The sequence below is a fragment of the Cucumis melo genome, chromosome 4 (genome assembly GCF_025177605.1).
Source record: "Cucumis melo cultivar AY chromosome 4, USDA_Cmelo_AY_1.0, whole genome shotgun sequence".
NCBI classification, from domain to species: Eukaryota; Viridiplantae; Streptophyta; class Magnoliopsida; order Cucurbitales; family Cucurbitaceae; genus Cucumis; species Cucumis melo.
The window spans coordinates 22,885,999-22,958,087 of record NC_066860.1 but is presented as its reverse complement, the minus strand read 5'-3'; the positions used below and the strand labels follow the sequence as shown (position 1 = coordinate 22,958,087).

At 33.1% G+C, this 72,089-nt stretch overlaps 1 protein-coding gene and 1 pseudogene across 3 annotated transcripts; one reads left to right on the top strand and one right to left on the bottom strand.

The window, feature by feature from the left end:
- Positions 1–20,761: 20,761 nt before the first annotated feature.
- Positions 20,762–33,868, bottom strand: LOC127148970 (uncharacterized; annotated as a pseudogene).
- A 7,306-nt stretch (positions 33,869–41,174) lies between these two features.
- Positions 41,175–45,268, top strand: LOC103503071 (uncharacterized). Of its 3 annotated transcripts, none has more exons than XM_017047904.2 (5): positions 41,564–42,164; positions 42,361–43,041; positions 43,135–43,558; positions 44,375–44,666; positions 44,831–45,268. In XM_017047904.2, the coding sequence occupies exons 2-5, from the start codon at positions 42,496–42,498 to the stop codon at positions 44,856–44,858; spliced, it is 1,290 nt and encodes a 429-aa protein (XP_016903393.2). In that variant the 5' UTR covers positions 41,564–42,164; positions 42,361–42,495; the 3' UTR covers positions 44,859–45,268. The 3 variants fall into 3 exon arrangements, with proteins under 3 accessions (XP_008465465.2, XP_016903393.2, XP_050939297.1); XM_051083340.1 differs by having other exon boundaries at positions 44,375–44,738; positions 44,831–44,995; XM_008467243.3 differs by having other exon boundaries at positions 41,175–42,164; positions 44,375–45,268.
- Positions 45,269–72,089: the final 26,821 nt, after the last annotated feature.

Below are 72,089 nucleotides of genomic sequence, written 5' to 3'. Positions count from 1 at the left end.
ACACTTTAATTAAAATACAAATTAAACATCAAAGTTTAACATATTTGTTTAAGTGTTTTAGGTATGGGCTTATGAAATACTCTAAACTGCAAGTGAGCACCTAGTCACATAAAATAGCAAGACGGACAAAATAGGAAAAAGTCAAAATGTTGACTTTTGATTCGAGAAGTCAAAGTTTGACTTTGACTATAATGTCAAATGACCATTTTGCCCTTGACTAAAGTTAGAGGATAAATCCAATATTTTTTTGGACAATCCCACTAACTCTTAGTGGGCTAAGTGGAAGCTCATGGCTATAACACCAAGCTCACTAAGAGAAGTTGGAATGGTGACAAATTCCACTCATTATAAGTGGAAAGTGAGGCGTTGCATTTGGGAGAACTAATTGCATGCAATAGTTGCATGCAATTAGGTTATTTAAAGACATTTTTTTCATTTTTTTTAAGACATTTGAAAGTTTGCTTAATTTTATTTTCATAAAAATTTAGCCAAATTATTTTTTCCTCTCCCAAATCTCAACCTAATTCCCTAAAAATTTCCCCATCTCTCTCTAATTTATCTACAATATGGGTCGCACAACTTGGTTCTTAGTCTAGAGAAGTGGGTTAACTATAGTGGTGGTCCCAGTTCAAGTTTGTGAGGTGATTATCGAGGATTCGGGAATTCTTCAAAGGTAAGTATTCCTTTAACCTTAATTATTTTATTTAGGGCTTTTTTGTGCATGTTAACTTCTAAAGTTTTTAGATTCAATTGATCCGCTGTGCATGTATTAGTTTCCAACAGTTTTGTCTCAATCGGAATAACACAGGATTTAAGGTTTATGAATATCAAACGTTCAGTCTTTCAAGGCTATTTTGGTCATTTGAGAATATCTTTTATTTTGAAATTTAAAAACAAAACCCAAAATTTTGGTGTCGAGTTCGATCGAGATGGACTGAGAAATGATGTTGAAATGATTATTTAAATTTGAGAAGAATCTTGGTGTACTACTTTTGAAATATAAAACAAAAATATGCTACTTTTCCCAATTTTCTTGAGTTTATCTGTAGAACTTTAAAAAAAACATTAAGAAGAGAATTATGTGGCTAGGTATGCATCTTTGACGAACCATCATTTGACTATTCTTAAAGTTCACATAGTTAGTTTGAAAAAAAACTTAAAAAGTTTTGTCCACGCGAGAAGGCAAAAGAAATAGATTGAAATGGATAACCCACCCAGAACTTCGTCTAGATCCTTCGATTTTTCCCAACCATCTCCTTTAACAAGGATGTTTTTCAAGATTCCTCCATCTTAACAGATGTCTTTGACGCTATGCCATGAAAGTAGCTCAACATCAAATTGGAGAGTAGCGTTCAGTGGAATTGTTGGCGGAGAGTTGAACTCTCCATAGGCCAATTCTAAGGGTATCGTGAAAACTGTATTTTCACCCTTTTCCACTGTTGATACCTTCATCCTATCCTTACTTGTCCTGATGGAAATAAATAACATGATATGATCTAAATGACCAAAAAAAAAAAAAAAAAAGGAAGATCAACTAGAAATGACCATGGATTAAGAATGATCGATAAGATTCCAATAAATATTCTGTTGGATTAGTCTTTGTATTTGAGATTAGCTATGCACACACTCGCAAACTGATAATCTAGAGGATTGTAACATAGCCAAATGTGAATCCACTTCAAACTTACTAGCTAGAAGACCCGTATATAAAAAAGCAAAATGAAAGAACAACTAGAAACAGACCATGGACTACGGAAGATGAACAAAAGTCCAATAAATATAATGCTGGATCAATCTTTGTATCCAAGTTCAACTAACCATAATGTAAAAGTAATAGTCCAACGCATGATTGTGATGTAGAAAGCAAATTACAATACATAAATCATCAGATAACATCAAATTACAGACGAAATTACCTTCCCCGAGCTTGAACTTGAAAGATGTTCCTCTGTCATGGCTCGAATCGAATTGAGTGCCATCAAGAAGGGTGAGTATAATGCACTACACAAAAGCAAACTAACACCCTGAATCAGTGACGTTCAACACAAAAATCCTCATAAATTCAAAGACCTACAAGAAATATATCTAAAAATCATGAGTTTTCCAACCTCATCACTAGTGTTTGGACCTCATCACATGTTCAAGAAAGTGGAAATTTGAGACGTGTTTGTTGCATTTTTCTAGGGCTTTAAAATTTTGAACTTTGAAATATTTTTTTAAAATTAAATTGTTTTTAAATGGAATAAATTGTAATTTGAGATTAGATCAATATCAAACCAACAAAAGTCAAGCAATTTTCTTCTACAATTCGTAAAAACAAAGAAATATTATACACTTTAAATTATTAAATTTGTCAAAGGTACTCCAAAAAAATCAATTTTATTTTAAAAGAATTTTTTTGCCTAAGCTACTCCAAACATACTAAATGTGAACAAATCAATAAAGCTGCAAGTAAAAAAAGAAATATTTACAAGTATTTGGCTATTTGATAGTTGGTTTGGTTGTTATTTGTTAGCATGTTTGCTCTCAATATATTGGGAGCCTTATTTGTAAACAGAGAGTTCTTTCACTCAACAAAGGATTTTCCTAGCTAGCTTATTGCATTACTTTGTTGACCATACTATGTGAAGCTAGAGATAATTGTGCCAAGGAAATGCATGTCCCAAGTGAGGATAAAGGCAACCAAGCTTTTCAAACTAATAACTCTCTCACCCTATTCACTAGGTGGAAAACAAGAAACCACCACTTATTTTTACAACGCAACCTTGCAAATTCTTGGTAGAATTTCGTTCCTAGATTCATCTACAAACTAATCTGATAGAATGTTAGGCATTGAAGCACAAACTTCTCTATGGAATGATATTGTTGCCTTCAACAAATCAAATTTAGCATGGCTAGGAGACAACATTAACCTGATCCCTACATGCAAACTATATTTGACAAGTGTCAATCTTTTAAAAGTCATGACAGATCAGAGTATTCCTTGAGGGCACGTTTGGCAATGCTTTTAAGAAATACTAGATAATTTTGTATCAAACTCATAGATTTATCTAACATGAGAAAGGAAAAGGTTGATTCTTTTGAAATATATAGTGTACGATTATGCAGTGAAAGTAATTGGATAAAATTAAAGATCATCCTAATTACAATAAATTGAAGGACTAAACATGCTTTAACAAGGTGGAAAAAGCTCAGTTTTGTACAAATACAATATATAGCTTGAATTCATCTTAAATAAGTTGTTGTAATTTGATCATGAATTCACCTAGGATGACCGCAAAGATTTTTTCTACTAACTTGAATCAAAAGGGTTAAAGATCGACCAACAAAAGATAACTTGTAATCTAGATTTTATCATTCGATATGCTAACAAAAAAATAGTAAAGCAAAGTAAGGATGTTGAATCCCAAGGGAATTAATTTAGTTGAGGCAAACAAAAATCTCTAATCAAGAGAAAAAAGAATTCTAACATGGGGATTAGGTGAGATCAATTTGTAAGAAAGTAAAGTAAAGAAATTAAACATGTATGAAGATTTTATGGATTTTAGGGTACAAAAGATAAAAGAGTTCTCTTAATCAATTAAAGTAGGAATGAAAAATTACTAGCGATTTTTCTATCATTGAGCAAACAATAATATTGCAAATAATTTTAATCCACAATTGAAACTAATTATGAAGAATTAAAACAAAACAAAATTCATCCTTTCATTCTACTATAAATTAAAAAATATTTCTTTATTATATGACTATACTATAAAATTAAATTAATAAGCTAGTCTATATTATATAAACTAATCTACCATCAAAGAAATTGTTGCAAAATTGACGATTTTGAACTAAAGTATGAAAATGAAGAATGCAATCAAGGGTGAAAAAAAAAAAGAATCAAAGAAAGATAAAAAACATTAATAGAAAAAATTGAAGATGAACATGTATAACGAAGAGCTAGAATTAATTTTAAAAAAGAAATATAAAAAACGTCAACTTTAATTAACTAAACAAAAACAACTAAAAAAAAAGATATAAAAAGTAGTTTTAATTTAATTGTAAAAATAAATTTTGTTAAACAACAAATCATTAGGGTAAATAACATTTTACACAACTTTTTTTCCTCTTAGTAGTCACATAAAACATTTTAGAATAAAGCTTTTTAAATATTAAATACTAGGTACAGCTTATTAAAAAAAAAAAAAAATACAATTTTGACAGAAAAATGAATTGTTGTACATTTACATCCTTATTTTATAAAAAGTCCGAAATTTGTAGAATTTTAAAGTTTCCCCTATTATTAACTTTACAATATTAAAAAAAAAAAGTAATGTTCTACCATCCACATATTAAATAATATGTCACGTAAATTGGATATGAAATATTTCTATCATTCATTGTAGAAATACTGATTGAAAAATATTTAAAACTCAAACCACTAAAATGAAACAACTTTTTACAAAAATAAAAAGTAAGTTGAAAGAAAAACATAAACTTTAGAGATATCTTATACAACAGTCATTAAAATATCACAGCAGTCATTTAAATATCTAAGAAACTAAAATTTGAAACGTAATTAAAAGAATAGTTATATTAAACAAAATTTCATTCAAATTAAAGAGCTAGGATGTTTTTTTTTTACTATTTTATCCTTTTCATTTTTAATTTATTAAAGAAATGTCACTTTCTTCAAGACTAGTCCTTATCCTTTGTTTTTTTTATTAATTAAAATATATCATTTTTATAATCATTCAGTCTCATTTCTCTAAATAATGAACTATTTATTTTGTAAATGTTTTGGATTTAAATAATACAACCAAATAAAAATGTGGCAAGGTACTCTTACTTATGACAAATAACTTACTTTATATATTTAATGATTATTTTTTAAAAAAATTTATAATAACTTTAATGATTTTATATCTACCAAAAAGTTTAACCAAGTGCATAAGTGCGACAAACGTAGTTTCAAACCAACGAAAAAACTGATCAAAACGTGTCTAAGCCTTCAAAACGACCAAACAATGCTTAAGTGTAAGTTGTAACTCAAAATTTTTACCAAAATTTAAAAAAAATGTGAAAAAAGCACTTGAAGACCCAACAAGTCAACCAAGGGTGTAAGTACAACAAACCTAGTTTCAAACAAACCTAAAAAGTGTTTACAACGACCCAACAATGCTTAAGTGCAAGTTGTAACTCACAACCTACCAAAATTTAAAAAAGTGTGAAAAAAGCACTTCAAGACCCAAAATGGCAACCAAGTATTTAAGTGCAACAAACTTAGTCTCAAGCAAACCTAAAAAGTGTTGAAACTGTGTCTAAGTATGATTTAAACTTTGAAAACGACTTAACAAAAATTAAGTGTATGTTCGTAACTCATAACCTACCAAAAGTAAAAAAAAAAAAAAAAGCATGAAAAAAGTACTTCGTGACCTAAAGTGGCAACCAAATGTCTAATTGCAACAAACTTAGTGTCAAACAAACCTAAAAAGGATTCAAAATGTGTCTAACTATCACTTAAACTTTCAAACAACCTAACAACGCATAAGTGTAAGTTCACAACTCATAACCTCCCAAAAAGTTTAAAAAGTGTGAAAAAAGCACTTCAAAACCCAAAATGGCAACAAAGTATGTAAGTGCAACAAACTTAGTCACAAACCAACCTAAAAAGTGTTGAAACCGTGGTATCACTTGAACTTTCAAAATGACCTAATGTTGCTTAAGTGTAAGTTTGTAACTCATAACCTACCAAAATATTCAATAAGAGTTAAGAAAGCACTTCAAGACCCAAAATGGCAACCAAGTGTGTGATGTAACAAACTTGTTTTCAAACCAACCTAAAAAGTATTTGAAACGCCTAACAAAGTTTAAGTATAAGTTTGTCACCCATAACCTACCAAAAAGTTTAAAAAGTGTGAAAAAAACACATTAAGACCCAAAATGGCAACAAAGTAAGTGCAACCAACATAGTCTCAGACCAACTTAAAAAGTGTTGTAACATGTCTAAGTATAATTTGAACTTTGAAAACGACCTAACAAAGCTTAAGTGTATGTTCACAACTCATAACCTTCCAAAAAGCTAAAAACAACTGCAAAAAAAAAAAAAAAAAAGTTCTCATGACCCAAAATGGCAACCAATTGTGTAACTGCAACAAACTAACTCTCAAACAAACCTAAAAAGTGTTCAAAGTGTGTCTAAGTATCAATTGAACTTTCAAACAATCTAACAATGCATAAGTGTAAGTTTGTAACTCATAACCTACCAAAAAATTTAAAAAGTGGTAAAAAAGCACTTTAAGCCCCAACATGTCAACCAAATATGTAAGTGCAACAAACTTAGTTTCAAACAAACCTAAAAAGTGTTTAAAATGACCGAACAATGCTTTAGTGTAAGTTTGTAACTCATGATCTACCAAAAAGTTTAAAAAGTGAAAAATGCACTCAAGACCCAAAATGGCAACAAAGTATGTAAGTGCAACAAACTTAGACTCAAACCAACCTAAAAAGTATTGAAACCATGTCTATGTATCATTTGAACTTTGAAAACGACCTAATAAAGGTTAAGTGTATGTTCGTAATTCATAACCTACCAAAAATTAAAAAAAAAATGATAAAAAAGCACTTCATGACCCTAAATGACAACCGAGTGTGTAAAGGCAACAGACTTAGTCTCAAACAAGCTAAAAGGTGTTCAAAACGTGTCTACTTGTGGGTGTTGATCATTAAAGTGTCCGGTTTTCCCACATACCCCACAAATCATCAATTGATGGGTATGTCCTCTAACCGTGCTTATAAGGTAGCTCATTTGATTTTTAAGCTCACTTATCTCACTAGAGGAAGAATTTGAGCTCTCGATCCTACTCCCAAAGGTTTGAGTACTTTCCACCATTCTATCAATTGATTCCCTAGTCTCAGTTGGAGTTTTATCACCAAGTGCACCTCCCGTTGCTACATCGACATAATTTTTATCTAAGGGGTTAGGCCACTATAGAAGTATTGTAATAAGGCTTGGTCATTAGTTTGGTAGTATGGGTAACTAGAACAAAGTTCATTAAACCGTTCCCAATATTCATGTAAAGTTTCTCTATTGGCTTGTTTAATTTCATAGATTTCTTTTATGATTGAGTTAGCCTTGGTTATGGGAAAATATTTCTCTAGGAATTTCTTTTTCATTTGGGACCAAGTTGTATTAGAGTCGGGTTCTAGGTAATAAAGCCAACGTTTTGCACCATCAATGAGGGAAAATGGGAAGGCTCTCAAATTCAACTGTTCTTCCGTCACGTTATGTGGTATCATTGACTCACATACCATGGAGAAGTCTTTGAGATGCTTATTTGGATCCTCCCTACTACATCCTCCAAAGATTGGCAAATGACTAAGGATATTGGATTTTAACTCAAAAGAATGGGTGGTAGATGAAACTACAATGCTAGATGGTTTTTGGTTAATATAGGGCTCAAAGAGTTCTCATAAAATTTTCTCTCTAACTTCCTCCCCCATTATAGGTTGTTCAAAGTTTTGCTCAAAGTGGGGTTCTAACGGTGGATATTCTCAATGATTGTTTGGCCTTAAAGTATTTTCTTCTAAGTTTTTTCTCTCCTCTTTCTTCTTAATCTTCTTTCTATTAATCCTATGTCTTCAAAGGTTTCTTTGTTATTTAGAGAAGAAGACATACATCAAAAAGCAAGTAGAGTAAAGATCACACATATACTATAAGCAAGAAGAGGAAAAGAGAGCATGCAATTCTTTTATATTTTCTATCCTTTATGGTACCACTTAAGAAGAGATGAATTCAAGAGGCAAGAATATGCAAACTTTTTATTTTATTTTTCCTATATGCTACTATTATTGTAGACATGAAAATATTGCCCCATCAAACACCCCCCACTTAAACTTTGGTCGTCCCGAGCAATGTAATTCTAATAAGGATCAGTCAATCATGCAACATGCATAGGAAGCACACATCAAACTTAAGTGTAAAATCTCAAACAATCATGTAAGTATAACTTTGATGCCTTCTTAACAAGTCAACTAAGTAAGCTTAACTCTATTCCTCAACAATCAGTCTAAAACTATTCTAAGTTTCATTTGGTCATTCAAAGAAAGCTAGCTATCAGTTGGAGACAAGTTGTAACTACAACTACCTGGCGAAAACATGTTTGGTATGCACTTCGACTCTAGACATGCTTCGAAAGAATTAAAAACGTCTTAGACTTGTTTTCCTCTACTGTGTATCAGGAAGGATTCCTTCTCTTTTCTAAACTCTCGATCAACTTGATGCTAGGTTAAGAACTCTAAGAATATCTCCACTTAAGAGTTAAAAATAGCTCTTTTTTTTTTTTTTTTTTTATGAGCTATTATGCATATTGTATATTGCATTTGTATTTTTTTTTGTGCTCAATGATAGCCTCACTTTTTTTTTTTTTTACATATAGCAAGTAAGCCTCTCTTTTCTTTCTTTATATACAAATGGTAATTAGACCTTGCTAGAACCAGTGAGCTATCCTTGTCTAAGGTTTTTGACTTAGTTCTAGTTTGATCATTTCCTTCGAAGTGACAACAAGTTTTATTGAATGCCTACACTTTACATAAGACTTATAGTTTCATTGTTGCTAAACAAGAGACTCCTAACTCATGGTTTAACTGGACAAGAAGTTTATGACTGTCTTCAACTTCTCAAAAGCTTTTCTATCATTTTCAAAATCTACCTAGGCAAGATTTAGACAAGTGCATCATAGGCATGTTCTAGTTAATCAATAAAAAAGACTAGCTAAGAAAAGGCATCCATGCATTCAGTCTTTTATTCAAGCAATCAAGCATTCACTAACGATCATAAACAAGTGGGTATGGCCTAAAGAGGGGTATTAATATAAAAAAGATAGAGACACATGCTTTCAGCACATTATTAAGTATGTACAGAATTCACTATATTCATAAAATGTACAACATGTGTCCTACTCATTTCTAAGCTATCAAAGTATTCATTTTCAACATATTTAAGATATTCAAATAAGAAACACAATTACAAACCCGAGCTCTATGCTCAAGGGTTAGGCGGACATGCTTTTCTAAGCTAGAAAGCGAAGTAGGCATGATATTTATTCTAATAGTAGAGCATTTGAAAAAAAAAAATTAAAATTTGAGCATTTTTTTGCAAAATGAAAAAATTTCAAAGGACATGGAACATGCGAGGCTACAACCCCACCCACCCGCCACTTAAAAATTTTCTTTTTCCTCAAAGCATTTTAAGCAAGATTCTAATGATGGAAAAACAAGAAGGGGAACAGAAAACGTCCCCTTGTAATCTAGTTCTTCATGGAAGCTTGCTCACAAAGGTTCCAAGTTTGTTTATAACTTCCCTTTATTCCAGAAAAATAAAACAATAATTTTTATCAAATTTTAGTAAAGAGATTAAACTAAAAAATTAAAAAAATGTATAAAATTTAAAAGAAAGCAGTAAGATGTGCAGAATTTATCATCAATGACTTCTTCTAAGTAGTTCAATTCATGCACACTAGTAAGAGAGGATTGACCAAAAGTATCTCCAATATATTCATCTATGTATTCATCAAGTAGATCATCTAAAGATTCAACATTATTGTCAAAACTTTCTAAATCTAGATTGTTTACATGTAAAGCATCATCACAAGAATGTGTGTTACAATCATTAGCAATATTATCCAATGCTTTAACATGTGTGGGAACATCAAAAGAGAAATTTTCATGATCAACATATTCCAAGGAAGGACTATATATCATAAAGTCAACATCCTCAATAGAGGGATCATGTTTAGGTTCTGTGCCTACATGCATGCGATGTTTCCAGGAAGTTTCTTTTTGAGAAAATATCAAAGATCCACTAACATACTCTACCTTTGTCTCAAATTTCAGATTTAATGAATTATGTTCTAGTTCAAATGAAGGTTTTAAGCTAGTACTAGATTCTTTCTAAAACCACTTTCAATGAATTCAAATGAAACTATCTAATAATGTGTTTTCATCTTCACTTATAGCTAGCTCATAGCCTAATTCATACAAGGATTCATCTAAGTCATGATTTTCCTTAAAAGAAACATTTACCTTGCTAACATATGTATCGTCATATTCATAAAGAAAGTTTTTCATATCAAAGGCATACTCATCAAACAAATGGTAATTAAGAGATACACAATCAACAACATCATGGTTTTCAAAATTGTTTCCAAACAAGCTGTCACATGCCACGGGAATAGAGTCGATAGATTCTAAAAATTTGAGAGAAAATTTTTCTATAGGATATTTCATGGATTCATTTATGTTAAAAGACAAAAATAAACCAAAACCCCCACAATCACACCACGTAAAGTATCGTCACTCCAAAGTCAGACAATCCAAGATGAAATTCTCATGAACAATCTTCAAATTAGTCGACGAGAGTTTGGAATCGGGAACCATGATGGAGTTGGGATTTGACGGTGGAACATTTTCTTTGGAAGATGATTTGAGTTTTCGAGGGGGTTTGCCGCCCTTAATTCCAACACCGTAGGTCTAGAAGAAGAAGATGGCAGTGGATCGGGGATCGGTTTCTCATAAGATAAGATTTCTTAGCTGCATAAAGTTCTTCATTTTACATAAATGGAAATTGAGAGATAGGAAAAGTGAAGATCGAGAAGGCGAGAGAGTGAGAGAGCAAGGGAGAAGAGAGAGTAACCATTAGAGAAGAAAGAGGGGAGGGAATTTGAAATGAGAAAGAAGATGCAAAGGGAATGTTTTTATTATAACAATAGAAGAAGGGAGAGAATGAAGCTATTTTTTTAAAAAAAAAAAAAATTTTGTGGGTTTGAATCAATAGCTTTATATGGATCGAGTTGACCTGACTCGTTTATGAGTCCATTGGTCCACTTGTTTTATCATTTTTAGTTCAACCGAGTAAATATTTTAGGCCATTTGCAAATTATATTTCCATAATCATAATTTTTAGAATTTTGATTCATAATTTATGTGTATGTTGGGTAAAAAGAGAACTAATTTAAAAGAAAGAATTCTAAATATAGTAATTTAAATCAAAATATTCACATTATATATAACAATATTTTGTTAAATAACAAAAAATGCATTTGAATTTTATGGTTTGTATCAAAAATAACCCTAAACTTTCAAAAGTTTAAGAAATGCTCTTAAACTTTTAAAAATGATTAAACAACACTCTTATCGTTAGTTTTGGATTTAAACCGTTAAAGTTTTGTTTAAAAAATACCTACAAACTATTGAAAAAGTTTCATAAATACCCTTGAGCTTAAAAAGTGTTAAAAAAAATACTCTCATTTATCCAAATTTTATACTAAATTTGTCACCGACTAAAATAAAAACCTAAAATTTAAGTTAAAATCATAGTCTTAGTTTTATTTGACTATTAACACACAGTGAAAGATCACAAACACAACTAATTTTTATAGTTATTGTTGTAATTAACATACAATTAATCGTCAAATAAAAAATGTATTTGATTGTTAACACACAAAGTGATAATCTGATAGATCTATCAGTGCATGATTTTTTTTATTAATTATTGTTTCAGTATGTTTTAAGGAGAATTTTTCGTTTAGGAACTTTGAAAGGTTTTGTGGAGTTTTATGTTGTAACCAAGGTTTAAAATATCGATGTTGATGGATATATTAAATCTTGATTTTTCAATTTTGATGAATATTTTTGAAAAATTTATAAAGAAAATCAAAAATAAAATAAAATAATTAAATAAATGTTTTATTATTTTCAAGTGAGTAAACATGATTATTATTTATATTATATTTACATTGTATTTATATTAGTGTCTGTTTATTTTATATAATTCGTGAAATTTTTAGGATGTATTGAAAATATCGATTCATACCTTTTATTGATATATATGTTGAATTTTGATATTTAACATTTGAGTTTTATGAAATTTTAGTAATTGATATGTGTTGTAAACAAATTTAAATATTTAAGTTAACAAAGAATACACTCCAAGTGCAAGGAGTCCGAATATATATTAGTTGTGTTTGAAAAGTTAGGGCACGATTAACTGTATAAATCGATCGCTAATACACGACTAAGTATTGCATCCACAAAAATTATGATTATAAATAATCAATTATAACAATTTCCATCCAATCTTTCATAACTTTGGTAAAAGAATTAACAAAGTAACAACACCAAAAAAATCAGCCAAATTTAGATTATCTCCTCCTACTCCTTTTATCTCCTGCTACCTTTATAACCAAATAGCCATTAAGCTTTGCAATCAATGATAATTGGTATTGCCTCTTGCTTAATTATGCTAAACCCATAATTACAATGTCTTTTGTCCAAAAGGGTTCATTTCAAGATAGAATAAGATTGAGAAATTAGCTATTTGGTTTTGTAACTTACAGCAGACTTAACGTGCTCCAACTTATTCATTTTTGCAAAAATGTTGATGTAAAACTGTGCACCTCTCTTGTTGTATTCCTTTACATTTTCTTTCAATTCCTTGCATTCAATCTTTGCATCCCTACATTAATAGTGTAATGATACACACAAATGAGCACTAGCATGACTAAACATGTTTTGTTACGGTTAAACTGTTGAACTTTGACTCTAGACCTTTGTGTTGTATACACCTAATGATTTTGTCAACCTATGAAACACTGACACTCCATACCAGGTAGGGTCTCCGGGTCGGGTTTGTACGTATTTATTATTAATTTCAAACACCTAAAGACACACTTGAAACACTTTTGGAACACTCTTGAAAAAACAATTTATGTTGGACCCACATTTAAAGGTAGAATCAATTAGATCAAAAAAATAAAAAAAAAACAAGTATAGATTTTGTGCCTTTTAGTGGCCATTTAGTATTTTATGTCTAAGTTATATGTACCTTAACAAACAAGAAATGAAATAAAGTTTTATAACAACATGTCTGTATCCCAGGATTTTCTTTTCCTTCTAAAATTGGTGCATTGATGTGTTGTGTATATGCTTTTAGTTATAGACAGTGAGCTACCTATTATCTGGGTCAATCTCGGGGGCTTTCTTGATATCCCACTCAGCAAGATCAAGATTGACAAGTTGAATATATGTTTGAGCCCTTCTATATAAAGTTTTCATGTTCCTATTGTCAAATTCCAACACTTGTTGATTAAGAGAAATTGAGTGTGTATGTTAGGCCACTAAGCAAAGCGATCCTACAATATCAACATAAATGAGGTGAAAGTATCATAAAAGGGACCTTTGTACAGAGCTTATTTGCTTGTTTGTAGTCTTTACCTTTCAGTTTGCAAGTTGCTTTGTTGAGGTTGTTAGAACAAATACTTTAAATCTATATAATAGATTAACCAAGATCATTCATGCCAAATTATCAAGAATAAGTTACATATTAGATTCTATTGTCAATAATAAGTTACATACCAGAATCCATTGTCAAGAATAAGTTGCATATCATATTTCATCTCCTCGAATTAATGATGATTGTAAGATGGCTATTGTCTTCCTCAACCAAAACCATGAATGCCCTAAGTGAGATCTTTCTCTTAATGTGATATAAGAAAGACTAAGTGCTTATTGTTTTGGTATATTGGGGACCATAGCCCTAGGGTTCTTTATATACTAGTTTAATTAGGATCCCCATTAAATCCTAATCAATCTAGAAATAGGCTTCTACCCATTTAGTCCATACTTAATTAGAAATCATGGGACTTAATTAAATAGATCACATAATAGGCCCAATTAAATAAAATAACCCAATGTGATAAATTATTAATTTACATACAAAGTCCACACTTTAATTATATGTACTATTTAAATACGCCTAACAATCTCCCACTTGGGCTATGTTTATATCCCTGATATAATTAAATTACATAAACCTTAAGCACACATAAACAAGTTATTTCAATAATAGAATTCTTTTTTAGTTCAATTTAGTCCATCTCCTGTATCAGCATGGAACCAAGGCGACTTTTGTCACTATCCTTGTAACTAAACATTCCTTGATCACCAATTCCAATACATTCAATGACATAGATCAAGTATGGATGGATAGCATGGAAACTACATGCAAAGTGATCTAGATCATGCCTGTTTCCAACTGATCCAAATTCTTTAGTCAGATCATTCTTAAAAAAAACTTTATGCGAAATCACATTTGCGAACTGCATGCATGATAAACAAGTTCAGATAATAAAATATAAACCATCAACTATATTTTATGTAAAAAATAAGCAAATTAAGGTCAAAGAACATCCTCAATAACAAACTCCCACTAAAGCATGGAATTAGAAAATTGACCAATGTTCATGTGAGCAACAAGCTCATGAAAAATTTGGAAAATTGCCAAAAGTAGGTTAAAAAAGGAGGGTTAAATGAATTTTGAGATAGTTTTTGAAAAGGAAGAGTTTTAGGATAATTTAGGAGTGAAAAGACAAAATTGCCCTTCATTAAATTTCTCTTTTTCTTTCCCTTTCCCTTCTCTTCCACGTAAAAGCTTTCGCTTTCCCTTCTCTTACGCGTAGAACACCTGAAGTAAAAAAAAAAATCACCTTTTGTTGGCTTTTAAATTTCTCGCCCTACTCCTACACTCTGCTCTTCAAAGATACTCTGACCGTTCGTCACTTGCCGTTCGTCGACCCTCTAGTGCATTTCGTCGCTTCTCCTTTTCGAACCATTCAATCAACTTTGAGCGTTTTCTCTTATTTCAGTGAGTTTTATCTCTAACCCATTTTCAATTTATTTACTGTAATTTTTTGGTTTAGGTATTTGTTATGAGTTTCATCCATTTGGTTTAGGATTTTTTGGAATCGACTTATTTGCTGGAAATTAGTTTAGTCAAAGTTTGGTTTAGGTTCTTATAAAGTTAAATGGGTAGTGAAATGAATTGAAGTTAAATAAAGTTGGCATTTTGCTCCTTTTTTTCTTTATCCCTTCTTTAACTCTGAATTGGCTGCCTCTTAGAAGTGCAATTGAAGCTCCTTTATTCAGCAGTGAGTTTTTTTTTATCTACATTACTTTCTATCTATTGTGTATTGTGTATTGTCTTATATTGTGAGTAATTTTTCATGCCGCTATGGATGCTTCTCAAACCACTTTGGCTTTCACTTTGATCACTTTCTATCACCTGCACTTTTGTTGGGTTTCTTTATAACTTTGAATTTTGAAATACTAAGAATGATGTATTGGTCCATATAGCTCATGAGCATAATAAAAGGTTTAAAAAATTGCTCTATTTAATTTGAGGTAGTTTGTTTGTAAGAAGAAAGGCTTAGATTAAGACAAGTCTATTAATAAGATTTTAAATAGTTGAATGTGAGTTGATAATTTGGGTTTGAAGAGGTAAGGGAATACAAATAATGAATATGAAGAAGTGTTAGGTCATAGATTGGAGTAAAGGAGAGAGGTGATGATATACATATCGGAAGGGATATGCATTAGTTTGGATTGTTTTGAAAGTTTAATTACATTTTTTAAATGAAGCACTAACTGTTTTTATCCAAAGTATCTGTTTGTTTTCAACTTTTTTTATGCATTAGTTTCTATTGTTTTTATGCATGTTTAGTAAGTCTCTTAATCCATTTAGTAAATCTCTTAATCCATTTGGAGTGATTCTATGCATGTTTATGCATTAGTTTGTATTGTTCTATGCATGTTTAGTTTGTTAAGCCCCTGATGGTTTATTTCGCATGTATCTTGCACCTTCCAAACTTTTAATATTTATTTTAAAATCAAAGTAGTACACCTCCTAATCAATTTAGAGTGATTCTATGCATGTTTAGTAAGTCTCTTAGGCCCTCATGGTTTATCTCGCACGTATCTCGCACCTTCCAAACTTTCACTATTTATTTTAAAATCAAATTAGTACACCTTCTAATCCATTTAGAGTGATTCTATGCATATTTAGTAAGTCTCTTAGGCACTCATGGTTTATCTCACACGTATCTTACACCTTTCAGACTTTCACTATTTATTTCAAAAATCAAATTGGTACACCTCCTTATCCATTTAGTAAGTCTCTTAGGCCCTCATGGTTTATCTCACACGTATCTCGCACACATCTCGCACATTCCAAACTTTCACTATTTATTTCGAAATGAAATTGGTACCCTCTGCTAATCGATTTGGAGTGATTTTATGCATGTTTAGTAAGTCTCTTAGGCCCTCATGGTTTATCTTGCACGTATCTCGCACATTCCAAACTTTCACTATTTATTTCAAAATCAAATTAGTACACCTCCTAATCCATTTAGAGTGATTCTTTGCATGTTTAGTAAGTCTCTTAGGCCCTCATGGTTTATCTCGCGCACATCTCGCACATAGTCTTCGCTTGTCTTCCAATCTGACGAATTCCCAACTGGGTAGACGGTCTCCGCATATGCTGCCAACAAACATTCATTAGTGTAATAATTAGCTCATAAACTATAAACATTTATATTGCAATCCCGTGCTGCAGCAATGGCATGTGAGCATGGTAGTTGCTCAGCTTGAAATTCCTTGCAAGTGCACTCTTGAGTCTGAAGATTTACAACCTTCTTCTTATATAAATCTTTGACATGAAACTGGTAACAGTCAATTGGGTTGACCTTCATTGTCAAAGCTCGTTCTTATTTCTTTTGTAGAACTAACTCTGCCCATTTAGTCAATGTAGACGTCATTTTAATGCCTTATTCTCGACGCCCCCAAAACCAACGTTGTAGCAAAGCTCGAACATGTTCAAGGAATGAAGCAATAGGCAAATCTCTAGGTTCTTTCAGTATAGAATTCATGGACTCTGCCATATTTGTTGTCATCATGTTATATCGTCTTCCTGGGCAGTGAACACGAGACCACCGTGCTATTCCAACGTCATTTAAATATTTCCTTGAACCATTAGGAAATGCAAGAATATTTCTCCACGCTTCTAGAAATTTTGATTCACAATATGTTCTCGATGCATTGTAAAACAAAGTAGCAACAGTGTCATTCTTATATTTATCATGAAAATTTTGAGTCAAATGTTGGACACAAAGGCCATGGAATGCAGAGGGGAAAACTGATGAAATACCCTTGGAGAAGCATGTTTTCTGATCTGTCACGAAGCCTAGACTAGGCACCAGCCCTATTGCACCTTTCAATTTTTCTAAGAACCATTGTATTGAGTCATCTGTTTCTCTATCAACTACTCCAAAGGTTAGAGGATAAATTTGATTGTTACCATCTAAGCAAACGGAAACTATTAACTGACCCCAATATTTGTTCTTAAGAAATGTTCCATCCATGACTATGACCGGTCTAATGCAATTTAAGAATCCTCTGACACATGTAACAACCATAAAAAGATATTTGAAGAAATGATCATCTTTGAGTTCCATGTGAAATATTGTACCTGGATTTGTAAGTTTGAGTGCTTCACCATATCTATGCAAAATATTATATGGCTCTTCAAGAGACCCTCGCACTTGTTCATATGCATTTTTTCTAGCATGCCATGTTTTTTCATAACTCATATTTATGCCAAGGCCTTTTGAGTAGCTTGGTTGTCTACCTAATACCTAATTGCATATCTCATCCTCAGAGAGTGCTGACTACCCTCTGCGGTAGGCTGGGACTGAAGTTCCAGCATTTGGTTCTACAATAAGTTTAGAAACTAAGTTAGGTAACGCAAAAATATATAATGAAAGAGGATAATTAATAAGGGCATAAGAGTTCGTTTGATAACTTACATGCACATCCTATGCGGCCTGTGATACGAACGTCCCGGCTCGAACGTGTGTTTCCCGAAATAACTCCACATGGTCGACTAGCTCCCCTTTTTTCTCAGCGAGCTCGTGCTATTGTTGTAGAAACGACTTTGACCTGCTGCTATGATTGTAAGGCTGCTTCTGTCTAGCAACCTTGTTTGTCTGTGATTGCTCCTACATGAAAAAAATAATATTATTTATTTTTTATACATATTTGAAAGGATGTTATTTGAGGTAAGTCGTTATCAAAATGATAGGTTGTTATGGATGTAAGTATGCAAAACAAGAATTTATTCCTAGTCTAAAATAAAAGAATATAAGAATAGAGAAAGACTAGATGAAATATGAGGGTTAGGGATTACCTCAATTACCTTTCAAAGTTATCTTTTTAACCTTCTTACCTTTGTGGAAATTGAGAGTAGTATAGGGAAGAAAGGTGTCGAACCCTAGAGAGCACTTAAGATTCAAAACTTCAAGATTCACAAACAAGGTCGAATAGTAGCTTCAGGATCTAAAAGAAAATTAGAAACACAAAACGGGGGGTTTGTGGAATTAATTTTTGAAATATAGTAAAGAACAAGCATTAAGGGATGATTAGTGACAACAAGTAATTCAAGTAAAGTTTTTCTTTCAAGTTTAGTAGAGGGACTTTTTCTTGGGTAATTACCATGTTTCTTATCATTGAAAAAGAAAGAAGATCAATTAATCTTTTCTTGAATATGCAAGAATGGAATTTTTACAAAAAGAAAGTAACCAAATTTCTATTAAAACATGATCAATTTCAGCAACCAAAGCATGTTCAAACCGAGGGCAAAAATTATCCTATTCAAGATTTGCTAAGGAGGGGATAGCCACTACCCTTAGCAAAATTAATTCCCATTTCAAACTTGTTATGCAATAATCAATTAGTAGAAAATTAAAGACAATCTCAACAATTAACTCATTATAACAAACCATTGCAAATCGAAATTTAAGTTCAGCACTTTAAGAGTTTGTAAAGAAATTTCAATGAAAAATTGATGGGAAAAACTTATTTGTTTTATTTAAATTTCAAAAGAAATTGCAACGGGAAACAAGCAATCAAATAAAAAATTGAAAAGATATGGAAAGGAATTTAATTCTCAATGAAAACATGGTAATTTAACCCAAGAAAAAGTCTCAAAAGATTACCTTAGCACATGAAGATTGATGAAATTTTTGAAGAGATGTTAAGGAAAGAATCTATTTGTTTGACAAAAGTAATCTTTTATTGATAAAATTTCAAGAATTTGCTACAAGAATTGAATGAGAAAGAGGATTTTTTACATTAGACTTTCTTATCTTTCTTCCAAAAAAATATGAGAGATTTTACAGAAGGGAAAATGGGAGAAAAAAGTGGAATTAGTTTTAAAAACTGCAATTTTGCAATTAATTTTGGGGAAAATGATGAACTGGGTCACAAATGGGCTTGGGTCGGGTCTTGGGTTGGCCCAATTGAAGAGAAAAATAGAAAAAAAGAATTGCATATGCTGAGATTCGAACTCACGACAGGGGAGAGGCGCGTGCGGACGAGGGCTCGACACGTGTCAGATGCGTGGGTCGCGAACCGGTTCACGGATCGGGTTGCCGGATCGGACCTCGGGTTGCGCAGGAAATGAAAGGAAAAATAGGGGCGTGTCTGGGGTTCGAACACTCGTCTTCGAGGCAGACGCGTGGCATGATCTGGTGATGCCACATGGTGAAATCTCGTTCGTCCAATCTTTTCCAATTTTTTGGTTTTTTCCTTAAACTTATTTTTTACCGTTCTTCTTCATTATAACTCCGATTTAAGTGATTTCAGTGCGTTGGACTCGTATCGAGGTGAAGTTTCATATTCTGCATAAAATTGACATTTTAGTGAGTAAATGGATAAGGGTTGGGATAAATTAGTCTAATAATGTTAGGTCTAAATTAGCCCTAACAAAATACCCCCAACTTAAGACTTGTTCGTCCTGAGCAAGAAAATTAAAAATGTGCTAACATTCAGTCATTCATCATGCAAGGGATTCACACATTATTTTGCAAGAATTAAACTCAAACAATCATGCAAAAATTTTGATGATGTTTTCAAACAAATATGCAAAGGATGTTACTCATGCCTTAACAATTCAACAAAGTAATTTTTTTTATTATCAATTAAATATTCAAGAGAAGCAAGTAGTCAATTTGAGGTTGATTTTTAATAAAGTTTACTTATTGAAATCATGTTTAGATAAAACATCTAAGTCTTACTATTTCGACTCACTAGACATGCTTCGAAAGAATTAAAAAATGCCCTAGGCTTGTTTTCCCTCTACTCTGAAGCGGGAAGGATCCCTCCTTAAACTCGGCCCTTGGTCAAAACATTGAAACTAGCTAGAAAATTCTAAGATAGAGTTGTACGGGTTTTACTAAGGCAAAGGATAGGCTTTTTCCGTAGGGATTCGTACCTCACTAACATCGGGTAATCCTAACTGATCACGGAAAAAATCCTAACATTCAACTTAATCGTACTTTTTTTTATAGAAGTATTTTGCTAAAAGTATGCATTTTGTTACTTTTTTTTTTAGGGATTCTATTTTTGGTAGCAAGCTTCTTGCTTAGCTCCGGCTTGGCTAACTCTAGTCTTGGATTTTATCTATTAGGTTCTACGATTGACCATTCTTTCGAGGTTACAACAAGCGAATTTAAGCATTCTATCCTTTTCTAAAGACTTCTAGGTTCGTCATGGCTCGACAAAGGGGTTTTTTCTACTTCATGAGTCAAAGAGATGAAAAGTTAAAAAATAACCTCAATTTTATAAATGGTTCTTTATCCTATTTAAAATCAAAACAAAAATTGCTAAGAGAGGTGTACCATAGGGAATCATCATAAGAAACTTTGCAAAAAAGTTAACATCCATGCATTTTCTTTTGCAAGCATTCATTCAAGCAAACAATCCTTCCTTTTTGTGTTGACGGTTTTCTCTAGGACATTTTTTATCTCTCGATTAGAAGTTTCAGCTTGTCTGTTAGTTTAAGGATGGTATGGTGTAGAAATACGATGTTGAACACCATATTTTCTCATCAAGGCTTCAACGCTCCGTTGCAAAAGTGTGTTCCTTGATCGCTAATGATTGCCCTTGGGATGCCAAATCTTGAAAATATGTTAGAAACTAGAAATCTTGAGACAACGGAAGAATCATTAGTCCTAGTGGGGATTGCTTCAACCCACTTCGATACATAGTCAACGGCTAATAAAATGTAAAGATATCAAAAAGAAGAGGAAAGGGACCAATAAAATCCATGCCCCAAATATCAAAAACTTCACAAGTAATAACGGGGTGAAGGGGCATTTCATTTTTCCTAGATAGAGATCAGTTCTTTGACAGTTTGTACATGATTTACAAAATGAAAAAGAATCTGCAAATAATGTTTTCCAAAAGAATCCACTATCTAAATTTTTCCTAGCCGTTCTTTTAGGACTAAAGTGACCTCCGCATGCATGATCATGACAAAATGATAAAATTGATGCATATTCATGCTCGGAACACATTTCCTAATGATTTGGTCAGAACAATATTTCCAAAGACATGGTGGTTCCCAAAAATAGTTTTTAGCATCACTACGTAATTTGGCTTTTTGTGAAAAAGAAAAGTCTGAAGGAAAGTTACCCGTGACTAAGTAGTTTACAATATCAGCATACCATGGTACTTGAGGATTTTTTTGAAAGAGATGCTCATCAGGGAAGTCTTCTCGAATTGGCATACTTTCTTGCTTTTGTACAATTCGACTAAGATGGTCAGCTACAGAATTGTTGGCTCCTTTTCTATCCTTGATGGTTAGGTTGAATTCTTGCAAAAGTAAAACCCATCGAACAAGCCTTGGTTTTGATTCTTTTTTTGATACAAGGTACCTAACCGCTGCATGATCAGTGTAAACAATTACTGGGGAGCCAATAATGTAGCTTATAAATTTATCTAAAGCAAAAACGATAGCAAGAAATTATTTTTCAGTTGTGGTGTAGTTAGATTGTGCTTGGTTAAGGGTCCTAGATGCACAGTATATAGCATGCAATTTTTTATCTATTCTTTGTCCTAAAACAACTCCTAATGCTAAGTTACTTGCATCACACATTATTTCGAAAGGTAAATTCCAATTAGGAGATAGAAGGATAGGGGTAGAGACTAACTTTTATTTGAGATCATCAAATGCCTTCTTACAATTGTCATCAGTCAGAAATGGTACATCTTTTTGCAAGAGATTAGTTAGAGGCAAAGCAATTTTAGAAAAATCTTTTATAAACCGTCTATAAAATTCGGCACTACCAAGGAAGAATCCAACATCTTTTAAACATGTTGGATATGACAATTTTTATATAACGTCAATTTTTGCTTTATCTACCTCTATTCCTTTTGAAGTCACTAAGTGTCCTAAAACTATACCATGAGACACCATGAAATGACACTTTTCATAATTCAAGACAAGGTTAGTTTCTATGCATCTATTTAGAATTAATTCTAGACTGGCTAAACATGCATCAAAACTATCACCATAAACTGTGAAATCATCCATGAAAACTTCAATGCATTTTTCAAAAAAGTCGAAAAATATGCTCATCATGCAACGTTGGAATGTGCCCGGTGCATTACAAAGACCAAATGGCATACGCCTAAATGCATAAGTTCCATAATCACAAGTAAAAGTTGTTTTCTTTTGGTCTTCACATGCTATAGGAATTTGGTAAAAAACTGGAAAATCCATCTAAGAAACAAAAATATGATCTACCCGTTAAACGTTCTATCATTTGATCAAGAAAAGGTAAGGGGATATGATCCTTTTTTGTTACCTCATTGAGTTTCCGGTAACTTATGCACATTCTCCAACCATTTTGCATTTGCATCGGAACCATCTCACCTTTGTCGTTCTTCACAACGGTCATCCTGGTCTTCTTTGGGACCACATGAATTGAACTTACCTATGTACTATCCGGGACGAGGTAGATAATTTCAGCATCTTTTAGCTTTAGTACCTTGTTCATGACAACTTTCTTCAATGTTGGGTCAAGCCTTCTTTGTGGTTGGATTTTGTCTTTTGCTCCCTCCTCCAAGATAATACGGTGCATGCAAAAAGTGGGAGATATGCCTTTGATGTCGTCAAGAGTCCAACCAATGGCTTGCTTTTTCTTCTTCAAGATTATGTCTTTCTTCTTGTTTTTGGTTTAGTTCCCTTGAGATGATTACGGGAAACGTATTCTTTTTTCCTAAGAATATGTATTTCAAGTGTGGTAGGAGAGTTTTGAGCTCAATCCCTAGTTTCTGTGGAGAAAAGAAAAGTTTATCACAATTATTTTTTTCTAAAGCATAGTCAACATTGGGTTCTAACAATTCTTTATTTTCAACCATTTCTTGATCAAAAAATTCATCATGTATAGACAATTCATCAACTTCATCATGCAATTCTAATAAACATAAAGACAAGCATTCATCCGGGTATGTCATGGATTCAAAAATATTGAATGTGACAATGTCTCCATCAAACTCTACACTCAAGGAACCTTTATCAACATTTATAATGGTTTTTACAGTTTTAAGAAAAGGACTTCCTAATAAATAGAGTGAGATGGTTTTAGGCATGCTTCATTCATTTCTAATATGTAAAAATCCGCGGGAAAAATTAGTTTGTCAATTTTCACAAGGACATCTTCAACTATTCCTAATGGTGAAATAAAAGATCTATCCGCTAGTTGTATGCATACACTAGTTTTTTGCAAATTATTGAGTTCTAGATCTTTAAAGACGTTGTATGGCATGACATTTATGGATGCTCCTAAGTCAAGCATTGCATGAGAAATTAGTCGATTTCCTATTACACAAGGTAGAGAAAACATACCGGGGTCATTGCATTTTCGGAATATTACTCTTAAGAAGATCCGAAACATTTTGACTTACCATTGCTCTTTCTTTTGTTTTCCTCTTGTTGGTACACAACTCCTTTAGAAACTTTGCGTACCTGGGGACTTGTTGGATTGCATCGAGAAGGGGCAAGTTGATTTGCACCTTTCTAAACATCTCCAAGAGTTCTTCCTCCTTGGGTGTTTCCTTCTTTTTTGGAGCCAACCTAGAGGGAAAAGGAGGTTTAGGTATGTAAGGAGTAAAATCATTAAGAGGAGATTTATCATTTTTAGAATTAGATGGTGAGGGGTTTTGTTTCAACCTTTTCTTCCTTGGACTCATTCTTACTATTAAGAGTTAAGGGTTTGGAAGTTACCTTTTTCTCTTTGGTGGTGGAAGTGTCAAGAATCTTACCACTCCTTAGTGAAATGGCACTTACATTAGCATGGTCCAGTTGAGCCGGAAGTTTGCCTTTCCCATCCATCTTGCTTATGGCGATAGTGAGTTGAGTCATTTGTTGTTTCATCTTTTGTTGAAAAGAAAGAGTGTTAGTTGCCAAATCTTTGATAATATCTTCAAGATTCGTACCTTGGTTTGAAGAGGTGGTTGGTGCTTGTGTATGCTTTTGGTTGTCATTCCCCCATCTTAAGTTTAGGTTGTCTCTCCATCCCAAATTGTATGTATTACCGTGGGGGTCATATCTTCGAACAATGTTTACATCCTCGATCACCTCAGAATATTTGTTATTTAGATGACCAACCAAGCCACAAACTCCACGCTTGGTTACTTTAAAAGAAGTACCTTGTACAAAAGAAGTAAGAAGAGTAGTCATATTTAACATTTGTGATTTTAATTCACTTACCTCTTCTATTAGAGAATTGTCATTGAAAAATAAAGAAGATCAATTAATCTTTTCTTGAATATGCAAAAATGGAATTTTTACAAAAAGAAAGTAACCAAATCTCTATTAAAACATGATCAATTTCAGCAACCAAAGCATGTTCAAACCGAGGGCAAAATTTATCCTATTCAAGATTTGCTAAGGAGGGGATAACCACTACCCTTAGCAAAATTAATGCCCATTTCAAACTTGTTATGCAAGAATCAATTAGTAGAAATTTAAAAACAATCTCAACAATTAATTCATCATAACAAACCATTGAAAATCAAAATTTAAGTTCAGCACTTTAAGAGTTTGTAAAGAAATTTCAATTAAAAGTTGATGGGAAAAACTTATTTGTTTTATTGAAATTTCAAAAGAAATTGCAAAGGGAAACAAGCAATCAAATAAAAAATTGAAAAGATATAGAAAGGAATTTAATTCTCAAAGAAAACATGGTAATTTAACCTAAAAATAAGTCTCAAAAGATTACCTTAGCCCATGAAGATTGATGAAATTCTTGAAGAGATGTTAAGGAAAGAATCTATTTGTTTGACAAAAGTAATCTTTTATTGATAAAATTTCAAGAATTTGCTACAAGAATTGAATGAGAAAGAGAATTTTTTACATTGGAATTTCTTATCAGTCTCCCAAAAAAATATGAGGGATTTTATAGAAGGGAAAATGGGAGAAAAAAGTGGAATTAGTTTTAAAAACTGCCATTTTGCAGTTAATTTTAGGGAAAATGATGAACTGGATCACAAATGGACTTGGGTCGGGTCTTGGGTTGGCCCAATTGAAGAGAAAAATTAAAAAAAAATTGCAGCTTCTGAGATTCAAACTCACGACAGGGGAGAGGCGCGCGCGGACGAGGGCTCGACACGTGGCGGATGCGTGGTTGCGAACGGATTCGTAGATCGGGTTGCCGGGTCGGACTTTGGGTCGTGCGGAAAATGAAAGGAAAAATAGGGGCGCGCCTAGGGTTCGAACACGTGACTTTGATGCAGACGCGTAGCGTGATCTGGTGTGATCTAGTTCGACCGATCTTTTCCAATTTTTCGGTTTTGTCCTTGAACTTGTTTTTACCGTTCTTCTTTGTTATAACTCCAATTTAAGGTATTTCAGTGACATTGGACTCGTATCGGGGTGAAGTTTCATATTCTGCATAAAAATGACATTCTAGTGAGTAAATGGATAAGGGTTGGGAAAAATTATTCTAATAATGTTAGGTCTAAAATAGCCCTAACAATATTAAAAGTTGAAATCATAATTAAGCATGACAAATTAAATACCTGAAATGCACGGTTCATGTAGTGGTCGTAGAGGAAGTGTCAATCCTCATAACGTCCAACCAATACGTTTGGTAGGTTGGCACGAGCCTCCTCGAGGTTGTTGTACTTTTTGAAGTGTCTATGACAGTCCCTCTGAAACTCCTTAAAGGTGGTGAGCATCTGATGCTCAACAAACTTATTCATTGCTTGATCATTGAAATCAAGTACAAAAATCCGCTACACATTACAAAAATAACACATTAGATTGGTTAACTAAGACATTTTTCAATTGAAATCATAAATATGTAGTTGACTTAATTACCTAGAGGTCGCTCTTAACGACCTCAATATATTCTATGCCAACTTCCGCCCACTTAAGGCAGCGGACGGGAAATGTCTTTCACACGCACACGTCTATCGCCTGGCTGAAGCAAACAGCGTGTGGGGAAATAGGCTTCTCCGTTCCAGGGACAATCGTCATCGGAATGCGCCCATTGATAGCAACGTGGTGCTCCAACTCTAAGAGTCGAGACTACGCATGTCTCCTAGGAGTCGGAGTCGCAGGTGGTTTAGAAGACGACCCTGCTCAATAAATTATGTTAGAGAAAAAAATATGAAATAATCCTAAGTTAAAATGAAAGAAATTCTTAGACTTACCCACATAGTCGCCCACGGACGACGACCCTCCCTTCAAGGTTATGTAAATTGTCCTCAAACTCAAGGAACATAGCGTCCGTCTCCAGAAAATTATTACGTCTGTATGACATAACGCCTGTGAACACAGAAAACAAACATTCAATAAGCAAATATGAACACATAGTTCCTCTTAAGAGTTCTAACAACATGTCGAATGACTTGTTACTCCAACCATTTATAACCTTCACATGCCTCAACTTAACCAAAAAATTCAACGACAAAAATTTTGAACAACCGGGGTAAAACTCATTACGTGCTTCATTCAATAAGTCCTGAAATATGTTTGTTCTATCTTCATCTATATCTACCCCAACATTCATCTGCATTTCATCTTCCAAATGACGTTCCTCTAATTCCTCTACCTGTTCAATCGGGACTTATAAATCATTTAGCATACCAAACATATCATCTTCTTCATTAAATTGCCTACTATTAGTTCCTTCATCAAAAGGATTATTACTACTAGTTCCTTCCTCAAAGTTTTTTGTAGCTCTAAAGCTTAATGACTCTCCATGATACACCCATTCTGTGTAGTAGGAGGATATTCCAATAGTCAATAGATATCGTTCTACACTCTCTAATGAGCTCCAATTTAAATTCAATCATCTCTTGCATGGACACCTTAATCGTCCGTAAGTATCAATGTGAAACTTTGAAAATTCTAAAAATTGGGTCACTCCCTATCTATACTCAAGGGAGAACTTATTTCTAATTTTCATCCAATCCTTGTCCATCGTTTAAGTCCCTAAAACATAAATAGGTTTGATTAGAAATATATCTCTCTCCCTCTTCACATCCATAACTTACTTCCCTGAATTTTTACTATTTTTCAATAATATACAATCTCTCAAATTTTTCACTAAAACTAACTTCAAACTACAAAGGCTACCATAACTGCAGGATAGCCAACACAATGTAATTATTAATAAAAAAAAATGTTGTATCTTCACATCCTACCCACCCCTTCCAACAACGCTACACCTTAACAAGCTATCTAACTACCATACCCCTTAAAACCATCCCAAACATAAACAAATTCAAAACAAAAAAGGCTACCATAACTGCAAGATAGTCATCCCAAATGAAAACAAATTCAAAACAAAAAAGGCTACCATAACTGTAGGATAGCCATCCCAAATCAACAACAAAGTTATTTAACACAAACAAGCTACAATTCAAACATATAACACCCCCCCCCCCCTCAAATTTCAATTCAAACATATAACACCCCCTCCCTTTCAAATTTCAATTCACATAATACCCCCCCTTTCAAATTTCAATTCAAACATAACACCCCCCCCCCCCTCCCTTTCAAATTTCAATTCACATAACACCCCTCCATCCCTTTCAAATTTCAATTCAAACATACCCCCCCCCCCCCCTTTAAATTTCAATTCAAACAAATACCTAAAAACCTTAAAACAAATTTCAATTCAATTCAAATTTTAATTCAACAAATTCAACACACATTCAATACAAAAATAGAAAAAAAATACCTAAAACAGTTTTTTTTCAAAAAGAACCCCTAAACTATCAACCCTAAAGCTAAAAATTTTAGATTTTAAACTTTTCTTAATATACGGCGGTAGACGGCGGCAAGGACATACGGCGACGGTGAGGGCAACGGTGACTGGACTCGGTGACAGAGAACACGACGGTCGTCTCTCCCTTTCTTCTTTTCTCCTTCGTTCTTTCGGTTCTGTGAATGAAATGAATTTAAAGAGGATCTCCGACGCATCACGAAAATGTCAGGAGATCCTACTTATGGCGTCGGGAATTAAAGATCTTTCCCGACACATAAGGCAATTGTCGTGGATACATGCCCCCGTAAGTAATTCATTGTAAATTACGACGAGGCTTTTCTGATGCCGTCATGGTGCGTCAGGAAAGGTTCTTATTTCTGACGCCTTTCTCGACACACTATTCGAGGCATCGAGAAAGGTCCTTTCACCCGACATCTAACGTGAGGCGTTGGAAGAACTAGCTATTCCCAACGATGTTGCTGCCAGAAAGCCCCGATTTCTTGTAGTGACAACAACAACAAAAATAACAACAACAATAATAATAACAAAAATAAGATAAACAACAACAACAACAACAAAAATAACAATAATATAATAACAAAAATAATAACAATAATAATAATAATAACAATAATAACAACAACAACAATAATAATAATAACAACAACAACAATAATAATAATAACAACAACAATAATAACAACTAACTACTTTTAGATCAAAATGTTTCTTGCATATTACTTATTAGTTAGATCAATCAAGCATGTCGACCTTTTATTCTATGGTTTTTCTTAAAAATATGTTGATGAGAATGTAATATGAATGAAGTGGATTGAAGAAACAATTAGTGAAAGCTTATATGTTTACATCATGTGAGTTTGAGAACTTGTTAATTAGTAGTCTGACATATATCTTAACGTACATTAGAACTTGGACATGTAATTGTATAAAATTGAAACTTAAACCTAAATTTTTTAATACGTTAAGACTCTTGGTGTTTAATCAGTACACCCAAGGTTACCGACTTAACAATAGTAGAAAATGAAGAATCACTTAGTTTGTATAACAATTTTATCTATATTAGATGACCCTTTGAGGATTTGGATAAAGTATTTGTTAAGTGTTAAAATCATGTTGATATATTTATAAAGTTTCCTATCTCAACAGTTTTAAGGATTGTTTCTAGGCCTTTTGGAGCACTCACAAAGCAGTACATTTAAAAACAAAACTGTCCTCAATAGGAACTGATAATTCTGGAGAACATAATTCAAATCTTGCAAGTGAATGTTGGTCATATTACTTGAAGAAGGATAGGCAAGAATACTAAAACTTCTACATTTTGATTGGACAGGGTAAGCATCTAGACTTTTATCTTGTCCATGTATATACATTCTATCTATCATGTCCTCGTTGACCACTCGCGTTATACTTTCTCTAATTGGATAAGATTTTTTTATGATGCCTAGTGGGTGTTTTGGTTTATATTTCTCCATCTAATTTCCTCATTGCAAGCTAGCCAAGAATATTTTTCTCTTAATCATTATTATTTTTAAAACAATAGGCTTTGTTTACTTATATAGTATCTTTCTTTCTTGTTGCAAAATTTACAATAACATAGTAGAACTCTTGGCTAACTTGTAAATGTGTATCCTGAGACCATTAGCATCCAGCATGTGGTGCTTTTTGAAGAAAATCTAAACTTTATGCCATTTTAGTGGAGAAACTCATCTTATTGATCTTTCTTCTGAAAAACTATGTTCCTGTAAACTATTTGTACCTTTGACTTAAAATTGGTGGGAGACTCCCTACCCTAAAAGATCTTTCATAGTAGAAGATACCAATTCTGTAAAGTTATTTTGCTCGGTGGGACATAATTGCTTTCTTTGTTTTCTATCAAAAAAGAGTTGTCTTTATACGTAATGATGTGAAGGAGATCAATTGATTTAGTGGAAACATGGCGAAGGGAAGTCATGAGAATGTTGCTCCCTACCCTCTGGTATACCAGTGAAAATTTAAATATTTCTATAAAAAAATGCTCTTTTGCAGGAAGAATATGTGAGCGGAGATGAAGTTGGTAGACTGCAAGTTGAGCACAAGTATCATGTTGCATACATTCAACAATGGTTGAGGTTAAAGAACAGATGCCCCATTTGTAAATCATCATCATCAACTTCTCACCCTTTCAGATGATATAAAACCAAATCGAATTTTATCATCAAATAGTTTCCAATTTCTCATTTATGTTAGGATTCCCTATCTATGGAACTTTACGTTTCTTCTGTACAAATTAAATTTGTTTTCATCTCTCCATTCACCAATAGACACAAGCAATTGATCTCAACTCTCTTTATTGATTTGAATGAGAATTGTCTATAAGTTGATTGAAAATCCATGATTTTATCATTTGTGTGAATTAATTCAATTAAAATAGCTAATTAATTTATTGAAAACTGATTTTGTTGATATCTAATCTCTATTGAGTAAATTAGAAGTGAATTTAAAATTGTGATTGTTCACACGAGATTTCTGAAGAAATTTGGTTCGTGGAGTTGGACTTGTATTGATGTTGTATTTATGTTGATTTCATGCGATATGGTTCATTCTCTCTTGGTTAGATGCTTACGCTTGATTTGAGAAAGCGGAGTATGTGATGTTCTTGAAGTCGAAGTCTTGGAAGAAAGTTTGTATCTTCAAAGAAGCTTCAACCTTCAAGGATGGTCAACATCAGGAGTTGGGGAGTTTTCTAGCGCTTAGGAGAATTCTCTTTAGACCTTCTAGAGTCAAAAATTTCCAACCACAGATGAAGAGAACTCCTCCATTTATAGAGTTTCCTGGTGGGCTTTGATGGACTTCAACCCAGTCTGGTCCATGGACCATACCATGGCTCAATCACATGGATTTGGGTCATACTCAATTGAATTTTTCCCAAGTAAATAATATTTAATTGAACCAAAATAATTAATTTGATGCAATTATCAAAATAAAGACATGACATTATTAGAATTTTCCAATTTGTCTTTAAATTTAACTTGGGACACATCCCAATTTATAGTTAATCCCAAATAAGTAAATGACGTGGCAATTTATAATGGGTTCCAAATTTTTTTATTCAAAAAATGCCCACTTTCGAGATTTATGCACGTGTATGGGTGGGTGAAATCTCGAAAAGATAAATTTAAAGTCCAAATACGAGTTTATTTTTTATTTTTATTTTTTTTTTGCTCAATTTGACATATCAAATTAATCAAACTATGAATTTAGTACATGAGTTTGATTTAAATTTGAAATAAAGGTTGGAATAGACCAATCCTTAATTTGAGAAAAATTTAAGGTTTTATGCTCGGCTTACTTTGATTCAAGAATAAAAGTTTAAATTTGATGATGATTTTTTTATAAAATTTGAAACCATATTTTAATTAATAAGGATTAGGTTTCTACCATACCCTAATTTGTCTTAGGATGCACAAAAATTTCGAATGACCAATTTTAATTTTGGGATAAAATAACTATATTTAATTTTGAGATAAATACAAAACCTCAATCTTGGAATAAAGTTAGATTTATGGCTCCAATTTAAATTTGAGATAAAAATGGAGGTAAAATCTAAATTTTGAAATATTTATGGCAACTGAGTTTTTTTTTTACTGGATTGAACTTAAAGTCCCTTAAGCTGCCTACGTACTCTTTATAATATAGGGATCAAGTCATAACGTAGTTGGACTTGAGTTTTTTTTTTTATTATTAGATTGAACCTAAAGTTTCCCTTAAGCGGCCTACGTACCCTTTATAATGTAGAGATCAAGTCATAACGTAGTTTAATTTGAGTATTTTTTATTAGATTGAACTTAAAGTTTTCTTTAAGTTACTTACTTACCATTTGTAATATAGGGATCAAGTCAAAACATAGTTCAAATGATTTTTTTTTACTGGAATGAACTTAAAGTTTCCCTCAACCTACCTACTTACCCTTTATAATATAGGAATCAAGTCATAAGTTCAATTGCGTTTTTTTTTTTTATCGTTCACCTTTTAAGCTCTTGTGGGCTAGAAGCACCATGTAGTTTAGGCTCTTGCAATAAGGAGCTTTGCATGTTTAGTAGCTCATATTTTCATCAATGATTTGTTCACCTTCTTCGTTTGTAGAATTGGTGAATATAATAAGTCTTGGAGTCAAGGAACCTTCTGTACTTATGTCAACAGATAGTTTCCTCTTCATACATGATGGGACACAACTGTGGATCTTAGCGTCATCATTGTTTTCTTTGAGAAATAGTTTTGCCTTCAAAGTTTTTATCTCTCTTTGTTATTGATCGTTTGTCATCTTTAGATGATCAAAAGTAGATGTTGAAGGTCGATTTTTCTTCGATGTGAAGATACTTAGCCTTTTGAAAGCTAAAGTTCGAGTGGAAGAAGACGTTGGACATTGGTTTTCTTCTTCTTTCGTGGCCATACTCAATCTTTGAAAGACTGAAGATCGAGTAGTTGAAGGCTTGATACGATCAAAGACAGAAGTCCTTTACTTAATTTCATTTGAATGTTCAACTTCTTCAGAAGACGCATAGTTGTTGTTAACTTCTACTACGCTGACAACATGACATGCAGTAACTTCTAATATTTCTTTTGGATTATCCTCAAGGAAGCTTCTTGGAAAGAATTCTGTCAAAGTTATCGACCGTCGAGGTCGGAGGAATTCCTCGTCTTTTCCTTTGGTAGGTTTAGGCTTCGACATCTTCTTGTTTCTTAACCCTTCTTTTTATGAGAGATGTTTCCTTTTGAATTCTTTTGATGGAAGTGCGACTTTGTTTGAATGGAATTTGTTTGTCTCTCTTTTTTACAAGCCATGACTATCCATTCTTTGCCCTCATCTTCAATAGGCTCTTCTTTGTTGGAATCGAACATGTATAGGTTTGAAAGTCCCAAATTGAATCAAACTTTCCCTTTGATCATAAATCAATCTTGGCGAAAGAGCCTCTGACATTATCGTTATTGTAGCATGGTTTGTTTGAGCTACCTCCTCCAAGTCTAGCTCAATCTTTTTCTCATGAGCTAACCTTAGAATTGGCTCCTTTAACACAAAACATTTCTCTACTGGGTGACTGATAACCTGATGATACTTGTAGTAGTTGGGATCATCCGCCTTTCCTACTTGCTCAGGTCGCTTACATTCCGGCATCTGGATCAGCTGCTTCTCCGGTAGTTGCTCTAGCATGTCAGCAATATTTGAATCAAGAAATGGGTAAACTTTTTCCTATTTTTCTTTAAGAGTTGGGTGTCGCTTTTCATTGCCATCATGATTTCTTTCAAGTTTTATTTCTTTTCTTTTAGAGAAAAATTTCAATGGAGTCTCTTAAACAACCATAGACTCATTTAGGACACTATTTGTAATCTTTTTAATATCATTGATTTCATTCTTGTCACTCGTTCTTTGAACTAAGAAATGTTTTGCTCTTCTGTTGGTGATACTTAGTTCCATATCATGGGCGCGAGTTGCTAATTCTTCAAATGTGCGAGGTTTTATTCTTTATAAAATATAGAGAAGTTCCCAATGCATATCTTAGGAGCACATCTCCACTGCAACACTTCTGTGAGCTTGTCTTTGCAATCCAGGCTTAGAGCTCTCAATCGGTTTATGTAGTCGACGGTTGGCTTTCCCTTCCACTGTTTGGTGTTCGTCAACTACATCATGCTGATGACATACCTAGTGCTATAGAAGCGGTTGAGAAACTCTGTTTCCAGTTATTGAACAAAGGATTTTCTCTGAAAATGATCTTGCCTTTAGGAGATTTTATCAGTTGTTCCCAACTTTTCTTCTTGAGGACAGAACTTTGTTCTTGTTCTTGCATGCTTCTCTTTGAGTGACTTTGGGTGACAAGTCCAGTGTAAGAGTCGTTTGGAACTGTAGCTTTGGATGCAACTTTTCTTAGTGCCATTAGCTTATTTGTAGATTTTGATGACAAGGGAGAAATGAGAGGTAGAGATGTCCTACTAAGCGTGCCAATTTTTTCACACGAGATTTCTGGAGAAATTTGGTTCATGGAGTTGAACTTGTGTTGATGTTGTATTTATGTTGATTTCATGCGATGTGGTTCAATCTCTAGAATTTGATCCTCTGATTCTCTCTCGGCTGGATGCTTACGCTTGATTTAAGGAAGCGGAGCACGTGATGTTCTTGAAGTTGGAGTTTTGGAAGAACGTTTGTATCTTCAAAGGAGCTTCAATCTTCGAGGGTGGTCGACATCAGGAGTTAGGAAGTCTTCTAGCTCTTGGGAAAATTCTCTCTAGACCTTCTGGAGTAAAAAATTTTCAACCCCACAAATGATGAGGACTCCTCTATTTATAGAGTTCCCTAGTGGGCTTTTATGGACTTGGGCCTTATCTGGTCCATGGACCATACCCATTGGCTCAATCACATGGATTTGGGTCATACTTAATTTTGGGCTAAATTAAGCTTATTTTTGGCTCCATTGAATTTTAACCCAAGTAGATAATATTTAATTGAACCAAAATAATTAATTTAATCCAATTATAATAATAAAGACATGTGACATTATTAGAATTTTCCAATTTGTCTTTAAATTTAACTTGGGATACATGCTAATTTTTAGTTAATTCCAAATACAATTATTTTAGTAAATGACATGGCAATTTGTAATTGGTTCCAAAAATTTTTATTCAACAGTGATCTTTGTCAAATAAGTATAAGATGCAATTGCATGTTTAATAAGTCTCTTAAGCTTTCATTTTTTATCTCGCACACATCTCACACACAGCTCGCACACATCTCGCACATTCCAAAACTTTCACTATGCATTTTGAAATCAAATTGCTACCCCTCCTAAGTCATTTGGATTGTTTTTATGCATGTTTAGTAAGTCTCTTAGGCCTTTATGTTTTATCTCGTGTACATCTTGCACATTCCAAACTTTCACTATGCGTTTTGAAATCAAATTGTTATCCCTCCTAAGCCATTTGGTTTGTTTTTCTACATGTTTAGTAAGCCTCTTAGGCCTTTATGTTTTATCTCGCACACATCTCGCACATTCCAAACTTTCACTATGCGTTTCGAAATCAAATTGCTACCTCTCCCATCCTAAGCCATTTGAATTGTTTCTATGCATGTTTAGTAAGTCTCTTAGGCATTTATGTTTTATTTCGCTAGCTATCTCACACGTATCTCACACACATCTCGCATACATCTCGCACATTCCAAACTTTCACTATACATATCAAAATCAAATTGTTATCTCTCCTAAGCCATTTAGAGTGTTTTGATGCATGTTTTAGTCTCTTTAGCTCTTATGTCTTATCTCTCATATATCTTGCACATTCCAAACTTTCACTATGCGCTTTGAAATCACCAAAAATAAAATAAAAGAGGTTATATGCTAAAATAAAAACATCAAAATTTGGGTCATTGGAACCCTTCATACGCAACCTGTAATTGACTCAAAAAAAAACTTTTAACTTGAAATTTGCATTATCACAACTAGATATAATTAATAGTTTCCAACTTATTTTATACAACTCCACATATAAAAATTAGAAAAACTAAAACTTGGTACACAAATAAATATATGCACAAAATGAAGTTAATAAAATTTCATTAGATAAACAAAACATGACCACAAACAAAACATCTCAATAGTGTATATCAAATCCAACAAGTTGTCTATTGGTATATTGGTATTGTGATCATTGTAATGACCCACCACGACTCTTTTGTAGCCACCAATCACCCTATTTCCTTGGGATCATGTTGAGTTACTACTCGCTGACGAACCTCAATGATGACTGAGAGGTGAGAAGCTTAGTACATTATTGGAGCATACTGCAAAACAAAAATGTGTAGAGTAAAACAAATAAAATTGGATCCAACTCAATGCATTTTTTCAAAATTTTGAGTTAAGCTACCTTACCACATTTTGGAATAAGAAGTACATGTCAATATGGCTAACAAAAGCGGCTAAAATTTTGCTTACATGAAACTTTTTAAATCTCAACAACCTAAAAGGTTCTTAAGTAACCATTTCACTCCCAACCTCTTAAAAAGTGCTACATCCGAACTCTAAAAACCACGTAAATAAATTCCGAAAAGTGTCTAAGTCACATTTTGACTCTCAAAACAACCTAAGAAGTTCATGAGTATCACTTTAACTCTTAAACCAATCTAAAAATATGTATAAAAACTAAATTAACATTGTACATCACTTACTTTTTTTTTTAATGATCAGCTTGATATTTTTTGTAGCGTGAACTTGAGATTTTATGACCAATAACTTTCTCTAAATCCTACAAAAAAGACAAAAAGAATCAAGTCATGAAAAGGAACAATGTGCACTATTTACATTAGGCCGGGACTAAATAATCCTAATGTATGCTACATAAAAAGTTGAAGTAGATGTAGACTGGAAAATCTTTAAACCTCGGTGTCGTTACTGCAAAATACCAAACTTTAGAATCCTGCCATAGAAAAATGGACACTGTTTACTACAATATGTTGGAATTTATGTCCTAAAACTTATACTTTGTTATTTGATTCAATAAAGTTTATTATTGAATGCTATAATCTTAAAACCAATAAGTATTATGGTCCCGAGGCTATTTTACTGAGTTTGTCAATATACTTGAACTTTATGTAGAGACATAAACATGAATTAAGTTCGAGTTAATAGCCCAAATAGTCTATAGTGTATGAATAAGGTTGGGCGCCTTATTTTGGAAAAACACTATGGATGCGACCCGCTCCATAATTAGTACAAACGATGTAATCCTGAATCATTCATGTAAAGACATGGGAGTGGGGGCATCCTATGTAAATGGTTTGCATAAGACTGGAACCACGAAATAGTCCCTTTTAGTTATAACACCATAAACTATAAACTGACTATTTCAATTATGATGACCTAGGTAACTTGATCTTAATCCTGAGCTAACTATGAACTTCTATTCATTCGGTAGTATTCTTAAATCTACATAGGTGAGAGCAGCTCATCATCGCTGGCCCAATAAGCCTCCCGTTTTAGGGATAAGACCGAGTGGATAGCTAGGGACATAGGGTGCAAGATGGAATTCACTCCTACCCACTTCTAGAATAGTAGATAGGTTGTTCCCTTAAGGACTGAATCCAAGTTTTGAACAAGGGGCCCAACCTTCTCATTGGCCCGAGAAGGATTCAGGTTTATAGATTGGACCTTAAACCAATTGTTCAATAGTGGATCAGTGGGTCTTAAGGAGCAAGGTGCAATCTCGGGGGTAAAACGGTATTTTGACCGAGCCAAGAGATTATGAACAACGTGTGAAAGATCGACTTACTCATCATGGTTATATCAGGTAGACAGAAATATATCTATAGTGAGGGGAGTGCAACTAAAAGTCTTTAGTGGAATGACTCATTAGTTAACGAATGTTGATTAAGCTTGGTTTAAAAGAGTTTAGCTCGTTGGAGTCAATGATCTATAGGTCCATTAGGTTCCCGTACTAGCTCATATGGATTCAACTAAGAACAATATGTTAAAGTAATTCGAATTGTTCGAATTAGAAAAAGAGAGAGAAACCGACAAGTATATATGATATAAGTCGGTAGATATAAACTTTAAGCTTTGTATTTAAATATGATTTAAATAAATATGAATATAGATTCATATTTAGAAGCTTGAAAAGTTTTTGAAATGGTCAAAGTTGTAAAAGTCAACATGTTGACTTTTGACTTTGAAAAACAAAAACTTTGACCGGATTTATATTCAAATATGATTTGAATTTTAGAAAAATGAATGCGGATTCATATTCGGGAGGTTACAATTAGTCAAGACGGGTAAAATAGCAAAAAGTCAAAATGTTGACTTTTAACTAAGAAAAGTCAAAGTTTAACTTTGACTTAATTGGTCAAATGACCAAATTACTCCTTTGATTAATTTCCTTATTAACTAAATGTTAGTGGGAAATGTGGCCGATTATAATGAATTAGAAGCCACTAATTCCATTAACAGTTAATGGATTAATTAGGTGTTTAGTTTATATGAAATAAATTGCATGCATTTTGCATGTAATTTTTCTATATAAACTTCTCATTTCAGAATGAGAAAATGATGATGATGATTCATATAAAAACAGCCTAAACGATACCTCCATCTTTCTCTCAAAAGATTGACTTCACAAAAACGAGTCCCACAACTCGATTCTTGGTCCTAAGATTAGTAGGTCAACTTAGTGGTTGTCTGTTACTTGTGATCTTCAGGAGATAAGTTCATCGTTTACCTTTTATACTCTTAGTTTAGGTCTATCGTGTAGTAATTGCATGTTATTTTCTAAATCGTTTAGATGCATATAGAGTAAAGCTTGATGTTTTCTGTTGTGCATGCCATCTCTGATGTTTTTTTCCAGCACAATATACCAGACTTTAGTTTGAAGATTTCATGGTATAATTCTAGAAGTTAATGTCAGTTAATAAAGCAAAAGCAATGGTATTTATCATAGTTCACCATTATTTGTTTTTGGCATTAAGATTCCCAGGTAATTGTTAAAGGTGAATACAAAGAGCTAATAAAACAGAACTTAAATTTTACATTTTCGACTAGTTAAGATTCTTTTTTTCCCTGGCAAGCATAGATGATAAATCTATATAGCATGTAATTTGATAACACAATCTTTTTTGGCTAAGATGATATTGATCAAAGAAAAAATAATTTACAATCTGATTCATATGAGACAAGAAACTTTGATTTTACAATATGTGACATGAATCTCACACTTACCATTTTTCTGAAGCCGACTAAATTGCAAATGTTTGATACTAGGAGGTAAGAGATAACTTGTCCCATTAATCTCCAAAAAAGAATAAGTGCTATTAGATATCTACAAAATAAAAAGTAAACTCAAGAACAATAGGAAGAAAAATCTCCATATGGTATATAATTTAATCAACATATAAATAAAACTTTATGCAATATAACATGCGAATAACGGCCGCACCACTAACGCATAAACGAAATACAAATATGAATATTAAATTTAGAATAATGTTGGAAAATTGCCAAATATAGTCTATTTTTTAAGGGGTTGTGGCATTTTAGGATTGATTAGGAGAAAATAGACTTTTAGAACAAAATATGAGTGAAAAGTTCAATTTACCCTTGAATGAAATTTTTCTCTCTTTTACACAACAAACTCACTCTCTTCTCCCAATTGTTATCTTTTTCCTTTTAACTTCTCTCTAACCTCTTTCAAACTCTTCTCTTAAAAATTGTTTATTTTAATTATTAAAAAATATTTTTGAAATAAATTATATTAATTTTTTTTACTCTTACAACATTTTTGTTTTAAGTTTCCATCAACTTTTTTTCCACCTGGTTCTCAATTTCTTTTTTAAACATATCATAAATGTAAAAAAGTAATAAGTTAGATTGTTTTTTACTTTTTATAGTTAGATAAGATATTTTTTTAACTGTGTTACATTAACTTATCTAGGAATTTGGATATGATTTGTTGGACACTTCAACATTTGATTATATCTATTTTTGCTTCATCTCTTTGGTTTAAATTTTAGAACAAAACATTTAGGTTTATGATTATTTTATTTTATTTTATCTGTTTATGTGAAATTAGATATAGGTGTGTACCCAAATCTTGATTTACTTACTTATTTATTTAATCATTTATTAAACGTATTCTTTCAAACTTACTCTTAATCTTTCTTGCCACTTTTGATCAAGTTGTCGTGTTATTTGGTAAATGTTAATTTAGTTTGTTTTTCTTTTTACTATTATATGCTATTGAAGTTTTTTTATGGAGGAATTCTTTAAAATCGATTTTTTTAACTGAGCTTATGATTTCTTAACTGATATGGAAAAAATTAGCATGATTTTACACATCATGGGAACTACTATTTGGGCTATTAAGTCGAACTTAATCCATGTTTATGTCTCTACATAAAGTTCAAGTGTATTAACAAACTTAGTAAAATAGCCTCGAGACCTTAATTTATTGGTTTTAAGATTATAGCATTCAATAATAAATTTTATTGAATCAAATAACAAAGTACGAGTTTTAGGACATAAATTCCAACACAAGATGTGTGCGAGATGTGTGCAAGATAATACATATGTATTTAAAAGGCTTCCTAAACATGTATAGCACTCTAAAGAACTTAAGAGATGTAGAAATTTGATTTTTGTTCAAGATTGTGTACCAAGATCTTTTATATTTGGTACATGATCTTGAACCAAAAACAATTTAAAAATAAACAATACAAGATTTATGATTGATTGAAAACAAATATCATGATTTAAAAGAAATATATAAATGAAAAATTACCAAAGAAGAAAGAAGATGGAAAGCAAAAGAAAATTGCAGAAGAAGAGAAGAAAAAATATTGAAAGGAAGAACAAACCTGGAATATTTTTAAAAAAAATAGCAGGCTTCATGGGCTTTTTTATTTTGTTACACGGGTCATAAATAATTTAGTGTTTTGTTATATTTATGAAAATTAACAACAAACCTAAATGTTTTATGAAAATTAACCATAAACCTAAATGTTTTGTTCTAAATTTTAAAATAAAAAGATGAAGCAAAAATATATATATAAATGTTGAATTGTACAACAAATCATATCCAAATTCAACTAGATAAGTTAATGTAATATAGTTAAAAAAATATCTTATCTAACTATAAAAAGTAAAAAACAATCTAACTTATTTTACTTATTTAAATTTATGACATGTTTAAAAAAAGAATCGAAAATCAAGGGGAAAAGAGTTGGTGGAAACTTAAAACAAAAATTTTGTAAGAGTAGAAAATTAATATAAATTTATTTTAAAATATTTTTTAGTAATTAAAATGAACAATTTTTTAGGAGAAATAGAGTTTGAGAGATGTTAGAGAGAAGTTAGAGGAAGAAGATAACAAGCCGAGAAGAGAATGGGTTTGTTGGTGTGAAAGAGAATGGGAAATTTCATTAAAGGGTAAATTGGATTTTTTACTCATATTTTGTCCTAAAAGTCTTTTCTCCCGATCAATCCTACAATTCCACAACCCCTTAAAAACTGGACTATATTTGGCAATTTCCCAATAATGTTTGTTGCATCTCGCCACTAAAACAAAACAAGGGGGAAATTATGAACATAGGTAGTTTAGAGGTTCCAAAAGAAAAAGTGGTTTAGAAAACTCATCCACTTTTTGCTTGTTGTTAGGTAAATAGAAGTAGAAATTAGGATATCGTGTATACCAGTTGCATACATAGGAGTTTTGTGTCCCAAATCCCTAGTTGCATATAGAATGAAAAAATGTTTCTCAAAGTAAAATGGAAAAAAAAACCCACAAGTTGTGTGAAAATCTTTATAAACTTCGTTGTTATCGTCGTCTGAAGCCTCGTCGTCATCGTTTGAAGCTCGCAGTTGTCGTCTAAAGCCTTGTCGTCACCATGCAAAGCCTACTATCATCATTCGTCAAAGTCACCTAAGCGTGAGAGATTTTGAGAATAAAAAACTTGAAGATGGAGGAAGTGAGAGAAAAATGACCTATTTTAGCATTCTTTTTATCGAGGATAATTTGGATATTTTACCATGCCCTAAAACTCCATTTTCAAAACACATCCCAAATTTCATTGAACCCAAAATTTTATCCTTTTTTTTTTTTTTTTTTTTTTGCAATTTCCCAAGTTTATTTTGAAGATTCTATGAAACACCGTCTTTCTTAGTAAGCACTTTCGAAGGGTGTGAAAGATTTTTCCGCTGGAAAATCCGGTGAGGCCAAAGGGGCATGGTCAACGCAATCGGTGGAGAAAACGTAAATTTAGTAAGGGTTGGGAAAGAGTGAGTTAAGGAAAATCGGAGAGTGGGAAATGGTTGCGGAGATTTGAAGGAATGAACGGCCGGATTGAAAGGAGTGCTTGAGGGAAAATGGGAGAAAGGAGTTCTGCTGTGGAGATTTGAAGGAATGAACGGCCGGATTGAAAGGAGTGCTTGAGGGAAAATGGGAGAAAGGAGTTCTGCTGTGGAGATTTGAAGGGAGATTAGAGTTAAAGTCACTGAAATTTCCATGACGTCCGGAGAATATTTTCTTCCGATCTCTTCTTTGGGTTCCTGTTGATTCGCCGCCTTGATCAACTTTTCTTCTCCCATCCTTTTCATTTTACGGCCTGAATCGTCATTAGCCCAAAATTCCATGGTTTCATTATTCTAGATGCATCATCTCTTTCACAAGGATTACAAAAATCAACGACTAGAATTCACGGTGTGTATGGGAAGATAATAATTCTATAAACCTTCTATGATTTCTGATGCATGTTTTCGTTTTGATTGCAATTCTATGATTTTTTCCGTTTTCGATACTTGTAATTGTTACCATTTTTTGGAATTTGATTGCCTCTGTTTTAATTTGTGTTCTTTTCTTCTTCCTTGAATTTGAATGCCTTTTTGGTTACGTTCAGGTCAAATTTGTGTCGGAGATTGGAATTTGTGGCTGCATTTTGTCACTAGAAGAGGTTGTATTTTGACTTTTTTAGGTTGGGATTTGGGATAAATTTTTGGGAGAACGGTGAAGGCTGGATTGTGTTTTGTGAGAGATGGAAAATGAAGTTTGGAGATGGGGAATCGGTTTGTTTTATATATTTTTGGTTGCAACCATATGGATAGCTGCTAGTTTTGTGGTTCAATCTGTTGTTGATGAAGGTGTTTCACCATTTCTTGTTACATACATCTGCAATTCATTGTTTGTGATTTACATCCCAATCATTGAAATTGCACGTTTCTTGGAGGATAAGTATGGAAACTTGTTGTTTTGGAAAAACAAAAAATTGGATGCATTACAAGAATTGAGGGATGAACCCGAGCAGGCCATACTTCTTGGAGAAACCAATCTTGTTACAAATGTTGATCATTACAATACTTCCATGCATATGCATATGCATATGCATGTGGAAGATGCACAACCAGTTTTGAAAGGAGAAAGTAAATTTTTAGAAACAGGATACTCATCTTATGACAAACAAGTGGATGAAAAAGGACGTTGGACACGGATTAGAGTGGCGAAAGTTAGCTTATTCATATGCCCTTTTTGGTTCCTTGCTCAGCTCACTTTTAATCTATCACTGAAGTATACTACTGTTACAGTGAGTGACGATTTAGTTCCTCTCTTTTATTATATTGGTCATGGCTGATTTTATCACATTGGATTTTATAGCTCCATTTTTTTTTTTCTGTAGTCAAATACTATCTTAAGCAGTGGTTCCAGCCTCTTTACATTTTTGGTTTCTCTGGCATTTTTGGGCGAGAAGTTTACATGGGTGAAACTTGCTAGTGTTCTCCTTTGTATGGGGGGCACAATAATTGTCAGCCTGGGGGATTTGCAATCTGAAATGACGTTGAAGACTGCTTCAAATCCTCTACTTGGTGATGTTCTTTCCCTCGTCTCAGCAGGCTTATATGCTGTATACATTACCCTAATTCGCAAGAAACTGCCTGAGGATGATGAGATGAACGGAAAGGCTAGTATGGCACAATTTCTTGGATTCCTTGGGCTTTTCAACCTTGTTATTTTTTTTCCAGTTGCCCTTATAATCAAATTCACCAATGTGGAACCATTTCGCTTGCGGACTTGGAAGGAAGTTGGTATGATTGTTGCTAAAGGTTCGTAACATCTTTGCCAGACTTGGTTATTCTTTTTGCTCTCTGTATCTATTTGAAGCTGTTTGCTTTCTCTTTTGGATGTGTGGAGGCTGGACATCTCAAATATTTGACAAAACATGATTTCATTACACATGATTTTCAAGAATCTTTCCTTCAAACATGGTGCATTTGAATTTAACTTCCAAGAATCTGATCTCTAATTCATGGTGCTTAGGCACTTGATTATTTTAAATCTTTGCTCATGATGTGCATGGAATGGTTTGAGAAACTTGGTATTTGTTATCTCAGCATTTTGCAACCTCATAAATTATGCATGATGGACACATTAAGGTAGCTTGCAGTGCGAGAGAGGGCTAGCCTTCTGATGGATAGTTTGGAATGACTTTTTAAAAAACATTTACTTTTAATTGATGGCATGTATTCTACAAGTACTTTTAGAAAAAGCACTAAAAATAATTTGGGTTCTTTTTTAAGTATTTTTAAACGGCCTAGACGCACTATTCCAGAGGTAATCCCAAACTTGTAATGTAAGACCAAAAAAAAAAAAAAAGTGCATTACGAACAATTTATTTTTAGCACCCCCAAGGTTCTTCCATATTTTCATCCACTTTTTTCTCATAGCTCTTGATGAATCTTGTATTGTCTCATTTTCACCACGTATGTTTCACAAAAGTTATGCATGGATGGAAAAATAAGGTTACATTCTCTTGCAGATTTTTTCTTTTCAAGTTTGTAGGGAGTTTTATGTTTCTTTTTATTCTTCCATGTGTTTGTATCATATTCATACTCTAACTAGGACTTCTTGTTGATGTTCAGGATTGCTGGATAATGTGCTGAGTGATTACTTGTGGGCTAAAGCCGTTCTTCTAACCACAACTACTGTAGCAACAGCTGGTCTCACAATTCAAGTTCCATTGGCTGCCATTGTCGATTCAGTAACAGGCAATGCTCCACATCTCATGGATTATCTTGGGGCTGTGGCTGTCATGATCGGTTTTGTTGGTATCAACATTCCATCTGATGCATTTAGCTGTTCTAAAGACGTCTCTATTGAATTGCCTAGTGAGGATGTAATTTCTGGTGATCGTAATCACACAACATCAATCAGGCAAGATCCAGCTACAGCTAGCGTTTCATAGTATGCAAAAGCTGTTTTGTATTTGCCATTTTACACCTGCAGGTTGAGATTAAATGTACAAAATCGCTCCATGCACGGATAGAAGAATGTCGAATGGTTTAGCTAAATGAATGACATTCTTTTTCCTGATTCAGAAATTTGATATACCAGCCTCTATCATAGAGACTCAAAAGGGTTTTCAACTTTCAGCACATACACGATGGAAGGAAGTATAGCTGCAGTAAGAGTTTGTCGTCTCGGAAAGGAATCAGCTAATTGTATTATGGGTAGACAGTTTGTTAATATAGTTTTTCTTGTCACCCATGTGCTTTGATTTTGGCACTTGTCTTTGTATGTCCAGTCGTTTGGTTGATTTATCTTCTCTAGGTTGCAGTGTGATTCCAGATGGACAAAGTAGTTTTTGAGCAATGCTCGTTGACTTGTTCACGGTCGAAGATGGAAGACACGATTTGAGCTCGGAATGTTGTGTTTGGTAGATTTTGTTATTAGCATCTTTTTATAGAAGACCTGATTTGAGCTCATAATCTTTTTATAGTATAGAATTGTTTATAAATCGAAGTTTATTGTTACAATGGTATGAATATCTATAAATCCACTCATGTTTTTATATCATCAAACGATATTTGGTTAAATTGATGCAAACCTTCAACTTTAGACAAATTAATCTAAAGCTGAATGAATATAGGATTGGAAAATCTAGGGATTTGTGATCTAATCCTAGAAACCGGGGGATTATATCACCAATTATGATACAGTTTACGACATTCAGTTTTGGTAAATTTTAACATGATATTTTTTTTACTGGAAAATATTGCAAAAACATCTCCTAAAAATAAAATATGGCTCTTGCGGGAAAATATTGTACCATCCCTTAAAAATATAGGCATAATTTCTACCAGATTTTTGTATTTTTAAGATTTAAATCAATTAATTAATAAATATATTTAATAACTATTTGAATTTAAATTTTAGATAATACCCATGGCAAATATAAATTCAATAGATTTGGATTTTTTATATTTTATAATACTTATCAAAATTTTATTAAATAATATATCAATTTGATTTTATATCATCTCCTAGAATCGTCCGGCAAAGATATTTTTTAATAACAATTTGAATTTAAAATTTAACAACTTATATTCCAAAATATTTATAAAAAATTTATTAAGTAATACATGATATAAATTTTTAATAACAATTTGAATTTAAAATTTATAAATTAACTTTTTATAACAAACTTGATAAAAATGTGCGAATTTGAAATTTGAAATTGAAATTTTATTAGTTTTGGTATTTTTTTCATAACAACAATTTAGTTTGATATAAGAAAATATTTTATTAGTTTTAATTTATTTTGATAATCTTTAAATTTATTTATTTACTAACAAAAAATTAATAAATTTGATTTAATCCAAAATATTCCATTGAGCTCCTTAAAAATATTTGTATGGTTAGTAAATAAATATATTTCATTAATCTACTTGAAAATATTTGTTTGGAAAATATAAGAAAAGTATAAATTTGAATATCTATATTTAATTTGTTCCATTTGTTTTATTGTTTATTTTTTTCCTTAATTTAAAAAAATCGATTTATTGGTTAAATTTACCAAGTTTTATTGTGTTGATTTTCTATACAGTGTATTTATACATACTACATGACAATATTATTCTTTCCATATTATATCCACAATATTTGACAGAATGTATAGCATATGGTTGCTGACACAATTACTTTGTAATTTATGCTTTTAAATAGTATGATAAACTATTCGTTTTATATCATTATCACATATTCAAATATTAATACTTATTTGCTCATATAATCATATACTTTTCCAATCCAAAAAGCTTAACATTAAGATAGATTTGTTACAAAACCAAGAATAATAACGATTTCCTAAACAGTGTCATTGAATCATAATCACGGTTGTTTAGCTAACCAAACTTTATAAATAACATAGTATATGTTATAAACAACAGATTTGGACACACAAAAAAGTAAAAAAATTGGTCATCAAGATATAGTATCATTCCCCTAAGTATAGGATAATCCATATATTTCAAATATAGTGTATTTGAATAGCTCAAAAAATGAGACAAGATTATGAAAACAACACGAAGACAATGTATTTTGCATTCAAATCTGGTAAATTATTTTAACTAAATCTTCTATTTTGTTGTTGGATAAGATTGCAGCAACCTCCTCTATAATAATGCCAAATATATGTACAAGATTTTTAGTTTTGTTATATTTTAAACAATTTATTAAATAATACATAATATATGTTTTTTTTATAACAATTTGAATTTAAACTTTAGATACTTCCCAAAAATAACGCCAAATATAAATACAAGATTTTCAGTTTTTTTATCTTTTAAACAATTTATTAAGTAATACATAACATATATTTTTAATAATAATATGAATTTAAATTTTAAAATTGTAATCATGTCTCAATCGCATTTTTGCAATTATTTAAATCTCCTTCTTTTAGGTTTTATCTAAGAAACAAAAAGAAGGAGATTGAGAGAGAAGTGGCAGCCAACACAAGAGACAAACACAGTGAGAGGAAGAAAGTTTTTCTTGCAAAAAAGAGAGGAGAAAAGTGAGACCGACAGAGAGGAAGACGTTGATGTCTCAAACGTAAGCAACGACGGGCTTTTTCGAACAGGGTTTGATGTCGTCCGACATTGGTCGTGGGTTTGCGACATGTTATAAAGACTTTGAAGGATTTCAAAAGGACAAAGTTGGAAGCTAGCTCCCATCGTTTCTGCCTGAATGTCTGAATGTTTGAACGTGCACGATTTGAAGAAGATATGAAACACCTGTAGGAATGATGTGGAGCTTTAATGGTGATTGATAATTATAGCATATTTGTGGTTTTTTGAATAATTGTATTTAGGATTCAATTTTTTTCACTTAGTAAGGGCCTTTAAGACATTGTTCCAGCAATTTTTTTCCCATATTTTTCGATTTTCCTATTTTATTAATTTAAAAAGTTATCATTTATCCAAAGTAAATCTTCTATTTTGCTATTCTTCTTATTAGTCCTAAAATGTAAATTGAAATTGTTATTAAAAAATTGTAATATGTGTTATTTAATAAATTTTTGATAAATAATATGAAATATAAAAAATTGTGAATTAATTGATTTAAATCCTAATAATTAGGGGATGTTGAAACTAAAGTCATATATTTAGGAGATGTTGGTGCAATCTTCTGCAGAGAATATTTTTTTTGATTTAGTTAAGATTTACCAAAAGTGAATGTATTTACAAATACATTGTATTCGTCCTCTATGATATTTTGTTTGATTTTTTTGACATTTTGTTTGATTTTTTGACTTGTACGAATACACTGTATTTGCATGTGAGGAGAATTCCTTTGTAAAGGGGTATACTCGGGCAAAAAAAATGAAAAAAATTATCCAGCAGGTGGTTTCGCTATAAATCAAAATATTTTTTGGGATTTGCTATTTTTCTTTTTTCTATCCAATATTTTGCTATTTTGATGGTCTTCTATACATTTTATATCATCCCTAAAATTGTCAATTTGAATTCCTTTTACAAAGGAATTGTCCTCACATGCAAATACAATATATTTGTATAGGTCAAAAAATCAAACAAAATATCATAGAGTACGAATATAGTGTATTTGTAAATACATACACTTTTGGTAAATCTTAACTAAATCAAAAAATATTCTCTGCAAAAGACTCTACCTAACATCTTCTAAATATATGACTTTAGTTTCAACATCCTCTAATTATTAGGATTTCAATCAACTAATTCACAATTTTTTATACTTCACATTATTTATCAAAAAATTATTAAATAATACATATTACAAATTTTTAATAACAATTTCAATCTACATTTTATATCCTCCCCTAAAATTGTCAATTTGAATTCGAATTTTACCTCGTATCCCTAAAATAACGTCAAAGACAAATTCAACTATTTCACATTTTTATTCTTCAAACTAATTATAAAAATATATACATAAATAATACATAAGACATATTTGATATTTATTAACCTTTTGAGTTTAAATAATACATAATAATATTTGATATATTTCTAATATATATCCCACCCCAAAAGCGTTAGTTTTAATTCAAAATTTTAACCTTATTTTTAAATTTAAATTTTACAAGTTAATTTTAAATTGGTAGTTTGAATCCCTACAATTATGCTAAATATACCAAACTTAAATTTGAGTTAGATTATCATCCCTAAAATAATACTAAAATAACAAACTATCTTCATACCAAAATTATGCTCATTTAACAATAATTTCATAAATAATACATAATCACAATTGTTATTTTGAATTCAAATTTTATACAATATCCTGCATTGATTGGATGATTCAAATGCTAAAAATAACAATTCAGATTCTAAAGATAATCGATGACTTCTTCATTATCCTGCATTATTTATGAAATAATAATTTAAGATACAATTCAAATTCTAAAGATAACGGTTTTTGTCATTGAATCATAATTTGTTATATTTTAAATAATTTATTAAATAATACATAATATATATTTTAATAACAATTTGAATTTAAATTTTAGATCCTCCCTTAAAATAATGTCAAATGTAAATACAAGATTTTCAATTTTTTATATTTTAAACAATTTATTAAATAATACATAATATATATTTTTAATAACAATTTGAATTTAAATTATAGAATTATCATTATGCCTAAATGACATTTTTGCAATTATTTGAATTTTCTCCTTTTAGGTTTTATTTGAGAAAAGAAAAGAAGAAGATTGATAGAGAAAAGTGCGACCGATGGAGAGGAAGACGTCGGAGTTTCGCCACTTTTGTTTTCGCCATTGTCCCCGAATTATGAGTCTTGGTAGCCATGGCCTCGCCTTCACCATTGCACCTTCCAAAAACCTTCATGCTTCTTCCTCTCAATATCTAGGGAACACCAGCAATATATAAACCTAAAAAGTGGGGCACCAATTCAAGTTTGGATCAATTATTATGCCCCTGTAAATTCCCTCACGGTGGCTCTTTCTCCGTTTTTCACCAAACCCCAGAAGCCAATTCTGTCGTTTAATGCCAATCTCTAATTTGCGCCAAATGTATGAAAGAGTTTGAAGGTTTGAAGGTTTGAAGGGGACAAAGCTAGAAGTTAGCTTCAAATGTTTCGCTCACGATTCAAAGAAGAAATGGGCTGCCGGCTGCAGAAATTATGTGATATGTGTGTTGTGAGTTTGATTTTAATTATATGGTATTTCTGATTTCTTGAATGATGTATTTACTATTCAATTTTTTCACTTAGTAGGGCATTTAAGATATTGTTCCAGCAATCTTTTTTTTTATATATTTTTTTATTTTGTTATTATATCAATTTAAATAAAAAATTTGCTATTTATCAAAACTAAACCTTTTATTTTGCTATTTTTCTTGTCAGCCCTTATTTAAAGCGTTTAGATAGAGATCCAGAGATCAGAGAATTCAAAGAATCTAAACATTCAAATTTCAGCAAATTAATCTTCTCCAATGAACTGAACATCACTTCTTCAACGAATAGATCATCTCTTCTCTAACGAATCAATCATCTCTTCTCCAAATTAATCATCTCTTCGCCACCTACAAGTCAAAGGCTGATCTCTCTTGATTTGAGAACAAGCTTGTTAGCTTTCAAGTCCAAAGTCAACATTTAAGAGAAAGCATAAGAGGATTATAAATTAGAGACTGTAACACTACTTAATATGAAAACCCTAGGATTTGAAAATTAGAAACTTAATTGGTGAACCTCTAATATCAAATTCTAAAACCCCCAAGTCAATTTGACAACAATCCAAAGGGCACTAGAATTACATTACATTTTGATCGAAGACCAAGAGATAAAACTCAAGGTTTAGACACTCCTCAAGCAAGATGATCAGACTTATCTGAATGCTCAAGCATGCAACCCTAGATCAAGAATTGCAAAGGTTGGCGATGAATCTCCATCATCAACATAGAAAAAAATCTCGTTCCAAAATAAATGCTATGAATATAGTGATGATGATCTACATGTTAAATGCAATTATTGTGATGCGGTGTATGCATGTCATCCTAGAAGAATGGAAATTCAACTAGGAGAATTCATCTTGAACATTATTATAAACAAATCCTTATCAATTTAAAGACAATAAGGTAGATATAACTCACATAAACTTGGTATTTATCATTGAGAATGCTTGAAGACTAATTGTTGAGATGATCATAATTGAGGAATTGTCCCTTAGATTCGTGGAGAATGAGAGATTTAGGAAGTTTGTGAAAGAGAATTTGATGTTAGTAGAACCAAGATTTTTACACTACAAGAAGTTGGGCTACTCTCGATGCATAAAAACATCGAAAAGGTGTAAAATACGTCAAGAATTTATTTCTCAACCCCGAATGAGACGTCGAGAATATAGTCGAAAGAACTGCATCGGAAGACCTATTCTCGATGCGTTACCAACACGACATCGAGAGTACATGTCTCCCGATGTCTGCATTTTCGACGTGCTCCTTGCGTTGAAAACACACCATCCCTGACGTCTTCATTTTTTATGTTATCCGTGCATTGGAAATACACCATCCCCGTTGCGACGTCGGGAACCATATTCCCAACTCTTTTTGGAGTGCATTGGGAGAGACACCCTATTCCCGACATCCTTAGTGCATTGGAAAATCATTTGAATATATATATTTTTCTTGAAATGTTTTTTATTCAATTGTAGTATTCGTTTTCGATTTTAGTACGATGCAATATTAAATTACAGAAAATAAACAATAAATTAGTAAACAATGATATAAAATATCAAATTCAAATTCGATTTTTTATGTTTACGGTTCCAAAAGGTACATAATACACCGACTTAAAAAATAGTAAATGTTAAAAAATATATATAGAAATCCAAAAACTACGTATGTCTCAAAACGAGCTTCGTACGCTATCCTACACCGTCGGGACCTACAATGATATAAAAGTGCCTAAGTTTAGTACATATGCATATCATCACTGAATAATGTAATTTCAAAAAATTAATAATGGAAACATATATACGTACGTACCGCGAGGGATCATGGTCCTCGCTATGTCCGACTCAAGTCTTCTATGAGCTTTTGCATTTGTTCCACTTGTGAAGCTAACATCTCTGATGTCTTTCTCTATTCTTCAATTTCTCATTTAGCTTCATCAAGCTTGGCCAGTAATAGGAGCTCCACCGTGTATTACGAACACGAGGTCGAGGAACTGCCAACATTAGTCGTCTTGCAGGACTTGGCCTTAGGTCCTAAACCAAGGCTTTTGAGTAGTCTGGTCGTCTACCTAAAATAGTCTCACAAATCTCGTCCCTAGAGAGTAGCTGAGAATCCTCTGGTAGGCTAGGACTGGAGTTCCAAGATTTGATTCTGCAACAAATTTTGAAATTAAGTTAGTAAGACACAAATAAAAAGGATATAATAAGGATAGAAGTATTGGTTGAATAACTTACATGCACATCCTATGTGGCCTGAGATACAAACGTGTCGACTCGAATGTGTGTTTTCCTGAAGAACTTCACACGCTCGACTGGCTCACCTCGTTACCCAGTGAGCTCCTGTTATCATTGTAGAAATGACTTTGACCTGCTGTTATGATTCTAAGTTTGCTTTTGTCTAGCAGCCTTGTTCATTCGTGATTGCTTTTGCATGAAAACACTTATATTGTTTATTTCTTATACATATAAAAAATTAAATTAAATAACCATTACATAATATAAAGGCTCACTTGGAATGCACAACTCATGTAATGATCATAGAGGAAGTGTCAATCTTCCATACGTCCCACCAATATGTGCGGTGGGTTGGCATGTGCCTCTTCAGGGTCGCTTTACTTTTTGAAGTGTCTGTCACAGTCGCTCTTGAACTCCTTGAAACTAGTGAGCATTTGATGCTCAACGAACCTCTTCATTGCTTGATCGTTGAAATCAAGCATGAAAAAGTGCTACACATTACAGAAAACCACACATTAGCTTAGTTAACTTAAATATGTTTCAAATGAAAACATAATTGTATATTGCACGAACCTGTAGGTTGCCCTTGACGACCTCGATGTATTCTCTTCCTACGTTTGCCCATCTAAGGCAGCGATCTGAAAGTGTCTTCTTTACACACACCCCAATAGGCTTCTCCATGCCAGGGGATATGGACATCAGAATCCTACCATTTGCATGAAAGTAACGCTCCAACTCTAGCAGTCGAGACTGCACACGTCTCCTAGGAATCGAAGATGGTTGAGTAGTTTCTGCTGAATAAATTAAAACATGTTAATTTGAGAAACAAGTTCAAATAATTGTGAATTAATGTACCAAGAGACTCAACCGAATTGTCGCCCACCGAGGATGACCCTCCCGTAGTGTTATTTAGATCATCGCGAACTCGAGGAACATTGCATCTGTCTCGTCAAATATTATTTCCAACTTACAAAGTATGATTATGATATTTGCTTGCAATATGTCCAAATCACTTACTCTTATCATTCTAATGCACAAGTCATGAAAAAAACTACATAGTTCGGTAATAGCAGTGTATACATTTTTTGGTAAGAATGCTCGAATACCAATATGTAGTAGCAGTCGATGTAATAAAAGATGACAATCATGCATTTTGAGACCTAATATTTTTTCCTCTCTTTCATTCACACATCGTGAAATATTAGAAACAAATTCATCAAGAAACTTAACTACTTTCAGGAATTTGAAAAACACAACTCGCTCGCTGCTAGTAAATGTGTAGCTCGCGTGTGGCTTGGCCAATAAGTTACCAATTCTATAAGGTGTAAAACCTTTCTTTATCTCCGAATCTTGTAGGTCCAACAGGGCATTCGTAGTATCATTGGTTTTTCCTTCGATATTCAACAAGATACCAACCAAATTGTCACAAACATTCTTCTCAATATCATTACGTTAAATTTGTAATGTAACAGTAGTCTCGACCACTTCCTTTGTCCAATTAAGAGCTCCCTTTCTTTTCTTATCACTACTACAAAAACAGACTCTCTTGACGGTTTTAAACTGTCAAGAATTATTATTCTTGACGATTTTAAAACTGTCATTGAAGCTAGCGTCAAGAAAGTCAAAGTTCTTGACGGTTGGTAAAAACGTCAAAAATAGTGAACGTTGACAGTTTAAAACCGTCAAGTATACAAATTTTCATGACAGTTTAAAACTGTCAAGAGTGTAAGTGTTCATGACAGTTTAAAAACGTCAAGAATATGAGTATCCATGACAAAAATCGTTAAGAATATGAATATTTATGACATTCAATAACCGTCAAGAAAGTGATTATTTATGACATTTAAAAACCATCAAGAATGCAATTGTTTATGACTTTTTAAGACCGTCAAGCATTTTCATATTTTTTTAATTGTAATTCAATTATATTTTTGTTCTTGTATTATGCTCTCATTGGTCCTGTATAGTGGTCCAACAATTGTTCCATAAATATATATAAACGACAATATTCATCAAATATAAAACCTTTCACCACATAATTTCCAAAACTTTGCAAATATTCATATAATTTACAAAACCAATATAAACAATTCCATCAAATTTCCAAGAATTCAACTCAACATCCTCTAATTAACTAACTTAGCCCAAAAGTATATCATCTATATACATTCAAAATGGCTACGACAACAAAGTTTCAGAACAATTCAATTCTTATGAACAAATCACCTATCAACCCCTCCCCCTTCCATATGAACAATTCACCTACGAACAATTCACCTATGAACAATTTACCTAACAACAAAGTTTCAGAATGGCTATCACAACAAAGTCTCAAAAGTATACCAATCAACCCCCCTCCATATGAACAATTCAAAAAATCAGTCACAACAAAAAATTTCCTGTTTTAGAATCACAAATAAGTCGCAATCATATGTACGAACCCAAAAAATCAGCAAATCAACCCGCACCTCATCTAACTCGGCCTGTGAGTATGGTTTTCGTGTATCAATCTGTAAACATGCAAAATAAATAAATTAGTATTTATGAAAATTATTATACCCACAATAGAAATAGTTTGACAATGCTTCCCCTATTTACAATTTCTCTCATAAACTTCATGACATAGTATCCACACTCGGTACTCTCGACTTGTAGTAGACACTATAAAAATAACAAATTAGAATAACGGACTAATCCTAATTGCTAGTTGTCTACAAAATGAGGTGGATAGCATTAAACAATAAGTAAACGTTTTCCAACTCAACAAGTCAGAAACAACCTCTTCCAAAACTTAGTAAAGCCCTAACTTCCTATATATGTACCACCACATAAGAACTATTATATAGTCACCAAATGCTTTTGAAGACAGCAGTTTCAAATTGTGATTTCAAACATTCTAATATTTCATGTCCTAGCTTGTCGAGAAAGAAAATATTGTCCTTAGGAAGGTGAGAGGGGTGTTGAAAGAATTCAACTCACTTTAACCTCAAGACCATCTGGTTTCTCCCCTTATAAAGTGGGCCTATAGGTATGAAAATACAAGACTGTTGACCTCTAAAAAGGTTCCATATAAGAAACAGAGAAAAATGACCATGAGATTTCAACAACAGTTAGGTTGAAAAATTGCCAAGGGCAATTGCCTCTGTCTATGCTTGACCAAAGAGTACACCAGTAAAAGACAATCTCTCAAACACCCAAAAAGCCGACTCCAGCAATAAAGACCACTTATTACTCCCTCCATCTTTAACTATATTGAAAACAACTTTACTTCAAGAATCAAGAAATACTCATTGTCTTCCTATGAGTTATAACTGCATGAGAATGGCGGTCCTTCTAGTGTCTGTTGGGTTTTTGCTCATCCTTAGATAAGGAATATTTCCAATTTAGAAAATCCAATTTGTCCAAAAGAAGGAAAAAAAGGAACAGTTTAAGAAGGTAGCATATGTCCCAATCTATAACAAGATAACTAAAATGAGTAAAAGGATGTGAAGCTCTCTTGAGAAAAAGAAAGAAACCTTGATCACCATCCAGCGCTTAGGAGGAAGGTTTTTATCAGCATGCTCTAGATAGTAACGTAACATATCAATTATTGTCAACTTTGTGACTGGATCATACCTATCTGCTAGCACAATGGAATACTGTTATTTGTTATTATTGATAAAGAAAAAAAATTTGAAAAATGATTCCAATTCCATTCTAGTGATATCGAATGAAGCTTAAAAAAATGCAGGAAAATAATAAAGCGAATGAATAAATACATGAATCAAATTTCACAATGATAATGGACACAATATTTTGATACCTGAGATGTCGAATATTTGTTTTATTGACGAAATACCTAATAGATTTCTAATGACCATGTACACGAACACAGTACACAAAGGAAAGTAGATCTCCATGAGTTAAAACAACAAGTGGTTTATCATATGTTAGAAGAATGAAAATAGTTATTCTTTCTCACTAGCATAGCAACGGGAAAAGAAAAAAACAGAATGAAATTGAAAACAGAAAAAGATTAGACATACAACATGCAACCATCATGAAATGTGTGATAAATACCAAACTGTACTTGGCAAAAATAGTTTGGTTCGTCTTTCAAATAAGGAGTACGAATGTATACATATCGATAGGTCACAGTAGGTCCCTAAATACAAATTCTCATTACTCGTATGTTAAGACAAGTTGGAGATATGGAAGGCATATACAATAGTAAGTAGCAAAATAATAATAATAATAATAATAAAGCTCAGCAAAAAAAGAGAAAAAGCTCATACTCATTGAAACTAAACACATGCATATAGGGGTATATTTAGAGTAATACCGTAAATATATCAATTTTTACTTAAGGTTAAACATAAACTTCAGCACTTCGTCCCATTCCTAGAATTTTTTGAACAAATTGACCACAGACCACTTTCACAATAAGCAAATAATATAGAATTTTCCAAATTTTTCTGAGATGAAGATAGGCTCATCAATCATCATATTGATAAATATCAGTACTCAAATTATAAATATATTCTCCAAATACAAAATATTCAAAAAAAAGGAATCATCATAGTTTAACATGAATCAAATAATTCCAAATTCTTCCAAGAAATAAGAATATTTTTAAAGAAATTATCTAGTACTCTTCTCAACATGATATTATAACTCATTATGAGTGGGTAATTTCACCTCCGTATGATAAATAAGGACAATTGAATGCAGTCATTATCACTCCGTCATAATCATCTGTTTATCATCACCATCTATTGATTTAAGAACTGAAAGGCCATCAACAACAGATATATCTTTTACTAAAGGATGTTTACTCATAATTGGAAACTCCAACTGATCTAGTTTTTCCAATATTTCATGCTTATTCATCACCATTAGAGGACGCCTACGCTCTACCTTTCCATCGTGTAGCCTACTTCTACACTGCACGTGGTTCTCTAGAAAATAACGTTGATATCCCATGAAAGATATTCTACCTCGTATCCTGAACGATGAACTATCATCCATGCATATAGGACATGTCTGATACTTTTTTGTACTCCACCCTGATAAGTCACCATATGTCGGAAAGTCATTAATCGTCCACAATAAGGTTGCATGTTGCTAAAAGAACTTATCAGTAAGAGAATCATATGTACGCACTCTAAAATTCCATAACTCTTTCAGTTCCTCAATCAATGGTTGAAGATAGGCATCAATTTCCCTACCAGGGGATTTAAGACCAGGTATGAGCAATGACATGAAAAAATTTATCTCTTTCATACATTTCCAAGGTGGCAATTGAAAGGAATTAACACAACAGGCCACATACTGTATGAGGTACTCTTATGACCAAATGGATTAAACCCATTTGAAGCTAACCCCAAACACACATTCCATGGATCAAAAGTAAAATCAGAAAATTCAAAATCAAAGTGCTTCATCCCTCCGCATCAGCTGGATGTCTCAACACATCATCTGTTTCAACATGTTTATCCCTATGTCATCTCATGTCAGTAGACCCTTCTTACTAGACAAACAAGCGCTATAATCTCGGTACCAACGGAAAGTGGCGCAATACCTTATGCGAAATTATTTTTTCCATTGTTATGATTAACCTTATACCGAGCCTTGCCATATGTAAGACAATGTTGCAAATTGACAAACTCTTTCCAGTATAATACACAGTCGTACTTACACACGTGAATAGTTTCGTATCCCAAGCCAAAGTCACGAGGTTTTCGTTTGGTTTCATAAAATGAACTAGGGATAGTACACTACACATTGGAAACACTACTTTTAAGAGTTTTAACAACATGTTGAAGGACTTATTACTCCAACCGTTTAGAACCTTGACGTGCATCAACTTAACCAAAAAATTCAAGGAGAAAAATTTAGAACAATCGGGGAATAGCTCATTGCGTGCTTCATTCAATAAGTCCTAAAATATGTTTGTTGTATCTTGTTCTATATCTACCCTAATATTCTTCAGCATTTCATTCTCCAAATGACCTTCCTTTGTTTTCTCTTCCTGTTCAATCGGAGCTTGTAAATGATTCACCATACCAAACATATCATCTTTTCATGAAAGTGACTACTACAAGTTCCTTCATCAAAAGGGTTACTACTAGTTCCTTCATCAAAGTTTTCTGTACCTCTATTAAAGCTAACTAGCTCTCCATGATGCACCCATTCTGTGTAGTAGCGGGATATTGCAATAGTAACTAGATGTCATTCCACACCCTCTAATGAGTTCCAATTTGAGTTCATACATCTCTTGTATGGACACTTTATTCGTCTGTAATCATCGACGTGAAACTTTGCAACATCTAAAAATTGGGCCACTTCCTCTCTATACTCAATGGAAAACTTATTCCTAAATTTCATCTAATTCTTGTCTATCGTTAAAGCCCTTAAAACATAAATAGGTTTGATTATAAGTATATTCCTCCTCTCACCTAAATTTACTCCCCTGAATAAATGATCTCCCAAACTTTTCACTAAAGCTAACTTTAAATTATAGAGGCTACCATAACTGCAGAATAACCACCATAAACAACTTCAATCTTCGCATACTACTTCCAACAATGCTACTTTACAAGTTACCCTACCACTTCTTCAAACCCTTAGAAATACTAACAAATTCAAAACAAAGTTGGCACAAAAAAAACTACCATAACTACCGGATAGTCGTCCCAAATCAACAACAAATGATTTCAAAACTACTAAGAAATAAACAACTAAAATTGAACTAAAGGCTATCATAACTACAAGATAGCCAAAACGACTCCCTTAAATTTCCAATTTCACCCCCCTCAAATTTTCAATTCAAACCCTCTACCCCTTTCCTACACCCAATCAAACCCTCCCCCCACCCCTTCAAAAGTTCAATTCAATCCCCCTTCAAAATTCCAATTCAACCCCCTCCCCCCTTGAAATTTCATCCTCAACCCCCCTCCCCTCTAATTCTCAATCTATCACCTTCAAATATTCAATTAAACCCTCCCCCCTCAAACTTTCAAATTTTCAACTAACACATTCAAATTTTAAATTTCCCAACTCAATCTCTCAAATAACTCCCCTTCAAATTTTCAGCTCACATTCAAAATTTTAACTTCAAAAATCAAAATCTATTCCTAAACAATATCCTAAAGTTAATTCACCATTGAAATCTTAAACTAACTTTAAAAAAGCAAAACTCTAAACATACTAACCTAATCTAACCTAAGCAAAATTAACATTAAAGGGTTTGAAACTTACGAATAGGGATGAGCGGCGGCAGTGGCACGGCGGCACGACGGTAAGGGGCACGACGAATGAGCAGTAAGGTTCTATTCTTTTTCTTCTCTTCCCCTTCCTCTCGTTTCCTTTCGTTTTCAGTTTTGTGAATTACAGAACTAAGGAGAATATATAAGGGAACTTTTGATGTACCACAAAAACGTTGAAAGTTCTCTCTCGTTCTCGATGCCATTAGTGATTTGTCAAGAATTGTTAGCAACATTCTCGAGAGTCACTAATGGCGTCGGAAATAGTTAAAACCAATCCCGACGCCATGCATGAGGCATCTGAAACCTTGATTGACTTAATGTTTGAATTTTTTCCGACGGTCCATGCACGGCGTCGGAAATGGTTTTAACTATTTCCAATTAGGGGTGAGCATGGTGGGTCAAAAAACCGAAACGAACGACCAAAACTGAACGAATCGAAGTCGGGCGATCGGAATAGTACAATTGGCGATCAGGTTTCTGTTCTAGAAACTCAAGAACTAAGATGTCAATCGGTCAGTTTGAACCATGAGGTCGGTTGGTCGATTTGAACCGACCCATGTATTTTTTTTAAATAATATATATATACTATATTATATAATTATAAGTTTAGGTTTAAAAAGATAAATCAATGAAATAATGCAATTCTTAATTTTTAAAATCGTCTATCAAAGAAAATTTTGCTCCAACCATAAACCACACAATATTTATAAAAGGAAATTCAAAGGTCAAAGAAAAAAAGAAATTGAATCTATATATTTCACATTTCAAAAAACAAAGGAAAAAAGAAAGGGAGGAAAAGAAAAAAGAAAGGGAGAAAAAGAACAAAAAGTAAGAAACATAGGAGGAGGAAGGAAAAAAAGCGACCAAAACCGACCGACTGTCGGACCGATCGGTTTTGTTGGAAGCAGCGGCTAAAGTCAGCTTTGCAACATATGTAACGACTTGTGGTCAGTTCGGGGGCAGTTTGGTCAAAAAACTGACCCCGAACGCTCACTGCTCACCTCTATTTTCAATGTACGACTAGTATCGTCGGAAACATGGGTGTCCATTCTTAACCCCATGCATAGGGCGTCAGGAGAAGCTATATATTTATTTCAATTTCAACTATTTCTGACGCCTTAGTCCCAGACGTCAGGAAAAGGTAATATTAAAATAATGTGTTCATTATTTCCCAACGTTTGCAAAAAGGCATCAGGGAAAGGTGTTTGTCCCGATGTGTTATCTTCCAATGCTGTTTTGTGTCGAAAACCCCCTGATTTCTTGTACTGTTATTCCTTCTCAAACTATAATTGCTAGAGATATTGTAGAATATATGCTAGCTTAGGAGAACAGTTTAAAGATATTTTTGTGAATGAAGGATATATAGTCACACTTATGGACATCGTTATTCCTTCTTGGACATCGATTCAAAATATTAATTATATGGTTTTGACTGCACACTTTGCTTAGAGAAATTGGAAGCTTCATAAGAGATGTTGAGCAAATATTAACCCATTTAAAGATAGGTTATTCTCAATCCATATCATACGTATGTTCATTGTTTTTTTATATTTTTATGCAGAATATGAAAGTAGATTCCAATACAAACCCAACGTAATGAAAATCGCTTAAATAGGAGTTCAGACGAAGGAGAACAAACAAATTGAAGTTAAGGGGCAAACTCGTAAATATTCAAAAGTCGTGACACGCATCAGCCACTCACACGTGCAAAAAACTCAGACGTCACATGTTTGAATCCTAACCAAAGCATTTATTTTCCAAGATTTTTCAAACTAAAACGACAACGTTTTGATCTACGCACGTGTTCCCCACGTCAATGGTTCGAAGGTCGTTGATTCGTTTCTTCTGTCTGCCCCTATCATCCTTTGCCATGTGTCAGCTTCTAAAGTCGTTCGCCTCTCCCTCATCCATGGTTCGAATCCATGCCGACGTAAACTATTCTTTTTCGGATTTCTTCAATGGCAAATTCGTAATTTTTTAGCAACTTTTCGAAATTTCTCCAAATTTTCGTCAATTGAAGTGTTTTTTTTTTTGGCCCAGAGGTCACAAGCTTAAGCCCATATGACAGTTATTTCCATTATTTTATATATAAATCTCTAAATTCCCATATTTTCATCATCAATTCACCAATTTTTCTTAAATAAACCCCAATTTTCAAAACTATATCCATCATTATGCCATTTTTCCTCTTTTCAAATTAAATTTCAGATTTTTTTGATGATGTGGAGGGCTAATTTGTTGACGTAAGTTGGCTTAGGATTAATCATTTCTTTGAGAATTCTTTTTAAAATTTTCTATATAATTAGGTTTTGATTCAATCTTGAGTATTGATGTAAATTCTAGTTACAATTCCTAATTTTTTGTATCAAGAATTAAATTGATCATGTTTCAATTTCAATATCAAGTTCATTCTTCATTTCAATTTTGATTCAATCTTGGTATGCAAGATACTTAAGTATGACAATTAATGCAAGATTAATTAGATTACTTTTCTTTTCACAAAAATTTACTTGATTCTTGTTTGTCTATCACCAATTGTTGAAATTGAATGATGATTGATGAATTTTCCTTGATTGTTGACATTTTTCTTTGAAATTAATTGCACATATTTTTGAGTGCATAATTAATTTCCAATTAATTCTTGAATTTCCAAAATTGTGAAGGACTTTTCTTTAAAGAACAAGGTAAGAGTTTTAGTTAATATTGCAAGAATTAAACTAATCTCCTATGGAAATTATCTCTTTTATTGTCTTGATCAAAATTCTTCCAAGATCAAGCAAGTTGATCTTGTGAAGAATTTTGAATTAAGCATGATTCAATTCTTAATCATCTTTGAATTAATGATAAGAATAGACTAATATCCTAAGCTCATTCCTCACTTTTCTTATTGAATTTCAATCTTTAATTTCTCTTTATTGTGAATTGACTTGCAATCTAAAATTCCCATTAATTTTTTGTCCTTATTGATTTCCCCCAAATTGTTTTTAATGCTTTTCTTTTCTTTTTGTCACTAATCTCATCTCTTTGAAGATTTTATTCAAGAAATTTTACTTAGCCTCACTCTCTTGGGTTCAACACCCATACTTGCATCTGTCTACGGTAAGAGTAAGAGTAAAATACAAATATTTTTTTATCAAAGCGAATCTAGGTAAGCTCCCTTTTTCAACAATTTAATTTTCGTACGTACTTATGTTTAATAATGACCTTACCTATATTGCATAATTCTTTACACATAAAAAATCACCTTTGTCAAGAGAATAATTAATTTCTCTCAAGTTGAAAATCATAAAGAGGAAACAATAGGAAAAGATGTGGAAAAATGTTTGAAACAATTGGGTATTGATAGGCTTTTGACATTAATTGTTGATAATGTTTCATCAAATGATACAACTGTTGTTTATCTAAAGAAACGTTTCAAACATGGATTTGTGTTGGATGGGGATTTTGTGCATGTTAGTGGTTATGCACATATACTGAATTTAATTGTGTGTGATGGTCTTAAAGATGTGAATGATACATTCATTCGAATTTGAAATGTCTTTAGGTTTGTTTGATCTTCTGCTACTAGACTTGCTAAATTTAAGAAGTGCATTAAGGAGGAGAACATATCTAGTTAGAGTATGTTGTGTCTTGATGTTCAAACTAGATGGAATTCCACATACTTGATGCTTGTTGCAACTAAAAAGTTTGAAAATGTATTTGAGAGGTTAGAAGACTACGCCATGGTCTAAACCAACTTCCGGAGATTTGAAAATTGCAAGAAGAATTACCAAATTTTTGTATGTTTTTTTTATAAAGTAATTGTTAGGCTTTCAGAGTCTCTTTATGTTACTTCCAACACAATCTTCTATGAAATTAGTAATATTGTTCATAACCAGCTTAAAAAAATATACAAGCTTAAAAAAAATATACAAGTGTAGGTGGTCTTAATAATAAGTTATTGCATGACATGACTTTGAAAATACAAGAGAAGTACGATAAGCATTGGGAGAAAAGCGCGAAAACAAATTCCTTTTTGTATGTTGCTTTTGTTTTGGATCCAGGTTACAATATTAAAATTTTCATGTATTCTCTGACTCAATTGTTTGACATGGATACAAAAAAAGTTGGGAATAAGGTGGAGTATGTTTTGAGAAGATTGTTTGGTGAATATTCTTTGAACTTTCAAAACCATGGTTTATCTTCAAGCCCGATTGCTTCATCTAAAGTGTTTAAAGATTGTGCAAGTATAAGTCAACCTTCAATTTGTAGTTTAGTAGTCTCTTACAAGTATGATTTTATAAGCAGTAAAACTATTGGTCTAATAGTACATCAACTCACTCAAAGTATGTTGAGAATTTGATATCAGCTGAGTTTGAGTTGACGAGATGGTAACAAGTGAATCTAATTGATTGTTATAGATTCCAGGTTAAATAAGGCAATTTAGGCTGAATTGTCAATCTCCACACCAAAGAACGTAGATGTGTCCAATTTCAGTGTATAAAGATAACATGTTTATAGGCTATTGTTGTAGCTAAGGAACACAATATCAACTCATTCACTCTGCCCAAGAGACTTGAATGGAAGAAGTCGACTAATTATAATGAAATGAAAATACTTCCACCAAAAAAAGGTCAGAGTTGGTAGATGAATGAGAAATCAGACACCATGTGTTGGAGAGCGCTGTAATGCAAAAAGGTGTGAATGTTGTGGCCAACCGTGTCACAATAGAAAATGGTGTAACAAATCCCTAAACACGACTAAATCTCGTAATATTCGCGGGCTTACATAACCACCTCCATCATGTACAACATATACATCATTAGCTATCTTTTTTCTTCTACACATGTAAGAATTATATCATTGTGTTTTGAATAGAAAGATGTTACATGCACTGTAAAATCCTCTTTCCTTGATACACGTTACAAGATACTAGGTAAATGCTACTCGATACTCGTCCCTCGACACATACTAATTTTTACTCGCACTAATGTAAGTTACTCAACACATGTACACGTTACTTGTTGTTCGACACATGTTAAATCCTCGTTACTCGACATACGTAACTCTAACACACGATACAGTTACTCGTTATATGCTATAACACTTATAATTCTCGATGCATGATACATGAAATACATTACTTATTGCTCGATTCACCATAGAAGTTACTTGAAGCCTAACACCAAGATCATTTACACATTGTTTTCCTTATATCCTCGTTACACGTTGGTCAATTATCATTTCTTGTTCTTAACACTTGGCCTTTTAAACTTTGTTTTTGTCATATTCTTATTACACGTTGGTCAATACTCGTTCCTCGTTCTTAAAACTTGAACATTTGAACTTTTGTTTCTTAACACCAGAATCATTTATACATTAAAAATTTACATAAAGTTGTTTACAATAAGAAATTTCAAATAACTTGTCACAATTCTGGTTTCTTATAAATATTGTCGTTAACAATTTGACAGCATATTAAAATCTATATCCTAATATTCTATCCTAGTATAGTAGATAACTTAGAATGGGTTACTAGATATTAAAAAAGTTTAAACAAAAAATTCTACGGTCCAATGTAGAAGACCCTTGTATGTTGCCAAAAAGTTGTTTTGATATACCATCCATGGGCCAGGTTAGAGGTCGAGCTTCGTCTCTCGTAAACTACAAAATTCAACTACTGATGAGATACTATTACATGCAGGCGTTAAGAACTTACTTAAATCCCGCATGAAGATGTAAGAGGGGTGCAATCGAATACCAGGATCTAACCTTAGTTGATGTTAATCGCTAACACCATCCAGTGTTAATATAGTTGATAAGGGTATAAGTGTAGCCCACGTCTGCCCACCCCGATTGAAGATTCTCTTCCAAACTAAGGACTAGATCCATGAATGTGAACTCCCTTCGCTATACCAATGCGATTTCTCCTTTCGTTTTCTCGACTATCTCAATAGATATACTATTATACTCATTAGAGTTCAAGTGAATCTGTAAGAAAAAATGAAAAATCATGTTGTTGAATGCACGATGAGTCTAAGAGCTAAAAAAACATTAAATCACATATACCAATAATGCGTAACTGTCGTAAATCTATGAATACACATCTCTGAGTGAGTAATCAAGAACCTTCTTGCAAAGAACAATGCCTCAAGGATATGTAAAACCATGATAAATTTTAATTGATAGGGATAAATATGTAAGACAAGAACTATTGATGAAAGGATAAAGTGGAAATCTTACATTGCATTCCAACCACTCAATATACTTTGTGAGCTCTTTGAATACTTATTTCTCTATAGTGCCTCGTCAGAAAAAGGCCCAACTACCAAGTTGATTATGATTTAATACCCATCAAGCTCATCCACTCTATAAATTGATCCATAATAGATGGATCACCGATATGTGTAGGATCATAAAGGACTACATTGCCCCTCATAGATGGAGGAACGCCATGATCGGTATACTTAGTGATGACCTTAGTTTTCTTTAGCTTTACTGGTTGAGTGTATGGTCAAGATTACTTCCTCTTTTTACCTGTGCACCGTGGCTCATACAATTTATTCTTAATATTATGCATGGATTTCTCAACCTTGACATTATGGTCAATCTTGGCAGACGATTGACTTTCTATCTTAACCTTCAATTTCTTTTGAGGATGAGGGAATGAGATTAACTTTAGATGCTAAAACATCAATGCTGGTAGAGGTATCACAATATCCATCACTGGAGGGGGAAGTGGGAGACTGGAATTGGGTTGTGGTGGGTGTTGGATGGTCTCTAATTGAGGCGGGGATGTGGGTACGTAGGATGTTTTCAAATGAGGTAGAGAAGGTGGGGGTGGGATGGTCTTTAATGAAGGAGGAAGTGGGGGTGGAATGGCCCCTGAGAATTGTGTAGTATGTGTGGAATGGAATCTAAAACGAGATGTAATGGTAAATTGGACTCGGTGGAATGTGGTGGTAGATTAGACTCGGTGGAAGGTGGTGGCACATTGGATTTGATGGGAGGTAGTGGTACATTATTGGACTCAGTGGGAGGTGGAAGATTCAACTCAGTGGGATGTCTTTTGTTGGACCCATTTGACTTCCACTCAAAGTTATAGAAGTCATTAACTTTTCCAGTATCGCTCTACAAATACAATTAAATTACTTAGGATACAAAGCGTAAACTTTAGAATGTATTAGACTAAAGAGTTATATAAACCCGACAAGTTCGTGATTAAGTAGACGATGTGTTGTAATAAGTTTAACCCCATCTCGCTCATGTGTCATTTTTCAACACTCCTGGGTCTCACTAAATGTCTTTTAGCTTTCGCGCTACTAACATGACTCTTACCACCAAGTCATTTAATACTCCCTTGAAGTATCTATTGGATTTTATGTCCTAAAACTCATAGATAAATATAATCCATTGACTGTTATTAAAAAGTGTTATTATTATAATTTCAATAAGTGTTATTGATTATATTATTAGTTTTGTCTTAATAACCTAAATCCAATAAACTAACATCATAAACTATTTGATAAGTCTTGAATAGTATGTAGAGACATACAAGGATCAATGTTCGAGATACAACTTAAAGGTCTATAGTATAGGGATAGAGCTGGGTACCTTATCCTGGTAACACTACGAATTTGACTCACTTTGTATTTGGTACAAATGCAATGATCCAACGCGTTTGTGTAGGCGGCATACAAGTGAGGGTATCCTATGCAATGAGTTTGCATAAGACCAGACCACGAAATCATAACCACTAAATGTAACTTTGTTAGCTAGGTTTCTATTTCATTAAGATGACCTTCGTAACTTAGTACATCTTAATCCTGAGTGTATTATGAACTCCTATTTATGAGCGATTGTTCTTTGATTTGTACGGTTGAGAGTGGCCAGATTACCGACTCAATATTCATCATTTTGGGGACAAGATTGAGTAGGGAGCTAAGAACATAATCATACAAGATGGAATTTACTCCTTTTCGATTTTAGGGTAAGTAGATGAGTATTCCCTTAAATGTGTCTTCGGGACTTGAACAAAGGACCCTACCCTCTCTATGGCATGAGAGGGGTTTCTATTTAGTCGTTGGATCATAAACAGGTTGTTCATTAGAGGAGAACTAGTATTTAAGAACTAGAAGTAATCGAGGGATAAAACGGTAATTTGACCCAACTGGTGTTACGAACACTTGTGAAGGACTAACTTACTAGTATTGTTCTATATCCATGGACACGGAAATGTATCTACAGTGAGAAAAATCCAGTTGTGAGTTTTTAGTGGAGTGTACACACAGTTAACGAATATCGATTAACGTGGTTAATGAGTTTAGCCAATTAATCTCATATCGTTATAGCTTCTGATATGTGGGTCCATTAGGTCCCCTTCCTAGCTCATAAAGTGGCATGAGATTTAATTGTATTGATTGTAATTTGAAATGTTCAAATTTACTTTGGAATTAATATAATATATGGTGATACATTGTAATATAAAGTTTTTTTTTTATTTTAATTAAACTTTATTATATAAATTTAAGATATGATTCAAAATTAATTTATGAGAGAATAAAATATTTGAATGAGTTCAAATATTAATTTAATGTAAATTAGATTCATATTAAAACTATAGGTTAAAATTTAATGTGTATATGATACTCATTAAAACTATAGGTTATGAGAGAAATTTGTATTTGAATATGATTCAAATTTAGATTAAATTAAATATAAGATATTAAATTTAGTAATTAATTGATTAATAGTTTTAGTTTAATTTGATTTAATTTGATTTCATTTTATTAAATTAAAACTATAGGTTATGTGAAAGATATTCATTTACATATGATTTAAATGAAATATCAATTAAGTATGATTTAATTAATTAATTAATTATTTTAATATTAATACTAATATTAATTTAATAATAAATTATTAAATTAATAGAAAACGTGGGTGATTTTCCCACGTTCCCATTTTTTCTCCCAACTTCCCTCTTCTTCCGTCTAAAGAAGAAAATAAAGAAGAAGAAGATATCGGGTACCATCTCAGAATAGTTTTGTGAGAACATTGATACTGCAATTCTCTCAAAAACTAATTTTCTCTCTAAAAATTTCCTTCCAATTGGATCCCACAAACCAATCTCTAGCTCATAGAATAGGAAGGTCTCTAAGTGGTAGTGTCTCCAAATTTGCAAAGTCTTCAACGTGGGTATGTATTCTGTCTCTTCTCTGTAATACTCTGTAGTTTAATTTTAATTTCAAAATCATGCTTAACCTTAGAATTCTAGAAAATAGTTTATGTATAATTTTACCAATTAATTGGTATTTTTAGTTCCCAGTTAAATTGGGTTTAAGGTTTGTGTTATTTTTTTTGCTGTGCAAGAGCTTTCATCCCTTCAATACTGACTCTCGTGGGTTCTAAATGAACCTGGTTCTCTTGTTGGCCATCCGACTGATGTATATCTTGTTCACAAGAGTTGTGCACTAAACGATGTGTATGATCATCTTGATGCATGTGATATTTATGTGACCTGTGCTCTTGGTCAAATGAGGCACTTTCCCAAACCTCAAAATCTCAAGAATGAGTCATTACTAAACAATTCTGACGTGCCTGTCCCCACATCATTCCGCCCATAAACTATTGTCTCATAGATCAGGTGTACCTATATAACTTTTCTTCCTTTAACATCACTAGATAGGATGTGATCACCAACTGCATTAAACAATAAAACATTAATGATTTCATATCCTATTTGACTATCTTTCAATACATAATTTACTAATTTCAAACCTCGTTAGTCTCAAACACATCTCGTTCCATTGTCTTCGTAACAAAAGAGTACATACATTTCCATCTCAAAAAATAACAAATGGCCCACAATTGCAGTCAAGTATAAACTACTTAACTACAAAACCAAAATATTAGAAATATTATGCACAAACTAGTGTATTTGATGATATTACGTGGAACTCATGAGGAAACCCTAGTATATTGTACTTAATTGTAAACCCTGAACCCTAAGGAACTTGGATTTTTCAAAGTGTCTGAAAAGATGATTTTAAATGAAGTTCAAATGAGAAAAGTAGGCTTGGGAAGTGTCATTGTAAGGGTTTCATGGTAGGTAGAAAGAAGGAAAGCTAACAAGAAATGGGTTAAGAGTTAAGGAGGTTAGGTTGAAAAGAGGGAAAATTGGCAAAGTCTAAACTTATGTGTTTTAAGCTTGATAGCGGCCAAAAGAAGAAGAAGATAACCTCCAAAGAGGTTATTTGAGTGTTTAAACAATGGTGAGCAGACAAGTAAGGAGAAAATAGCCTCTTGAGGTTATTTGGGCGAGTTGATGGTGAGCTAGGCGGCAAGCTTGGGTTGAGTGTGTGGTCGAGAAGAACGGGAAAACCTCTGAGTGCGCTTGGTGAGATGGCCTTGGCTAGGCGAGAAGGATGTCAATAGATGTTAGTTGGGCATTTAGGGCACGCGAGGAAACTTGCTTAGAAGTTAGTGAGACATGACCATGCGAGATAAGGTTAGCGACCATGCTAAGTGAGGTTAGCAAGGCGTTTGGCTTGTTGTTTAATACTTTGGCATTTTGGTTAGGTGAGATGATGAAGAGGTGGAGTCAGTGAAGTACTTTATAGGTGCCATGTGTATGCAAGGTTAAATTTCGACAAGTAGGAGGTGTCAAGAACTTTTCATGCAAGCCTAGTATAAATTGGTCACTTTAGATTGGAATTATTTCTTCCAATTTACTCGTGCGATTTTTCTAAAATTGACCAAAAGATCAAAATTTGAGTTTATTTTCTAAGCTGGAGCTACTTGTTAAAATTAATGAGAGGAAGTTTGAGTTTGAATTAAAAGAAGGGAGAAATATCATTTTTGGGAGGAATCTGAGCAGACTTCATTCGAAGGAGGCTACATAGCACAATTGGTAGAGTTTTTGGCTAAACTTTGGAAAAAAATAGTTAAGACATTCGAAGCATTTTTGTAGAAGAAAATTTTTCGATTTTAAAACATTAACCCCTAAAGTGAAAGTAAGTTTCTGGTCGAGAAATGGTGTTTTAGGCAATGTTAGTGGTTGGCTAAGTGTTAGAGGTTTCTAGGCAAGATGGGTATGAATTTTAAGTTGAAGGAGATTAGAAAGGTGCTGATGGGCTACGTTGGACTCATAACTCGCATAAGGCAAGTCACGCGCAAGGCGCATGTAGCCAAAGATGGCTCGCGGTAAGCCATGCACGCGAGGAAGGGCCATGCGAGACATAACGCACGCGGCCATGTGAGCCACTTGCGACGTGCCCTTGTGAGGTTAGCACGCGGCAAGGCCTGCCCAGGCCCTGCACATATGTGCTAGCCTCTACCGCTCATCCCTGCGTGCACAGTGTCAAGGGCATAATTGTCCATGGTATTATTTACCGATGGTCGTATGCCCGAATACCCCAAAATCACTTTATCTTTATGTCTTGAAAGTAGTTTAGGTTAATTCTTTCGTTTAGGTGTCGCCGAGTCATAGTGTGACATTTCGGCTTTTTCATATGCAAGCCTGCCAAGGCCAAAATTCTCAATATGTACTATAGGGGGTACATGACTAAGTCCGACCCCCGCCCAAGCCTTGTCGCACTCTTTGCATGTTGAGTTATTTTCCTTGCAATTGACAATCTTCAATGCTTTCTTTATGACGTTTTCAACTATTTACTTTCTCTCTCCCGTTTTATAAAAACATTTTTCCAAGAACGGGAAGGGAGGCTACGTCATACCGCGAGTTTGACCGCGGATTCCGATTTTCGAACGGCTGACTTGCTGATCAAGCTAAGCAAGTGCCGCACAATCGTGTCGAGAAGTTACGATTGTGACAAGTGGTATCAGAGCCAAATTGGCTAATTGACGATAAGACCGAAACATGTCGTCGTCGAATCCATCGGGCAAGGCCCAGAAAGACCGACTAGTAGAGCTCGAAGAACAGATGCTCTACCTAGTCGAAGTTCCCGACTCCATCCGCTACTTGGAGTCTCGTCTCGAAGAAATTTCCGAGAAAACTAATACGATCGATGCGGTAGCTGGCCGTGTCGAAGGGTTTCCGATACAAGAGTTGATGACAAGGGTCGACGCCCTGGAAACAACTGTAAACATCGGAAGAACTGTCAACTACGAGCGTGGAGACAGTTCGACGGGCTCTGTTGCCCATATTGAAGAGCGTGTTCAAGAGCTGGATAGCTCTCAAAAGACGCTGTTAGAGATGATAAACGGCATGTCAGAGGACTACCGAGCTACCCTCGATGTCGTCAGAAATGAAATCGCAGATGTGAATGCGAGACTGAGCCTCACAATGCGAGCAATGGCAAATCAAGCTCCCACTGGGGGAGCCATTCCGGTTAGTAGAGTGAAGATACCGGAACCAAAGCCCTTCTGTGGGGCAAGAGACGCGAAGGCCCTGGAAAACTATATCTTTGACCTGGAACAGTACTTCAGGGCCACAAACACGGTTACAGAGGAAGCCAAAGTCACGTTGGCGACGATGCATCTGTCTGAGGATGCCAAGTTATGGTGGAGGTCCCGATTTGTTGACATCCAGGAGGGACGTTGCACAATAGATACTTGGGACGCTTTGAAGAGAGAGCTTCGCTCACAATTCTTCCCTGAAAATGTCGAGATCTTGGCTCGACGGAAGTTACGCGAGCTGAAACACAC

Bases quoted from the DNA above. Each gene is read 5' to 3' on its own strand.
- LOC103503071 (XM_008467243.3), top strand. From the start codon at position 42,496: ATGGAAAATGAAGTTTGGAGATGGGGAATCGGTTTGTTTTATATATTT. The intron at 43,042-43,134 runs GTGAGTGACGAT...TTTTTTCTGTAG, and splicing joins TGAAGTATACTACTGTTACA to TCAAATACTATCTTAAGCAG. The intron at 43,559-44,374 runs GTTCGTAACATC...GTTGATGTTCAG, and splicing joins TGGTATGATTGTTGCTAAAG to GATTGCTGGATAATGTGCTG.